The 65,454-nt window shown below is 37.6% G+C and overlaps 4 protein-coding genes, 2 long non-coding RNA genes and 1 pseudogene across 7 annotated transcripts; 4 read left to right on the top strand and 3 right to left on the bottom strand.

Annotated features, from left to right (window-relative positions):
• Window positions 1-8,171: 8,171 nt before the first annotated feature.
• LOC139191071 (uncharacterized) lies at window positions 8,172-19,500 on the top strand. Its single transcript, XR_011575206.1, has 6 exons — window positions 8,172-8,310; window positions 16,727-16,855; window positions 17,042-17,093; window positions 17,188-17,256; window positions 17,352-17,423; window positions 19,361-19,500. It is a non-coding gene; the product is annotated as an uncharacterized lncRNA (long non-coding RNA).
• An 8,992-nt stretch (window positions 19,501-28,492) lies between these two features.
• LOC103430952 (UPF0481 protein At3g47200-like) lies at window positions 28,493-29,935 on the bottom strand. The gene has a single exon (XM_017331099.3). It carries the CDS (start codon window positions 29,933-29,935, stop codon window positions 28,493-28,495), a length of 1,443 nt encoding a protein of 480 aa, XP_017186588.3.
• A 4,439-nt stretch (window positions 29,936-34,374) lies between these two features.
• Window positions 34,375-36,214, top strand: LOC103453943 (large ribosomal subunit protein P2z-like). The gene is made up of 4 exons (XM_008393539.3): window positions 34,375-34,536; window positions 34,617-34,710; window positions 35,424-35,656; window positions 35,993-36,214. Exons 2-4 carry the CDS (start codon window positions 34,623-34,625, stop codon window positions 36,017-36,019), a joined length of 348 nt encoding a protein of 115 aa, XP_008391761.3. The 5' UTR covers window positions 34,375-34,536; window positions 34,617-34,622; the 3' UTR covers window positions 36,020-36,214.
• Window positions 36,215-37,221: 1,007 nt separating this feature from the next.
• On the bottom strand, window positions 37,222-40,981 carry LOC103453944 (monodehydroascorbate reductase-like). Its single transcript, XM_008393540.4, has 9 exons — window positions 40,656-40,981; window positions 40,237-40,308; window positions 39,538-39,589; window positions 39,287-39,367; window positions 38,983-39,101; window positions 38,676-38,895; window positions 38,445-38,563; window positions 38,241-38,366; window positions 37,222-37,919 (listed from the first exon to the last, which is right to left on the bottom strand). Exons 1-9 carry the CDS (start codon window positions 40,704-40,706, stop codon window positions 37,455-37,457), a joined length of 1,305 nt encoding a protein of 434 aa, XP_008391762.3. The 5' UTR covers window positions 40,707-40,981; the 3' UTR covers window positions 37,222-37,454.
• A 6,911-nt stretch (window positions 40,982-47,892) lies between these two features.
• Window positions 47,893-52,798, top strand: LOC114820960 (serine/threonine-protein kinase D6PKL1-like). 2 transcript variants are annotated; one of them, XM_029092342.2, is made up of 3 exons: window positions 47,893-48,414; window positions 49,404-51,399; window positions 51,787-52,798. In XM_029092342.2, exons 2-3 carry the CDS (start codon window positions 49,595-49,597, stop codon window positions 52,631-52,633), a joined length of 2,652 nt encoding a protein of 883 aa, XP_028948175.2. In that variant the 5' UTR covers window positions 47,893-48,414; window positions 49,404-49,594; the 3' UTR covers window positions 52,634-52,798. The 2 variants fall into 2 exon arrangements, with proteins under 2 accessions (XP_028948175.2, XP_070667652.1); XM_070811551.1 differs by having other exon boundaries at window positions 48,254-48,414; window positions 49,332-51,399.
• Window positions 52,799-52,954: 156 nt separating this feature from the next.
• LOC103453946 (histidinol-phosphate aminotransferase, chloroplastic-like) lies at window positions 52,955-56,977 on the top strand (annotated as a pseudogene).
• Window positions 56,978-60,495: 3,518 nt separating this feature from the next.
• Window positions 60,496-61,338, bottom strand: LOC139191598 (uncharacterized). The gene is made up of 2 exons (XR_011575686.1): window positions 61,133-61,338; window positions 60,496-60,792 (listed from the first exon to the last, which is right to left on the bottom strand). It is a non-coding gene; the product is annotated as an uncharacterized lncRNA (long non-coding RNA).
• Between the last annotated feature and the right edge of the window lie 4,116 nt (window positions 61,339-65,454).

The raw sequence follows: 65,454 nt of genomic DNA, 5'->3' as shown, positions 1-65,454 counted from the left end.
ATATAAAATTAAACACTAGGGGCATGCTTGATACACCGGACCGGCTTGGCTAGTATTTGTCTTCTTTGACCTTTGATGTACATCATGGGTTGAGATTCATTCCGGATATCTGTGTCTGAAGCCAGCAAACCGAGAGATATATACCACTCAATTTCAATCATACAATCCTCATTAGCTCATCCCATTAGTCAACTTCACAAAAACTCAAAAACTTGAACGGTCTAAATCTCTCTCTAAAAATGTCAAATCTCTTTGTCTGCAAACTCTGACACACAGAGATCCGAAGTGGACCTCATTCTGCACACCACCTAAGGTTTCTGACAAAATAAGATATGGAACGATCTATTCTCAATATTTAGAAGAAAAAAAATGAAAATTTGAGGTTAAAACCAAAAATGTCATAGCATGAAAATCTCCGAGAACCTTCTTCTTGCCTAGTGGCAAAAGCATCAGTGTCTCAAAACTAGCCACTTACATGGACTGGAAATTAAAAATTAACGGGGTCACATTACAATACTCTCCATTTTTTTTTTTCAAAAATTTGAAAAGTTATATAGTTTTTTAACAAGAAAGGTATATAGTTAAATATATAGGGGCATATAACCTTGGTTGAGGCCAATATAAATCATTTCTTTAATGCCATGTGCATTTGGTTTTATGGATATAGATGTCGTAGTCAAACCATCCCTTTAAGTGTGACAAGTCCACCAAAGGAATATACAGATAAGCCAATTCCCAAAGGCTTTTCTATTTGGAGATATTTGCCATTTACAAATGATCAAGCCTTAAGCTTAAGCCGAAGTGATTAGACGTCTGTCTAATTTCCTTGTCTATTTGACCTGGAGCAAGAACCTAACCTTATCATAGCAACTTAATTAGGATGTTCATAAATAGTTGCGTGGATCGCAAAAAGTTTCTGAAAATTGTGGGAGATCTCATTAGTATATATAGGCAATGATTAAATATATAAATTTAGAGTAATGCTAGGTAAACTAATTTTAGACTAAATTTGCAAACCATATGATGTGTCATCAATAAAAAAATAAGCATGTTAATCAATATTTTATTAATAATTCAAATTATCAACAACCACGTCATATGATTTATAAAATTTGGTTTAAAAATTTAATATCCCTAACATTGTGTATAAATTTAAGTGCTACTAATAATGTGTTATTGGCCAACACAATGTAGAATAATTTTCAGTTTGAAATAACTTGTTGCTAAATTGTAAGAGCTAAGTATGATATTTGTTTTTCAATTTCAGTTTTAATCCTTCATGTATCATGATTGTTGCTAGATCTAGAGGAGAAAGTAATTATGTGAATTAGAAGGGATTCTCATCACTAAATAATGAGATGTTCAGAACAATCCTCAAATGACTAAATGTTTCCAGTTTTTCACTCATGGTGACGAAGTTTTGTAAGATTCACATCTGATGTTAAATTGCAACGTGAACTTAAATGAATTATTAGGTTACTAACTGGTTAACACTGATTATTGCATTCAAGCATATTTAAACAGACAATTAATTGTAGTTTTACAAAGTAAATAAACTTTCCATGATTTTTAGTTTTCCAAAACTATATATATATATATATATATATATTTTTTTTTTTTTTCATTTTGTTTGAGAAAATTAAAATTATTGACAATCTAACTAAGATAAAAGAGAGAAAATGGGAAATCCCAGCTCCAAACAAATAGAATCTAAATCTTATCCTGGCATGCCTTTGACCTTTTAATGATTGGTCAATGTGGTGTGCTTCCTTTGTACTAACGTACGTTTGTCTGTTCTTGCTGCTCCCGCATAAACATTAACTGATATATCTCAAATACAAGACATTCTTATTCCCTAATCCTTATGTAACAATGCATTCTTATATATAAATGCATGTTTATGCTCCAATTTGAATGTTTAATCTCCTCTTATGGGATCGCACAAAGCAAAAGTTGAAGTGGAAAGCACAATGTGCTTCCATTTCTATGTATCCTCAATCAAATCATTGCTATAACCTTATAGACAAGTGATTTTTATAGAAGTTTATTCGGTTATATGCAGTCTTGTATATTAAAATTCTTTAATTGTATACATTTATACAATATACATTAGCGGAGCCAGTTTGGGGTCAATGACTACTCATGACCTCAATAGTTTTAGAGTTTATCTTTTACCCCAACTAAGGAGATAGTGGATAACGTTGAATTACAACCTATTGTTGCTTCTTCATTCTCTAATTTCTTCATTCTTTCACTTGTTCCTTCTCATTTTTCTTGTGTGCAACCTAGTAGTGTGTACCTGACATGCTCAACTAAAAGCTTCACTTAAAAAGTCTTGGCATGTAGGTCTTGACAGTCTGCTAGCTTGGGCACACCTTGATAAATTTAGATGCTAGAAGAACACAACTATTGATAGATGTCATCACAAACTTTCGGTGAATGTTGGTAAATTTTGATAGATGCTCATGAGATGCTCGAATGAATGGGGCAATGAATTTTTTTTTCTTTTTCATTTGACGACTCCACCACTGGCAACATATATATAAGTTGGGCGGGGACTTAATAAACCTATTAAGATGTGAGGTTTTCTTTCAAAAAAAACTGTAATTTAAGGAAACTTGCTACTTAATAGAGTCATGTTCTTTTGGCCATCTGGATATATCAAAGATTGATGGTCAATCACCATTCAGTTTGATATTAAATGTGAAGACTAAAACATTAGAAGCACATTATGTTCATCCTTCATCCTTAATATCCAATTTAAAGATTAATGACTATGTATTTCCTGATCACCTATTTACGAGCTGAACATTCTGCTACTTGATAAACCTTGGACAACCATCTTTCCACTGTAGTACATATGCACACATATGTGTATACGATCGAGTTCCTAATAGAACAAAGCTATACGTGGTGCTGACAAAAGACTATTAATTCTCTTGTAATGCAAAGGAAAATGTTAAGTAGGTGAGCTTAATTATTTAATTTATCGCATGCTTTTGCTGGCCTGGCCACTGTGACAAAACTATGCATGGATGCGCTCAAATTTTGGTATAAGACCAGAAATCCTAGTGCTCTCGATCGGTTGATCTCTTTCTATATCGATCACTGTGTACATGCACTATGCACGTATTATATTCTGCTAGACGTGATCATACCACGGTCTTATCCTTTGTCTCTTTTGTTTATTAAGTTGTATGATTAACTACTACACCAAGTGGAGAAGTGGACTTGGAAAAAGAAAAAGAAGACAAAAAAAGAAAGTCAAAGAAAATGGCAGTTCACTGTTTTTTTCTAGGTCCATGCAATTCATTCATTGATTTTTTATGGCAATGCCAGAGAGATCGTCAATTTAATTGTATTGTGTAAATTATATTATGTGGTTATTAACGATTGAATTATTACTTATGTTTTGATTAACGTGTTTATTTTTTATTGTTGACACATTACATAATTTATAAAGGTGGTATTAAAAAATTAGTCTACTCAGCGTTACTTTTTTTATGGGTGTCAAAAGATAACGAATCACTTATACAATTAACTGGATTCGATTCCTATCGTTGATGAATCGCACGATGATGGTCAAAGGAAGTTGAAATGCTTCTTATTTATTTACTTGGGACATAGGTATGGGCAGGATAGGGCTTTTCTTTAGCATAGGGCTAAAAAGAAGGTTTATAAGTTCAAATATAGTACCTGTGAGTCTTCCGGATCTCCAAAAAAATGAACTTTTGTGGCGAAACTAACAGCTGATCACTTTTTAAAAAAGAATAATCGACTGGTAATAGTGTAGATCCAGGCAAGTGTGCGCTGTATTTTCTATATTTTAGTTATGAGAGACAAACGTGTTCTTGATTTTTTAAGGATAACAATAGTTTTGTGACAAATTTGAGTAAGTAAGACCAGACGTGGTTTTATGCATTTATTTGTACAACTGCAAACCTACTACGTTAGGACCTAATATATATTATCCATTGGAAAATGGGTGTGATATCCACACATCCTCATTTTACTTCTCACACACATATTTAATTTTCGGCCGTCGGATCGGATGAATTGAAGAAAATCAACAGACATAAATTATCAAGAGGTGTGCGATAAGTAAAATGAAGTGTGTGGATAACACACCCCTTCGAAAAAAATATCCTCTCTTGAGATGGTATATGAGCTCTTGTACACCTTATTACACCACGGTTTTGTAGGAGTAAGTTGTACTCATGAGATTTTCTTACATGTGTGATTCGAAATTGTAATATTTAAGTTTACAACTCGTTCCATATTCATGTATTTACCAAAGCCACCAGCGGATATTATCATTTCAGAAGGTTGTTATGACTACGATTATTTATTTACTTCGACTGTCAATACCATGAGTAGGTGTAGACTGTAGAGTTCAATTAAACACTATTTAAAACTGCCATAGATGGATTCTAGCTACCCTGGTAGAGATTAAGATATAAGATTGACAAATGGGCTTCACAGAAACTAGAACCTTCATGGTTTTTTTTCTCCTTACTTTTGGTAAACAAACGAGTGAGGTTAGTGTTTCCAAGGCTTGAGGTGGTTTGGGTTGTGGAAGATGGTTTGCTACCTAAAGGATTGACGTTGTTTGGGCCTAAATACGGTGGTGCTTAGATTTTGAGCCCAATTATGGTCTAATCCAAATGACACATTTTTCGTATTATTTGAATCATTAGACTAAGGGCTAATTTAGTATTGTTATGCTTAAAAAAAATAAATAATAATAATTTAGTTGTGCTATGAGAAAATACAATTTTAAAAGAAAGCAGTTAGATGTTTAATAAACTCTAATTGTAAAAATGCTTTCAACAAAAAACAATATAGAAATGTCGTGTAAACTTTTATGTAAAATTGTTACGGTTATGCAAAATGACCAAACCAAAATGAATATTTTGGTGGATGTGATATTATAACGTTTATCTTAATTTTTATTCGACAATCAAATAATTTTATAAACAAAATATTTGATTAATTAAACGTTTCATACGTAGAAAGGAACGATCGAGCTGGGAGACGACAGAGGGAGAGATCGAGTTGGGTTCAATGACAATGTTTTTTTTTATTTTGGTTCAATGACAATGTGGCAAGTGGGAATTGGGGGTGATAATGGCAAGTGGAAGAGATGAGGAGGGAGTGGTGGACGACTGGCGTTCTGGAGAGAAATGAGGGAGATCATTTTTTTAATTAATTTTAATTGTTAAATAAAAATTATTTTTTTATTCCAGTTGGCATAGAAGTGAGTCTCGTTCCTGCCACGTCATCATTGAACAACCAAATTCACAGAAAATTTAATAAATGTTTGACCATGCAACGAATTAAGTTAAAGCATTACAATATTTAAAATACGAGGATGGAATTGTGGTTCGATTCATAATTAAAGTAATTTTGTATTATTTGCCCTTATTATTTTCTTATAGAATCCCAAATTTTGTGGTTTCCTCTAAATTGTGCCGCAATACAAGTTATGTGCCTCATGGCGCCTAAAACTGCGATGGACAGAGAAATATCTGTCCATTTTGTACGTGGCAAAGACACATCTACGTTGTGTCGTTGTCTTTTTTATTTTTTTGGGTTTGTAATATATATTAGATATATAGATATATTTAAATTAAATTTAGTAAATTAAATGATGTAATCGTTGATGATTAGATTATAGATAATGCTAGAGATATTAAATTTGTAGATAAAATTTGGTAAATTAAATTACATGAAAGTTGAAAATTTGACTATTACTAAGTATTGATAAACGTGGTGACACATCATTTAGTTTCTAAAATTTGTTTATTTGAGTGTTGATTAATGTGCTTATTTATCATTAGTGACACATTATTTAGTTTGCAAATTTAGTTTAAAATTATAGTCTACCTAACATTATCCATATACTTATGCAAAGACTTTGGCGATGATTTTTTTTTATGGATAATGCTAGGAATACCAAATTTTTAAACCAAATAATGTGATAGTTGATGATCGGATTATGACTTTAATATTAATTAATGTGCTAATTTCCTATTGATTACACATCATTTAATTTGCAAATTTGCTTTAAAAGTTAAAAGTATTCTTAGGAATATTTTTTTTAATATAAACGGTAGACCAAGTTGTGAAAACAGTTAAAACTCAAACTCAATGTTTCAAATCTTTTTCCTTTTACTCCTTCAGTAACATATATACACAACTTCTCTCCTTAGAGAGTTACAACAAAACTAGGAAGCATAAATGTAGGAAACATAAATACACTCCTAATCCATCTAAGATGTTGACTCACACCAACATCCCCTTTCAAGTTGGTGCGTAGATATTATCTAAGTCCAACTTGTCGAATGAGTACTGAAACCTCCTTGCCGAGACTGCATGTGCCAAAACATCTATTAGATGCTCATCTGTCTTTACGAACGGAATGTTAACCAACTTAACATCCAATTTTTTTTTATGAAGTGCATATTCACCTCAACGTGTTTAGTCTTATCATGCTGCACTGGATTATTAGTTATCTCCTGTGCTACTTGATTATCACAATACAACAACATATGACCTTTAGGCTTAAACTCTACCTTAGTAGGCAAAATCCAAAGCCACATAAGCTCACGAATACCATGTGACATTCCTCTGTATTCAGCCTCTGCTGAAAATGTCGCGTGCCACATTTTGCTTTTTACTTCTCCAAGTTACAAGGTTACCAGTTACAAATGTAAAATAACCGGAAGTGAACCGCCAATTAGTAATATTTACAACCCAATCTACATTAGTGTACCATTTCACCTCCATATGCCCATGCTTCCTATACATTAGTCATTTATCTGGAGCTTCTTTTAAGTAACTCAAAATTCGCATTATCGTCGTCATATGATCCTCACTGAATGTATTCATAAACTGACTCACCACAATTACTGCGTAAGCAATATCTGACCTCGTATGGACCGTATACTAATTTTTCCTTCAATTTATTACATGTTTTTGGTGGCCTCGCCACTGTGACCAAACTAAACCAAACCATGGATGCACTAACAGACTAACTCAATTTTTTTCAATTTGTTGGGTATAATACCAGAAATCCTTGTGCTCTGCTCTGGATCACTTGATCTCTTTGTATATCGATCACTGTGTGCATGCACTAATGCACATATTATAATTTTCCTACACGCGAACGTATACCACGGGCTTATTTATTCTTTACCTTTTTGTTTATTATTGGAAACCATTTCTATGTTTTTTTTTTAACAATCGATATTATCAACATTAAAAGGGAAGAGGTCGGCTTAACCTTACAATAAGCTAATAATAATGTGGTCCCTTACAACAGTGGTGAAAAAGTGTTGTGCCCTTGTATGACAGTATTAATTCAAACCTCGTTGATAATTAATCTAACATCTAACTTACTAACGTTACAGCTCGACTCAAAAAAAAAAAAAAACAACTACTCTTTGTGAAAAAGTAGACATTGAAAAAAGAAAAAGAAAGAATATGGAAGTTCACTATTTGTCTGGGTCCATCCATTAATTCCAATCCATTCGTTGATTTTTTTTTTTTGGGGTGTCAAAATACAGCGACTAAGTATATAATCCATTTGTAATTTTGATTATGAGCGATAAAATTGTTCTGTATTTTTTTTTTCAAATTATATATACTAAAACTCAATTGAGTTTGGCATTGTTCAGCAATAGTGAAAGGGCAGAAATGCCCTTGGTTTTTTTGTTTGGTTTGCCGTTTTGCTGCCTGCTTTGCACAGTTAAATACCAGTTTAACCCATTTGATCCACGTGTCAATCATCGTTGTGCATCGACTGCTTCTCGACTTTTCTTCTCACCTTTTCCTTCAGTTTCCACTTTTTCTTTCTCACAATTCTCTGTTGTTGCTCTCGAACGCTCCTTCTTTCGCTCTCAAACGTCACCTTCTCTCGCTCTCCAACCTTGCGATCTCTCATACAAATTACTAACGACACTTTCTTGCGGAAAAACCACCCAATCAGTAGAAGTTTCTTTGGTTATTCAGTTGGATTCGAAGTAATTTTTTACCTAGAAAAGCTAGGGTTTCGTGGTGAGTTTTACGGCTTTCTCAATATAGGTGTTTCAACTTCTTTTATGTGATTTTGGATTTGCAAATGGGGTTTCTGTTCGAATTCCTCTTTTGTGATTTTGGGGGTTTTGTTTGTACCCTCGGATTCTGCATGTGGGTGTTCGATTTGGCTGCATATGGGAGTTTAATTTGGTTTTGTTTTTAAATTTTAAGGGACCTGATTCTTTTTTTTTGGGCTTTTGTACGCAGCCTTGGAAGCCATATGTGCTCAAGGTGAGCGGTTTTAGCTTCTACCTTTGGGCTTTTGTATTGTAGAACCAAATTTTTTATTTTTGTATATTGTGAAAGTTAACTCCGCCTATGTAAGTTTATCTTACATTGCCGGTCCCAAGCCCGGATAAAGGAGGAGGGGGAGGGCGTCAGGTAGTCGACAGCCGGCACTCCACAGTTACGTCGAATCCTTATGACAATGAATCCAGAACGAAATCGCGCTAAAGCTAGGACGTCACCCGTAAGTGGCGCGCTATGTGGCCCGAGCACAGTGATAAGTGAGCAAGGGTCGCTGTATCTTCATCGGCACCTGGATGCAGTGTTAAATGAGCAAGGGGGCCATAGAAACTTCTTTTCGAACGACTCCACTCAAAGTTGTTTGGGAGCATATGCTCCTATCAACTTTACATAGGACACACAAAAGAAGTACTTTGATCCTATTAGACGGGGGATGGTGAAGAAGCTAGGACAGAAGGGTAGAGTTCAAGAGAGTAGAATGCGTTTAGGAATGTGGAATATAGGAACCTTAACGGGAAAATCTATGGAAGTAGTGGAAGTTATGGTGAGGAGAAGGATAAATATTATGTGCCTACAAGAAACTAAGTGGGTTGGTCTTAAGGCAAATGATCTAGAAAACTCAGGGTTTAAGCTTTGGTATTCGGGCACAAATAGAACGAGAAACGGTGTTGGCATCATTGTGGACAAGACCTTGACACAAGATGTTGTAGATGTCAAGAGGGTAGGAGATAGAATCATGGCAATCAAGATTGTAATAGGACAAGAACTCATCAATGTGATTAGTGCGTACGCACCTCAAGTAGGGTTGGATACGAGTTCGAAAGAGAAATTTTGGGAAGACCTTGGAGACTTGGTGCAAGGAATTGCCCAGACGGAGAAGTTATTTATAGGAGGAGATTTAAATGGACACGTGGGCAGGGAGACAGGCAACTATGGAGGTTTTCATGGTGGCCATGGTTTTGGGGAGAGAAATGAGGATGGGGAAGCTATCTTGGATTTTGCAATGGCATATGATCTCTTCTTAGCCAACACATTCTTTAAGAAGAGAGAAGAACATGTGATCACCTACAAGAGTGGGTCGTCAAAAACACATATAGATTTTCTTCTAATGAGGAAAGGGGATCGTATAACTTGTAAGGATTGCAAAGTTATATCGAGGGAGAGCTTGGCTAATCAACATCGCTTGTTGGTGATGGATGTACATATCAAAAGAGTGAGAAAAAAAAACAAGACTTGGAAGTGCCCAAAGACTAGATGGTGGAATCTAAAAGGAGAAAAACAAGTCATTTTCAAAGAGCAAGTAATCACCCAGTGTGTGTGGGATAGAGAGGGGGAAGCTAGCCAAATGTGGGATTCCATGGCTCGCTGTATCCGAAAAGTAGCAAAAGAGGTATTAGGAGAGTCCAAGGGCTTTGCTCCACACTAAAAGGAATCTTGGTGGTGGAATGAGGAGGTACAAACAAAGGTGAAGGCTAAGAAGGAATGTTGTAAAGCCTTATACAAGGATAGGACCGATGAAAATGGTGAAAGGTATAGATGAGCGAAGCAAGAGGCGAAGAAAGTTGTGAGAGAAGCTAAGTTAGCGGCTTATGACGATATGTATAAGCGACTAGATACCAAAGAAGGAGAGTTGGATATCTATAAACTAGCTAGAGCAAGGGAAAAGAAGACAAGGGACCTAAACCAAGTGAGGTGCATCAAGGATGAGGATGGAAAGGTTCTTGCTACAGAGAACGCGGTCAAAGACAGATGGAGAGGTTATTTTCATAATCTTTTCAATGAAGGACATGAAAGGAGTACTCCTTTAGGGGAGTTGAGTAACTTATAAGAGTGTAGAAACTACTCATTTTATCGTCGAATCAGGAAGGAAGAAGTGGTTGTAGCTTTGAAGAAGATGAAGCATAGAAAAGCAGTGGGCCCAGACGATATACCGATTGAAGTGTGGAAAGCCTTGGGAGAGACAGGTATAGCATGGCTCACTGACCTTTTCAATAGGATTTTGAAAACGAAGAAGATGCCAAACGAGTGGCGAAAGAGCACCTTGGTGCCTATTTACAAGAATAAGGGCGACGTACAAAATTGCATGAACTATAGGGGTATTAAGCTAATGAGTCATACAATGAAGCTCTGGGAGAGAGTCATTGAGCATAGATTGAGGCAAGAGACACGGGTTTCGGACAACCAATTCGGGTTCATGCCAGGGCGCTCAACCATTGAGGCAATCTATCTCTTACGAAGATTGATGGAAAGATATAGAGAAGGGAAAAAGGATTTACACATGGTCTTTATAGATTTGGAAAAAGCGTATGATAGGGTCCCAAGAGACATTCTTTGGAGGATTTTAGAGAAGAAATGAGTACGAGTAGCATATATCCAAGCTATAAAGGATATGTATGAAGGAGCAAAGACTGACGTAAGAACTCATGAATGACAAACCGAAAGCTTCCCTATAACTGTAGGATTACATCAAGGCTCATCCTTAAGTCCTTACCTTTTTGCGTTGGTAATGGATGAGTTAACAGAACATATTCAAGATGATATTCCTTGGTGTATGCTTTTCGCAGACGATATAGTGTTGATAGATGAAACTCAGGAAGGGGTAAATACGAAGCTTAACCTTTGGAGAGAAGTGTTGGAATCTAAAGGTCTTCGCCTAAGCCGATCAAAGACAGAATATATGGAGTGCAAGTTCAGTGCAAATGGAGGCCAAAATGAGTTAGGGGTGAGGATCGGAGATCAGGAAATACCAAAGAGCGACCGTTTTCGCTACCTAGGATCTATCTTGCAAAAGAACAGAAAATTAGATGGAGATCTCAACCATAGAATACAAGCTGGATGGATGAAGTGGAAGAGTGCATCCGGCGTGTTGTGTGATCGTCGTATGCCACTGAAGCTTAAGGGAAAATTTTATAGGACGGCAATAAGGCCGGCGATGCTGTATGGCACAGAATGTTGGGCGGTGAAGCACCAACACGTACACAAAATAGGTGTAGCGGAGATGAGGATGCTTCGTTGGATATGTGGGCACACGAGAAAGGATAAGATTAGGAATGAGGATATCCGAGGTAAAGTAAGAGTAGCCGAAATTGAAGGAAAACTGAGAGAAAATCGGTTACGGTGGTTTGGACATGTGCAAAGAAGGCCTACTGACGCTCCAGTTAGAAGATGCGACTACGGGACAGAGGTTCAGGGCCGAAGGGGTAGAGGAAGACCTAGGAAAACTTTGGAAGAGACCCTAAGAAAAGACTTAGAGTACTTGGATCTAACGGAGGACATGACACAGGATCGAGCACAATGGTGTTCTAAGATTCATATAGCCGACCCGACTCAGTGACTTGGATTTTTCAAGTCTCCAATCGAGAAGTTTTCCCCACTCGGGAAATTAAGGGAACACTACCTCAACCTACATGCTCCACTCACAAAGCTTCAACATACAAGCTTCAACAAAAGAAAAATTCAAAGAACTTAGTGAAGAAGGCTTTGGTGTATTTAACACAATACGTTGAAATGAAACAAAGCTTATTTATTGATATCTCTAAGAAGTTACAAATATGTACATATACACGAGTCAAAATAAACAAACAAGAGGGAGCCTTCACAAAGGTTGCTTAGGAGAAGTCTCAGCAGTCGGCAGAGCCCCAGAAAGAGAAGGCACCGGAGGGGGATCATTCGGAGCCTCAGTACTGGACAGCACCCTAGAAGGAGGAGGCATCAGAGGTTGATCATTTGGAGCTTCATTATGCGGTACAGCCCCAGAAGACGAAGGCAATAAATGCCTTTGGAACAAACCCACAAACCTCTGATGATCATGTAAAATCTGACCATCAGATTCCTTCATCTGGTCAAGCTTCCTCTTCATGTTTGTAGCATAGTCATGAGCGAGCCGGTGCAACTGTTTATTCTCATGCTTGAGCCCTCTAATCTCCTGTTTGAGACTCATCACTTCAGCCGCCAATGATTCAACTTGGCGGGTTCGAGCAAATAGGCGTTGGGCTATATTAGACACAGAACCTGCACACTGAACACTGAGAGCCAGAGAATCCTTAACAGCCAACTCATCAAACCGTTTGGAAAGTAGTCTGTTATCTTTGGGAGTGAGAAGGTTCCTGGCCACCACCGCAGCGGTCATATCATTTTTCATCACGGAATCCCCAACGGTAAGAGGACCAGTAGGGGATAAGAAGGATGGGCGCCATATGTTGTCTGAAGAATGCGTGGCTGCCTCTTCAACAAGGTTCAAGTCAAAACGACGGTCGGAAGGGCCAAACATTTTCAAAGGTGTTGAAGAGAAAGGAAGTCGGACAAATCAAGATCTTACAAATGCAAGAAGGGAGCTTCTACTGGTGGAGATTCAAGTGTGCTTTGGAACTTAATACCAGCCTCTATAAAAATCCGCACTCGATGGAGCTTCAGAAATCGAAGAGGCGCCTGCTCAGAAATCGAAAAGGCGTTTGCTTTCTCAAAAGCTGGGCTGCTCAGAGACCACGATGGCCGATCTCAGGAATCGAAGAGGCGTTTGCTTTCTCAAAAGCTGGGCTGCTTAAATACCACGAAGGTCGATCTCAGAAATCGAAGAGGCGCTTGCTTTCTCAAAAGCTGGGCTACTCAGAGACCACGAGGGCCGATCTCAGAAATCGAAGAGGCACCTGCTTTTTCAGCCTTGTCAGCACCTGTCATATGCACACTCAACTTTGCGAAAATTACGGGCATTCTGTCGAAGATTTCTAGTGAAGTAGAAAGCACGTGAATGTTACTGTTCAATCATTCACTTTCCACACGCAACATCAGCTCACGGGTACCACAGATAACTTTGCCAAAAATCTCTGACAAAGTTTAGACACGTGAAGCTTGCAGCTCCCATTACATCGATATGACCAAGAAGGGCAAAAGAATAGCAAAGAAACAGCACTAACAAAGTTTAGACACATAAATTTTGAAGGTCTAGCTACCATATTATTACCCACAAGGGTAAAGGAACAGGACCATTGCTGGATAATTGGAAAGTCCCTGTGGGTCAACCTCTGTGCTCCGTGGCAAGGTAGACTAGCAAACAGGCCTAACCTTTACTCACATTCGAGAAAACACTCCCAACAAGATTGCTTGCTTCAAGCTCGAAGAGGCACCGTCCTCCGAATCTCGATAGCCAGACTCCCAACACGATTACTTTCTCAAAAAGCGACGAGACACAGCTATCCGAATCTCGAGAGCCAGACTCCTAGCAGGATTGCTTTCTCAAAAATCGAAGAGGCACCGTTCTCCAAATCTCGAGAGACAGATCCCTGACAGGATTGCTTGTTCGAAAACCGAAGAGGCACCGCTTTCTCAACTTCGAGAGCCCCTTCGATAAAGCTTGTCTGTAATCCTCACACCGCTTTCTCAACTTCGAGAGCCATATCTCCTTGGATAAAGCTTGTCTGTAATCTTCACGCGTAACATCAGCTTTCCAGATACCACAGACCACTTTTTCAAAGTGCTCTGACAGAGTTAAAACACGTGAAGCTGGCAGCTCCCACTACCGTGCTATGACCAAGCAGGGTAAAAGAATATTATTACTCCTTGTTAGGGAAACTCCTATATATGTAGACCTCCATCCTCAACGGACAGGCAGACCTGCAAAAATGCTCAACCCTTCCTCATATCTGAGAGAGCACTCCCAACGAAGCCTCTCGAAATACTCAGCTTTCTTTCCCCCCGAGAATACCTCTGCAAACAAGCTACACTAGAGCAAGAATATCTCATATCATCAGGGTTAAAAGCAAGAGTATCCCATATCATGCTTTTTCCCTGTCTTTTCCTTTGGCCTTGTTCTTACCTGCAAGACAAGGAGAAAGAGAGCAATCAGTCAGCACTTGGAATCAAGCTTCCAGTCCGGAACTGACTGCCTGGAACCCCATTGCTCTCGAGTACTCATCTTCAACATCTTATGTTTCCCGAGAAGATACCACATCTGCCTGAGGAACAAATAGGGCAAGTGAGAAGGATACAAGGAAGCATGTGGAGACAAGCGCAACAGAACACGTGCCGATACATCCACTACTTTGTCAACAGCAAAAGTATCCCATATCAGCAGGGTCAAACGTACTCTAGATTTGATGGACTTGTTTTGACCCTAAAATTCTTCAGTCGACCTTATACTCTGGCGGAAACAAGAAAACCCTCCAGCCCAGTTCAAGAATAAGCCTGTGGAAAGTTACTTCTTCAAAAGCAAAAGTATCTCATATCACATTTTCTCCCTTTCTTCTCTTTATCCTTCATGCTACCTGCAAGATAAGGAGAAGGATAACAATCAGCCAGAACTCGAAATCAAACTTCTGATCTGGGACTGATTGCTTGGAGCTCTGATTGCTTACCTTGTCTGTCACCTCTTTCAGCAGATCCCCTAGCTCGGCGACTTGGGGGACTCCTACTACATGGTTTGTATCGCGCTTGACCAAGCTTGAAACTACAAGTAAGCGTCAAGTGAAATTGATACATTACCTTGTGCATCTCCACCAGTTAAAGATACCATCCCTAGAGGGAGGAAGAGTACTTCCAAAGAAGATGCCACATCTACCTATGAGACAGATAAGGCAAGTGAAGACGATACCACACTTCGGTACTTAAAAGTTTCGTGATTACGAGATCATTCTTCCACAATATTTCCTAATGTCATTTGTACTAAATCATTCACTTGTACTCACTAAAGGAGAGTTTGAACCTATATACTGTGTAAACCCTTCACAATTAATGAGAACTCCTTTACTCCGTAGACGTAGCCAATCTGGGTGAACCACGCACATCTTGTGTTTGCTTCCTGTCTCTATCCATTTACATACTTATCCACACTAATGACCGGAGCAATCTAGCGAATATCACAAACTTAATATTTAAGATGATATTCTTTGGTGTATGCTTTTCGCAAACGATATAGTGTTGATAGATGAAACGCAGTAAGGGGTAAACGCGAAGCTTAACCTTTGGAGAGAAGTGTTGGAATCTAAAGGTCATCGCCTAAGCCGATCAAAGACAGAATATATGGAGTGCAAGTTCAGTGCAAACGGAGGCCAAAATGAGTTAGGGGTGAGGATCGGAGATCAGGAAATACCAAAGAGCGACCGTTTTCGCTACCTAGGATCTATCTTGCAAAAGAACGGAGAATTTGATGGAGATCTCACCCATAGAATACAAGCTGGATGGATGAAGTGGAAGAGTGCATCCGGCGTGTTGTGTGACCGTCGTAGGCCACTGAAGCTCAAGGGAAAATTTTATAGGATGGCAATAAGGCCGGCAATGCTGTATGGCATAGAATGTTGGGCGGTGAAGCATCAACACATAGGTGTAGTGGAGATGAGGATGCTTCGTTGGATGTGTGGGCACACGAGAAAGGATAAGATTAGGAATGAGGATATCCGAGGTAAAGTAGGAGTAGCCGAAATTGAAGGAAAGAGGAGAGAAAATCGGTTATAGTGGTTTGGACATGTGCAAAGAAGGCCTACTGACGCTCCGGTTCGAAGATGTGACCACGGGACAGAGGTTCAGGGCCGAAGGGGTAGAGGAAGACCTAGGAAAACTTTGGAAGAGACCCTAAGAAAAGACTTAGAGTACTTGGATCTAACGGAGGACATGACACAAAACCGAGCGCAATGGCGTTCTAGGATTCATATAGCCGACCCCACTTAGTGGGAAAAGGCTTTGTTGTTGTTGTTGTTGTATATTGTGAAAGTTGAATGCAACACTCTGTTTTGTTTCCATTTAATATATTAATACATAACTTTGTTTTGTCTTCCTTGGTATGAATTACTCCTCCCTCTCTCTCTTAATTTTTTTCGTTTAATTTATTTTTGGAATTTGTGTGTGGAAGTTCTTGAATTTGTTGGTTTTTTGTGTTGGATTCTCTTCAATTTTGATTTCCCGTTTAGAATAGTGATGGATTCCTTTTTTCTTTGTTGGGGTTTTCAGTTGCCATGTTTTAATTTTATTCTATTTATGTGAGATTTAATTCCTATAAATATAGAACTGTTCTTTGTAGTTCGTGGGTAATTATTTTTTTCCCCTTTCTTCTGCGTTTAATTTGCTTAGGAAAATTTGTTTTTAGAACCCAGAGTGTATGTCTTTTAATGTGATTAAATTCTGTTAACAAGGATTATGGTCTCTAGATTTTTCATAGTGGAATTATTATGGTGATAATTTCTGCCATTGTCTTTGTTTTTGTACTTCTCCCAGTTGTAGTAAATTCAATGAATTCTGAAATTTTTGGTGATGTGAATTCAATGAATTGGCCAAACAGACTGATAATTAACCATAGTAATAGTTGATTTCGCTTTGGAAAACTGTTGCTGGCCAAAGAGAGATCACGATGTCCCATTTTGTATGAACTATATGTCAATGATGATCGATTGTAAGGTAATTGAGGTTTGTGCAGGCAATTACTATAAATACAAATGGATGGTGCTCACAACTTACTGAAACTTCAAGGAAAAAAAGAAGACCAGATCCCAATTCACTTCAATCCTTAAGCACCTTGATCCGTTCCAGCTTTTTCTCTTCCTTGGTATGCATTATTCTTCCCTCTCTTTTTATTTTTTTCGTTTAATTATTTATGGGATGTTGGAAGTTGAATTTCCGTAATTATAGTGATGTTGGAACCTTAATTTGGGATGCATGTAAGCTGAAAATCTTACATATTTGGGTGATTTTCTCCTTTTTCGTTTCTTTGATATGCATGATCTGGCGAAAGCTGGAAAGACATATTGACGTGGATAATGTCACCACCGTCTTCAAGCACCCTGGTTCGAATGGTTATTCATCTCTCCGATTGATTCTTATTTATTCTCTCCAACCTTTTGTCTAATTTTATTTTTCATTTTTTGTGACTTACTGCAGGAGTTAGAATGAGCTTTTCATATAACATGGATGATGAGTACAAGAAACTCATCCAGAGAATCCACTAAGGTATATGCAAAAATCATACATTGGGTTCATATAGAAGTATGAATTTTCTTTTAGGATACAACTTTGATGCAATAATTTATATCATGGTTTGTAAGATATCGTATGGATTTTACCTACCTGGTGGTCAACGGTTGATGTCACTTTGGAGAAGCTGAGATCAGCATACGGTATGTCACATCATTATATTTTTCACAAGCAGATGTTGAAACTGTACATATCACATTAGGCAAATTTCAATCTTTTTTGCTTCCATTTCAGTGCTTTTCTAATTTATATTTCATGCTCAAGTTTGATTGAACTTTATTTTGGTATTTAATTATAGGATTTCTCAAGTTGGATTGCCACTTGGGTAATCAGGAAAAAATGGATTTGGTTTCTGGTTACAAGGTGATTTCACCTCTCTTTCTTCAAAACTCAATTTTGAAGTTATCGTGCATATTCTTACGATGCAATTTATTGCAAAATAATGCAAATTTTTCCTTTTTTAGAAATAGCTCGAGCTAGGAGCAAGTCTGGTGAATACCTAAGATACCGTTTGGTACGTGGGACGGAACGGAATGGAGTGGGACAAGGCGTTTCGTCCCACGTTTGATGCGCCTAAAACGGGTGGAACGCGTTGTTCCACGGGACGAGTTTTGGGTGAATTTTCGTTCCGCCTCACCTCTTGGAACGACTCGTTTCACATCCGTGGAACACAAATTGCTGATTCTATATCCACTCAAATCTTCAAAACCCCTCCTCTACCATGGCTGCTTGTATCGATACTCAGACCAACCAACTTTCTCGGGATCCTAGTAGGTCCAATTCTGACGAAGACCGTTTCCAATTCATGAACTTCTGTCGCCGCAGCTTCTCCAATCAAGTTTCCTGTGCACCCATTTGCCAGAACCACACGAAAACCACTCAGACGTGCAAAATCGTGGAGGATCTCAACCTAGATGAAGATCTATGGCTCAGAATGCAAGACGAAGCTCGCTTGGATATTGATGATGAACTTATCTTGTCAAATTACTATCACTCGCCGATTCGAGAGGTACCCACTTGGTTTTTCCCAACGATTTGCTCGAAATCGGTCTAAAAGATTTCTTATCTGTTCCGTCCTGCGTGTACCAAACATACACGGAACCTCTGTTCCGTGCCGTTCCATCCCGTCCTGTCCCGTCTCATTCCGTTCCGTCCCGTCCCATCTGCGTACCAAACGGTACCTAAGGTACTGTTTGGTACGTGGGACGGGATGGGACGGGACGGGACGGGACGGGACGGAACGGGACGAGCCGTTCCGTTCCACGTTTGGTGCGTCTAAAAACTGTGGAACGGGTTGTTCCATGGGACGAAATTTTGCTCATTTTTCGTTCCACCTCTTCTCCTTGGAACGATCCGTTCCACATCCGTGGAACACAAATTTATAACATTTTATGACAAAATTTCTCCTTATCTTTTTCAATATTTACATCATATGTTTCGTCCTGTTCCGTCCCGTCCCGTCTCATCATGTTCCGTCCCATCCTGTCCCGTTCCGTCCCGTCTGCGTACCAAACGGTACCTAAGAGCAAGACTCACAATAAACTTTTTCTCTTCGGGTTACTATTCCATCTTTTTCTTACAAGTCTAATAATGTTGAGAAGAATGTTTAATTTATTTTATCTTTCATGTAATTACAAATTTCATATATCTTTTTTCCTGCTTTTTTAATCTCCTTTTTTTTTGCTTTTGTCCCACAAGATTATTCATAGTCGTCAATAGTCCAAATGAACACCTAACAGCAAGTCTCACGATAAACTTTTTCTTACCATTACTTCTTTTTGTTACAAGTCTAATAATGTTGAGAACAATGTTTAATTTAGTTTAAATCTTCTTATTTTGATAATTCGCTTTTCCACTACTTTCTCAAACTTGGAGTTGGTTTGATAGCATTTGGGTTTTAAACATTCATATAAAAGTACCTCATTCCAGTTATCGACTCATTGATCTATTAATATTTATTCTGTTAAGAGTTTAGTACTAAAAGCTAGGAGTTACAAGTATCTTCCATTGATCAAGTCATTGATATACTAACTTTTATTCTCTTAAGGGTTGGCATTAACTTTTCTCATCTTTGGTGCAGTTATCCACTTACAAGAATAAACATTTTCCATGACTCTCCCTTCTTCTACGAACAAATTGAAACCCATGACATTAATAAATCATTGCTGCGATATCCCCCATTCATCACAAAATTGGAAAAGATAACTTCATACCATCTCAAAGTATACCATCTCAGGGCAGAAATAAAGGTTTTGATTCCCTTTCTCTCCCTTATTGCTCATTCTTTGTTTAGTTTTCCTCAATTTAATTCATCGTATGTGTACGTAGACCCTTGGTCTATTGAAAATTTGGGTTATTCATGAATTAAAGATTATTATGTGAGAATTTTGGCTATTGCTTAATTGTTAAACTTAGTTTAAGAGATAATTAAAGAAAAATTTGTTTTGTAGGATGAAATCGATCACATGTCTTAGGCTGTACTGTTCAATTCTCTCTGTATGCACTGTAGACGTTATTCAAGAAATTAATAAAGATTTTGACGAACTCCTTGCACAGAAATGATCTTTGCATTTGCCGGAGAAAAACAAACAATATATAAAATATCGAGTGTGTGAAGTTAATATTGCTTTTTCTTTTTTTCTTTTTTTCTTTTTCTCAAACATTTTAAATTCAAATTTCATATATCTTTACAAAAAAAAAAAAAAAACATACAATATGTATATACAAAGCTAAAGAAAATATTGGCTGCGCTTTAAATAGCTTCATAAGCTTTATTCAGCAATTTCACTTCAGTTTTTCTTGCAAATCTGTAATCATTTTAAGTTAATTGTTATTTTTTTTATCTTAGAATTCTTTTACTCTGTTCTATAAGTTTATAATTATATGAATTTCAATAATGAATATATTGTAAGAGTATATAACTGAATCATTTAGATTGTGCCATCTGTCATTAATACAGTGACTAGATTGAAGGATACGATTGGGATATTCTAGCTATAACAAGATCAAGATAGTATATAGCTATGATTCTATAAGAAGATTGTAAGTAGAAAACGTAATAAAGGAAATAATATCTCTCTCTTTCTCTAAAGTCTTCTCTCATCTCTTTTCTTCTCTCTTAAGCTTTCTTTCTTCTTGTGTTCTATGTTAATGGCTTCCATCTGATATGGTTAACATGGTATCACTCACCCTCTAAGCTTCGATCGTAAGCTTCTTCGATTCTGGTTTCTTATGCTTCCGCTCCATTCTTTTCATCTTTGTGAATCACTTCTCTGATTTCTGGGTTCTAGTTCTTGCCCTTTTCTTTGATTTTTACTCTGAAAATCTTTGCCCACCAACTGTTTGGTTTTATTCCTCTGAGAGAATTATCACTATGGTTACTGCAACTCAACTGCAAATCTTGCAGTCTCCAATTACTGGGTTAATGTCCTCTGTTTTAACTTCAGTTTCGGTTAAATTGGACGATTCCAACTACCTTCAATGGCATTTCCAAATGAAGCTGATGCTTGAAGGCTATGGAATTATGGATTTTGTTGATGGAACAAATCTGTGTCCATCTCAATTTTCTATTGATTCAGAAGTTACTTCTTCTGGGTCTGGTGCAAAAATTGAATCAGATTTGTATAAGGTTTGGAAGATGCATGATAGGGCTCTCATGCAACTTATCACTGCTACCTTGTCTCCTATGGCCATTTCTTGTGCAATTGGGAGTAGTAGTGCTAGAGATCTATGGGTTCGTCTTCAAGAACAGTTTTCTACAGTAAGCAAGACCTCTATTTTCCAGTTAAAGTCTGATCTTCAAACAATCAAGAAAGGCGTTGATTCTGTCTCCCAATATCTTCAACGCATCAAAGAAACAAGAGACTACCTTGCTGCTGCTGGTGTTACATTTGTCGATGAAGATATTGTCATATTGGCACTAAATGGTCTACCTGCAGAATACAATACTTTCAGATGTGTTATTCGTGGCCGAGAAAATGTGATTTCGTTGAAGGAATTTCGTGCCCAGTTACTTGCTGAAGAAGCTACTATTGAAAACAATTCATGTGTTTCCTTTCCTACTGCAATGATGGTAAAGAATCAAGCTTCTCATTTTGGTGCTTCATCATCTTCATATCAAGGATCTTTCTCCAATGGGTTTCACAATTCTAATGGATTTCATGGGAACTCTGGCCAATCTTCGTTTTATAATGGTGGCAACAAGTCAAAATTTAAGGGTAAAGGCAAGGCTACATATAATCAAGGCCATAAATTTGGTTCGAATTAGGGACAAAAGTTCTATCATTCTAAACCTATAGTTCATGATTTTGCTCCTGGTATACTTGGTAGTCCTTCTCATGTTAACAATGGTACTTCCTCTTCAAATGTCATCTATCAAATATGTTCTCTACACGGCCATTATGCTGCTACGTGTGTGTATAGAAGTGATGAATCTTTGGAGAATTGTCAAATTTATGACAGAAGTAATCACACGGCCAAGACTTGTTTTTACAGAAACAAAGGAAGGAATTCTCTATCACAAATGACTGCTATGAATACTGTTTTTCCTGGTTCAATGCAACCTCAGTATATGAGTGCTATGCCTCCCATGTTGAATATGGGTTCTTCTCGCATGCCTCCCATGTCCACTATGAACTCAGTGAACATGGTTCCTTCCATGAATGCATCTTCTTCCTATGCTATGCCCACTATGTCTACTGCAATGCCTAATCAAGTCTCTTCTCAAGTCTAGCTAATTGATTCTGGTGCAACCAATCACATGACGAATGAATTGAGTAATTTGTCCATTGCTTCACCATATTCTCAAAATGATACAGTTCAAACAGCAGCTGGTGAAGGTTTGCAAGTTTCTCATATTGGAGATTCTCTTTTAAGGACTTCTCTACAACCTATAAAACTGAATTCAGTTCTTTATGTTCCAAAGCTATCTCATAATTTGTTGTCTGTTCATCGCATTTGTCTTGACAACAACTGTTGGCTAATTTTTTATGCTTACTGTTTTTGGATTCAGAACAAAGCCACATGGAGAATCTTGTTTAAAGGACTCTGCAACAATGGATTGTATCACATTCCTTCCTTTACTATCATACCTCATATACCTAAAAAACAAGCAAATCAAGCCGTTGCCTGTCTTGGACATACTGTCACCTCAAACTTGTGGCACTGCAGACTAGGTCATCCCTTAAATCCTATTGTTTCTCTTACACTTAGGAAATCTAATGTTGCTGTTAATAAGGATGTGTCTTCTATAGTTTGTCAAAGTTGTCTAGAAGGCAAATTTAGTAAACTTCCTTTCTATCCAGCTACTTCCAAATCTGTAATACCTTTTGAAGTTGTACATAGTGACCTATGGGTGCCTGCACCTTGTGTCTCTGTGGATGGATTCAAGTACTATGTCATATTTGTTGACGAATGTACTAGATTTTGTTGGATGTTTACTTTGATAAATAAATCAGATTTTGTCTCCATTTTCATTTCCTTCTATCAGTATGTTTTTACTCAATTTTCAGCCAAAATTAAGATCTTGCAAAGTGATGGGGGGGAGAATATATTAGTAAATCTGTTCAATCATTTCTTGCTCAACACAGCATTCTTCATCATAAATCTTGTCCCTATACCCCTAAACAAAACGGGTTGGCTGAGAGAAAGCATAAACATATTGTTCAAACTGCTCTCACTATGTTACAAAATGCAAATTTGCCTTCTACATTCTGGACTTTTGCTTGTCAAACAGCAGTTTACTTAATTAACAGAATGCCATCTTCTGTTATTCATAATAACTCTCCATTTGAACAATTATATTCTGTAATCCCAGATATTCATCATCTTCGAGTCTTTGGTTGTTCTTGTTTCCCATTGTTAAAACCTTATAACAGCAACAAGTTCCAACCTAAGTCTACTAAGTGTATATTTTTGGGATGGCCTAATCGGATAAATGGTCCCCGTAGTCATAAGGTATTCGGATGATAGCCCTTGTGGTAAAAAAATTCGGATTTAAACCCCTGTGGTCTAAATCTGTTAGGATTTATGCCATTCTCTTAAATAATGCTGACGTGGCTGCCAAATGTCTGCCACGTGGCAAAAATAATAATTTTTAATTTTTTTTAAAAAAAAACCTGAATTTTTACAAAAAAAAAAAAAAAAAAAAAAAAACCCAGATTTGCAAGAAGAAGAAGAAGAATAAGGAAAAGGGAGAGGGAGGAGGGTCGCAAGGGGAGAGGGCTCCGGCGAGGGGGGGAGCTGGTTTCCGGCGGGAAGAAAAAGAAGAAGAAGAAGAAGGAAGAGGGAGAGGGAGGAGTCGCGCGGGGAGACCGGCGGGAAGAAGAAGAAGAAGGAAGAAGGAGATGAAGGAGGGTCGCGTGGGGAAAGGGCTCCGGCGGGGGGGGAGCTGGTCTCCGGCCGGAAGAAGAAGAAGAAGAAGTCCGGGGGGGGGACGGGCGGAGGGCGGAGGGCGGGGGGAGCTTCTGGGTTTTTTTTTTGTGTGTAAAAATTCAGGTTTTTTAAAATAAAAAAAAATTATTATTTTTGCCACGTGGAAGACATTTGGCAGCCACATGGCATATATGTGGCAGCCACGTCAACATTATTTAACAGAAGGGCATAAATCCTAACAGACTTAGACCACAGGGGTTTAAATCCTAACAGACTTAGACCACTGGGGTTTAAATCCGAATTTTTTTACCACAGGGGCTATCATCTGAATACCTTATGACCACGGGGACCATTTATCCGATTAGGCCTTTTGGGATATGCCTTGAACTATAAGGGGTACATTTGCTATGATCCTAGTCATGCGAAAATCTATATATCCAGGCATGTTATTTTTAACAAAATAGATTTTCCATATGCCACAATGGTTTTCAAACCTAAGATTTCTGTGCCACAACCATCTCAAACTACTGTTAGTTATTCTTCTGTGCTTCCTAATCTTGAAAATATCCTGGTTACCCCTTCAACAACCTGTCCATCAACCCAATCATCTAATACTCATCCTTCTCAGCCTACTATACAATCTTCACCTCAACCAATACCACAATCCACAAACTCACCTGCTTCTCAATCCATTGTTGCTCAAGATTCTTCTTTGGTACCTGAATATAGCTCAGAGACCTTGCAAGTGTTTCATGATATTCCCCCAATGAATCTACACCCTATGCAAACACAGTCTAAAAGTGGGATCATAAAGAAGAGAGTTTTCTTAGCATCTGTTCACAGTGCAGTTGAGGTTGATTTAACAACAATTGAACCAGCCACTTATAAGTCAGCTTTAAAAGTTCCAGTTTGGTATAGTGCAATGCAAGAGGAGATTGAAGCTTTGTATTCACAGAATACATGGAGTTTGGTTGATCTGCCACCTAATAAGAATTTAGTTGGGTGTAAATTGGTGTTTAAAATAAAAAGGAATGCTGATGGGAGTATTGCCAGACATAAGGCTCGATTGGTAGCAAAAGGGTTTAGCCAGGAACAAGGATTGGATTATGGGGAAACTTTTAGTCCTGTGGTAAAGCCTACTACTGTACGATTGGTTCTTGCTTTTGCTGCACAATTTAATTGGCCATTAAGACAACTTGATGTTAAAAATGCATTTCTTCATGGCATTTTAAATGAAGAGGTGTACATGTCACAACCTCCCGGGTTTGAAGATTCCAGATATCCTTACTTAGAGTGCAAATTACACAAGTCTCTTTATGGTTTAAAACAAGCTCCACGGGCTTGGAATGATAGATTTACTCAGTTTTTACCTCAATTGGGTTTCAGCAATACTTATTCTGACTCTTCACTGTTTGTCAAGTGTGTTGGTGCTGAAATTGTGATACTTTTGTTGTATGTTGATGATATAATCATCACTGGAAGTGCAGCTGCAACAATTCAACAAGTTATTTCCCAGTTAACTACAGAATTTGAGCTTAAGGATCTTGGTCATTTACACTTTTTCTTGGGTATTCAGATCACTAGAACTGCCTCTGGTTTATTTTTATCTCAAGAGAAGTACATTCAGGACTTGTTGAAGAAAACAGAAATGTTGGATTCCAAACCTGCAGGCACTCCTTGTTTGCCTTACAATAGGCTTCTTAAGGATGATGGACAACCTTTTAACAATCCAGCACTATACAGAAGTATCGTTGGGGCCTTGCAGTATCTTGTATTTACCAGGCCTGACATTGCCTTTTCGGTTCATCAAGTTAGTCAGTTTATGCAGGTTCCAATGATCTCTCACTTCACTACAGTTAAAAGAATATTACGATATCTTAAAGGTTATCTAAATCATGGCGTTAGTTATAGTAGTGGAAAGTTGATCCTAAAGGCTTTTAGTGATGCTAACTGGGCAGGGGACCCTAATGATCCAAGGTCAACTACTGGCTTAGTGGTATTTCTTGGAAATAATCCTATTTCTTGGTCTTCTAAGAAGCAACAGACTGTGTCTAGGTCGTCAACTGAGGCAGAGTACAGGGCGTTGTCATCCACTGCTACCGAGTTAGATTGGGTGCAACAACTTCTTACTTTTTTGAAAATCAAACTCGGGTATACTCCTGTTTTGTTTTGTGATAATATGTCTGTCATTGCACTATCCTTTAATCCTGTGCAACATCAACGGACAAAACACATTGAAGTGGATGTTCATTTTGTCCGCGAAAGAGTGGCCAGCAAGAAACTCCTTGTGCAGTTTGTTTCCTCCTCAGAACAGTGTGCTGATATACTCACTAAAGGTCTTAGTTCACCATTGTTTACTACTCATTGCTCCAACCTCATGCTTGGGTCATCCCAACCTGAGCTTGAGGGGGGATGTAAGAGTACATAACTGAATCATTTAGATTGTGCCATCTGTCATTAATACAGTGGCTAGATTGAAGGATACGATTGGGATATTCTAGCTATGACAAGATCAAGATAATATATAGCTATGATTCTGTAAGAAGATTGTAAGTAGAAAAAGTAATAAAGGAAATAATATCTCTCTCTTTCTCTAAAGTCTTCTCTCGTCTCTTTTCTTCTCTCTTAAGCTTTCTTTCTTCTTGTGTTCTATGTTAATGGCTTCCATCTGATATGGTTAACATATATGAGCTTCACTAGAAAACTAAGTACAAATCTCTAAAGCTCTTTGTCCAGCCCTCAACTTTTGCCTTCCGCAAGAAGGTTCATCTCTCTCTATCTCTCTCTCTCTCTCTCTCTCTCTCTCTCTCTCTCTCTCTCTCTCTCTCTCTCTCTCTCTCTCTCTCTCTCTCTCTCTCTCTCCCCTTCTCCTTTTTAGATGCATACATGTTTTCTAAGCTAAAATACACTTCTCAAACAGATGTGATTATTGGATTGGATTTTGCTTATGTTCGTATGATAGTGGCTTTAATTTTTCAGGCTTTATAAAACCTCATTACTCGCAAATTTTGTTTCGTCAACCTTTAATGCCCTATTGTCAGAATAAGTTAAAAGTAAGGTTCACCAAATCATACTATTTTCGTTGCTATTTATTTCCTTGCTAAACACGATAAAGCGAATTCTCTTCATTTTCATTATTGCATTTAAATTTGCAAGTCTGTTTATGGTAAATAATACTCAATTTTCGTTGTCTTCGATTCTACTAAGTTGCAGTTTTATCACCTATATGTAAAACCCATTTAGACTCTTAAATTTTTTGTGTAGTAAAAATTAAACTGAAGCATTATTTATATCCAGGATTAAAGGAGAAATTCAAGTTAAATTAAATGGACACCCAATACTAGAGGTGATGTTGGCAAAGGTTGTAACCATGTCAGTAGTCGATTTTATAAATGGAATGAAATTCAAGACTAACACAATAGGTATCATAAAATAATATGAAACTACTTTTTTCTCTCCTAGTACTCAAGATATTCCTCACTTGGCAAAAAATGATAGATTATCCCCCATGATCTACTTACCATGTTTGAATATTTTGTTCATTCAATTTCAAGTGTGTTTCTTTTTTGTATAAGAATATCTCAGTAGCTTATCGTTTTTTTCTCTCCTCTAGGTGGTACAATAGTTCCATCAGATGATGGTCGCTATTTTTCAAAGGATGTTGTGGAATTTCAATATTCGAAACCGCTTGCTTTCAACTTTTTGAACAAATTACCTTTGTAAGGTATCAAAACAATAATTTTTCTACAGCAAAAAAGTTTCTTTTCTTTATTATGGTAAGTTTGTTAGATCAGTCAATGTTACACATTGTTAGATCAGTCAATGTTACACCACTACTAACTCAAGTTTATACATTGCTAGAAAGTCAATTTGTAATCTCGTAGCAACGCGCGGGCATTACTATCTAGTCTTAACTATATGCTGTCATAGTATTTTTATTAAAATAAAAAAAGCTACATTTTTTTATCACATTTGTCTCTAACTTCTCTTTTTTCTATATATATTTTATTGTTTTTTTTAATTTTATATTTACACACATAATGTGGCTTCATCTAGTTTATCCAAATGCAGCAAACACTCAAATAAGTTTCAGTTTTCCGGGGATTAAACTACTACTCTTGAATTTAACAACAATGTTCAGCGAAACGGTCTCCAACCTTTCTATTTTTCCCTACTATCCATACTAACTAAGGATGAGGGAGTGGGTTTAGCCTTATAATGAATTAGCAATAATGTGGTTTAAATTCGTCTTTAACAAGAATCGAACTTAAGACTTCTCACTTACAAGTGAAGAGGAATACAACTAGATCATAGTACTAAGTCCACCCCCTCCCTCTTCGTTTAGATAGTATCACTTGTTCAAAAAAAAAAAATCTCGCAATAATAATAATAAAGTTCATGTAGAAGAAAAACAAAACTCATCATTTATCTACTTGTAAGCTTGGGGTCTTTTGGTTCTTTCTCTCAATACAAAATTAATTAATTTTTCCGTATTTTTAAATTATTGAGTTTACCTTGAGTATAATTTATTGAAATTTTATATGTAAAAAGTTAAAAACAAATAATTTTACTTATATAGAGTTACGGCATATGTTTTAGTGTGACGGCCTTAAAAAACTGAGAACCGGCCCTGGTAGGAGAAATAACAAATGGTTTTATTTTTCCGGTCAAATGAAACTTCCGGTAACAAATTAAAAATGTGAATTACAATAAAGTGAGAGATGGATTGGGAGGGAGCAAACAAGATATCCAAACCTCTACATTCAGTACTGCAATAATTAAAATATAAATAAAAAAAGGAAAGCTTTAGAATCAGACGAATCTTTTGTTGCTGTGTAGCTCATCTGGAAGCTGTGACCATTGTGAACGCAAACAATATTAAGGCATAGACAAATGAGGCGATCGACCATGGCTCGCCAAAACAAGTTCGCAGGAAGGTACCCCTACAGCTGCTGTAATAGGCCTCCACATCTCTGAATTGCTCGGAGAGGTAGGAATCTCCTATGTCGAGCACAACTTTTTCCCCCAAGTTTGTGAACAGCTCAGTTACGTTGTGATCGTTCTGTGAGAAGCTGGCGATAATCCCTTCAGCACAAAGAACTTGGACGTCCCTATTCGAATTGATGAGACAGCGCATGAAGGCAATATAAGCGGTGAAGAGCGGAGCTGTGTGTGGGTGACAGAGTTCAAAGGCCATACAATTGATAAAGATAGCAATGGTGAGCTCATTGATGGTTATAGGTGGGATGCGAAGTACCCTTTTCTGGTAACCAACGTCTAAGAAGCTCTCCGCATTTTTGCGCGGCCTAAATTTTACCCAAGAGAGTCTTAGTTGTGTGGTACATTGGATTGATTTCTCAGTTGGGCGGTACTTTAGGTTAGAGTGACGATCATCATCGACTACAATCGAAGTTGCTAGCATACACAGGCAAATCAATATCTGCAGTAGAGCACCTGCCTTTCGTTGGAATATTGACTTCGAAGGAGGAGGATTGTTCCTTGGAGGATCGTGCGGTGCGGGAGGAAGGAAGCTTAAGCGAAACAAGTCGAGCAAGTGGTTGGCCCCAGTAAGCTCACTCGTGCTCTTGAGGACTTCGCTAGGCCTAGGCAACGAATGATTGAAGAACTCAAGCGCAAGCAAGGATAGAGAATGTTGAGTTCCAAAGTCGGAAATCTCAAATAGTTTTTCAAGGACGAAGAAAGGGAGTTGGTTTTGAAGCTTCAGAAGGTCCCTAGTTAAAATTTGAATAAAAAACGGCCTTTTTAAAATGGTGTCCTCTTCATCTGTATTCCTCTGTCGAAAAAGCTCGATGATAAAGCAACCATCAAGCACCATCATTTGAACAAAGTCAGGGCTGGACATAGGCATCAACTCGGAGTAGCAGCTTCTCGTACGCTCCTCCAACTTTCTCATGGCTTTGTAGTACTCTACGAGCAGATCACGCCCTCTTTTATACCTTTCTCGGGAAAGGATTGAAGCAAGGAACCGCCATTTGTAGGATTCAAGTTCCATTAACCCGTCCTTGCCGCGGTGGTAAGGTCCAATGGAGATCATTTCAGGTTCAATGGCTTGTGGACGGATTCCAGCGAGGCTGGCTGGAACTTTATATATGCACGCTGATGATGAGCTTCTACTACTCGTTCGAATTTCGTTGCTGTGCTCGTCTAGACCACTTCGCATAGCTTCCACAGTTTCTTCGTAATTCATCACTTCATCTTCTTCCTCGCTACTACTACTACTACTACTACTTGAATCTACTACTGTAATAGCATGATCCCCCATTCTCTCTCTCTCTCTCTCTCTCTCTCTCTCTCTCTCTCTCTCTCTCTATCTTGCTTTTCAATGTTGTGCATAGAATTAGATTGTTTAGTTCAGTATATATAGAGTGGAATGTAATGAAGGAGGTTATCAAGAAATTACGCTGTATTGCTGTTTCGATCAGTGGGATCAGTGGAAAATTCGTTGAAACCTCAGTTTGTGAACATGACACTCAATTTGGGAAAAAAGGTAATGGCTCCCCGATCCGGTCTAAAGCCGTGAGAGCACGACATAAGGATATTTCCCCATAGATTATATTTAACAACACCGAAAGCAATTCCATCACAACGAAAATTCGTTGAAACCTCAGTTGTTAACTTGTCACTCATGTACAGTGAGTGCCATGTCTTCTATCTTAGCAGGGGGCATTGATTTTCAAGGAAATTTAGAAGCTAGTCTTTGGCAAGTAGTAGTTGTAGCAGTGCTAGCTCTTAATTATTTTCAGACTTTCCTTCACGTAAGGGTCCACACGGAGACCATTTATGTTGCCTTCATGAGGTCTCTCATCAAGTCGATCAAGTAGGGACGTTCTGCAGATGATATATTTCCAGGCAATTCATCAGAGGATGTGGGGGACTTTTACAACATCCATGCACTGAAGAAGTTACATGGAACTTGTTCACCACTATCATGAGTCCATGACGTTCCACTCTACTAAAACAATGTCATGTGTAAGTTTTTCATCACATGAAATTGCACTATTGGATCAAGATCCATGTAACAATGAAATCGTTCCACGTAAGTTGTTCTCCATGCAGTGAGATTCCTAATTTCTTGCGAAAATTTTAGCAAGCCTTTTCTGGGGTCCAAGCAAATTAACTAAAGGATTGATGTAGTTTGGGCCTATATATGTGCTTCATAGATTTTGAGTCGAATTATGGTCTAGCTAATACAAATTACACATTTTTTGTATTATTTGAATCATTAGATCAATGGCTAGTTTGACATGTCGTGCTTTAAAAAAAAGATAGATCTTGTTGTACTGTGAGAATAAATAAACAAACAAAGCAGTTAAGTGTTTGAAAAACTCTAGTTGTGAAAGTGTTTTTAACAAAAAGAAAAATAGGTTAGAAATGTTTGGTAAACTTTTATGTAAGGGTGTGTTTACGTATCCGTAATCGGAATGAAAATGTAGAATTGAATTCCGATTACAGAATACTCCGGTGTTTACTAAACATCGAGGAATCAAAGAAGCAATGGGACCCACACAAATTTTGGAATTCAATTCCTTGTATTGGTGGAATTTGATTCCCTACATCTAGGTGGCAATCCAATTCCTGATTGCTTGGGCATTCAAAATGACACTTTTGTTCCCTTTATGCCCTCACTAACTTTTTTTATTTCCAAGACTATCATTTATAAACCCATTAACCCTAGTTTAATTTTGCATAACTCCATTATGCGCAACTCCTTACTTTTTTTATTTCCATATGCTCATTCACATTATGCACAACTCTATGCATATGCTGAAGAGAATAAACTACAACTTGAGAGAGAAAATTTAAATATTTAAGTAAATACTTAAATTTATAAAAAATAAAAAATAAACAAAAGCATTTTAGTGTGTCTATGAAATAAAATAAGCAATTTAATTTTTTTTTCTTGCTATCATTTATTATATCCAATTTTATTATAAAAAGTATATAAAATATTTGATTTGGGACAAGGGTATTTCAGTAATCATACTGGTTTATATTCCGATTCTACTGAATTAGTAAATAGCTTTATAGAATTAGTGTCATTTCTATTTCGATTTCAGAACATTTAAGTAAACAACTTCAACATAAATCTGATTCAAACTCCTCAATTCAATTCTTCTTATTTTCATTACGGTTACGTAAAAGTGTTGTGATTATGCAAAATGACCAAAATGAGTATGTTGGTAGATGTGATATGATAAAGTTTATCTTAATTTTTATTTTCACAATCAAATAATCTAAAAGAAGATAAATAAAATATTTGATTTATTACAGAGGAGAAAAGAAGTGTATTATTGAGAAAGATAAAAAGGCAAAAAAACGAGAGATAAACAATACGGAAGGAGAAGATAAAGTTCTGGGCTGCAGCACTTAGATTTCGAGGCAAACAATGTAAGGGACAAGGATTGTCTGCCCTCCACTTCCGGTGCCCTTCTCGTGCCCTCCTGTTTGTATGGTCACGGTTAAACCACGTTAACATTTTATATTACTATTTATTTTTGTCTTATTATATCTATAAAAAAATAATATAAAATGTTGACGTGGCTTAACCGTGACCACATAAAACAGGAGGGCACGGGAAGGGCACCGGAAGTGGAGGGCAGACAATCCTTGTCCCAATGTAAGATTCATTCTCAACACTTTCCCATCGTTAGAGTGACAAAACACGTGTCTCAAAACTAGCCACTTATATGGAGTGGAAATTAAAATTTAAATGGGGTCACATTACATGGAGTGAACCGGCGCTTGATTTCCAGCACTTGAGTTCCGACATACAGTAACCAATTCTTCTTCCACTCCGGCCTCTCTCTCTTCTCTGAGAAATGAATTTGCAGCACTTGATTTCCAGGCAAGCAGTAACCAATTCTTCAATTATCAAGGGAAGGTTGCGATTGCTGTTGGTAGGCGAACACAAATTGGAGCCCTCTGATTGAGTTGCCAAATACAAATATTGGAGCCCAACTTTTTTTCACCGTTGTTTATAGAAAAATGTTAGGTAGTCCCATATTATACTAAAGGGAGGGAAAACTAAAATAAATTTCAATTTTTCAAGGATTAAACGACTACTCTTAACACAATATTTCAACGAAATACTGAAATAAATTTCAATTTTTCAGAAATTAAACGAGTACTCTTGACACAATATTTCAACGAAACATGTATCTAGAATCCTGGATAATGCACAGTACAATAATATTTTACTATAAGTAATATTAGAGGAAGATAAATCGAGAATGTCGATCGAGTAAAGGGGTGAATGTGACTACTTGAGCTACAAGTTTTTTTTTTATTCTTTTTTTTTTGTCTTTCTATATTCTTGGAAGTTAAAAGTTGAAAGCTTCACACTTAACAATTTAGGAATTTAACCATCAACCGCCACATCAAGCGTCATCTTTACTTAAAAAATAATGAGATTTTTTACTTGGGCACCAAAATCTACACACTGCCATTGACGAGACCAGCAAAACCACCATGGCAGCTCGGCAGTCTTCAACATTTCCTAGCTCACTCGGTAACTGTAAAGAAGAAGGAGAATCCGAACCATTAATCATCTACGTCATTTTTCCATTACCAAAATGTATGAGTTGAATTCAATCAATCCAATATCAATTAGATTAATTATGATCCATCTTAACCACTAATGGATTTTACACAAAAAGGGAGATTTTATTTGAACCCATGATACAATTTTTTTCTACACTCAACTTACTCTCTACATCTATATTACTTTTAATTAAACTATTAATATCTCTTTAAACCCAAATTTATTACCTAAACTACCCTCACAAACTAATTGAAATTTATCTTTACACCCATCTAAAAAATAAAAATTGAAAATTGTTCTCTCACATATTTGTCCCGTACGTAATCCCTGTTTTTTTTCTTGTTTTTTTTTTTTTTTTACTGATTTTGCTTAATCTCATATATGTTTTCTGGGTGACAACATGGCCAAGGATGGTGCTCTTCATTGTAGCCCAAGTTCATCCTTTCAATATTGCAATTATGATTATTACGATTAATCACGGGAGAAGGTCCTTGTGGGCTCACCACCGTTGCTGCAACTGCAACTGCATGCGCATCGTTGATGACAATCCTTTATTTGCTAATTTTTCTTAATTTCATATAGATAATTAAAAAAAAAAATCTTATATATGTTTTTACCAGTAATAATGCTTTGAAAAAGATGCTGATTTTGTTCCTAAATTCTAAAAATTTTTTGAAAGCAAGCGAAAAAAAACTTGAATAAATCGATTATACTTTAGTTGGAGGATTCAAACCTTCAAAATCATCATCCATCGGCAAAAAAACTTGTTTTCTTTGTGAGAGTATCTTAGGGTTTTAGTTAGAATGAACATACGATAAATATTATGAGATGGTAGGGTTTGATGTCATGTTTGGGTTTGATTATTAGTTGTGGGTTTATTAATAAATTTTTGTTTTATTAATAATTTTATCTTATACTTGATGGTAAATGTACCATAGGATAAAAAAAATAATTTACAATTTAAATTTAAATTTGATGTAAAGAGAAGTTACATGAGTCCAAATAAAATTTATCGTGACAAAAAATTGAGTCACTTCCTTTGAAGTCTTTCAATAGCAAATATGCGTGTGCAATAATTTTTATTTAATGTTTTTAATGAGTTATTTCTGCATATCGATAATGGCATAATGTTAAAAAAAACCTAGAATGGGCTAGCAGTTACCAAATCCGGCCCAAACCCGGGTCCGTTAAGTGTTACAATCCGATCAAAACCCTAGCAGCGGCTCTGGATAAAACCTCATTTCGCAGTCCCTGCATCATTTCGCATTCGGCTGCAAATTTCCCCTTCCTCTCCACACTCCGCAGATCCAGAGCCCTCTCAAGTACTCTCTCTCTCTCTCTCTCTTGCTGTGTGTGGATTGGAGAGATAGCCATTGTTACTGATTAATTTGGTTTCTGACAGGCAGAGATGAAGGTGGTCGCTGCGTACTTGTTGGCTGTGTTGGGCGGAAAGACCACCCCTACCGCCGAAGATCTCAAGGACATCCTTGGCTCCGGTAATTTTCCTTTTACCTTACTGTGATTTTGTTGCTCCTTCTGTTTATAACCCAAATTATTAACCGCATCAAAGATTGTGACTTTTTGGTTTCGTAGTGCGATATCGCACCTTGATTTGTAAATCCCATTTCTGTATTTTCTATGTGGGTATAGGGTTTCGACCCCTAAAATATGAGTAGTTGTAATGAGTCGACTTAATCTTTGTGAATATGAATGTTTGGAAATGACAAGGTTGGGTTTTCGGGATATGGTATCTTTCGGTGTTGAATTCTGACGATAATGATTGCCTTTTCTGCATTACTGTATGTACAATGGGCTTATATGTTTTTTTTTTTGGTTAAGAAGAAGCAATTGAATGTCTGTTATGATATCCATGTTTCCCAAAATTTTCTGTTTGGCTGCATACGCTTCTCTCTCTGTGATGGCTTCTCGGCCTCGTTTGGTCTCTAGGATTGGATTGGATAACACCTATGTTAAATGTATATTGAAGGTAGAAATGAATGATAATAAAGTGGGTTATCCATTCCAATCCAATCCTAGAAACCAAAGGAGGTCCTTGAGGACAGTAGTTTAATAACTGCATTTGAGTTATTGAATGAATTTGTTGTCCATGCCTTCTACTTGGATGTTAACATTAGGGATCATAGTATTGTGTTTGTACAAGGTCAAGGTTATATTAATTATTGAGTCTGAAAACTTGGTATGTTTGCAGTTGGCGCCGAGGCTGATGATGACAGGATTCAACTTCTGCTGTCCGAAGTCAAGGGTAAGGACATCACAGAGCTAATTGCCTCCGGAAGGGAAAAGTTGGCCTCCGTGCCAGCTGGTGGAGGTGGTGCTGTTGCAGTTGCTGCAACTGGTGGTGGTGGTGGTGCTGCCGCTGCACCTGCTGCAGCTGAGGCAAAGAAAGAGGAGAAGGTTGAGGAGAAAGAGGAATCCGATGATGTAAGTTATCTGGATAATCTCATTAAGATTGGTTTTTGTGCTTTGGTTACTGCTAATGCAATTCCGTTGCCATTGTTTCTTAAGAAGTATTTATGTTCAATAGTTTCCATCAGTTGTATATGTGCATGACAGCAACCTTCTGTTAGTATGGTCATGTCAATTCAATAGCCATTTGCCTTTCTTTGAGTTGTGGCACATTCGGATGCACGTTTCTTGACTGCTACCGATAGTCTTCATACTCTGATTGTATCACCAAACACTCTAGGAGACATCAGCCAATTTTTCATCCGTCGATTGTATAGTTTTCTTATATTTCTCGTTTTTTCCTTGCTGCAGGACATGGGCTTCAGTCTCTTTGACTAGAGCGTTTGGAGTGCATACATCCCGGTTTTCACCATTCGAGTTAAATAGAATTTTTATTCAGTGGAATGTATGGTTTTTGGTTCTTAGCCAGTAGAAGACCTGATTACAATCAAATATGTAGTTCGTTATGGTTTTATGCAATTGTGGTGGATTTGAATCATCATTTCTATCGAAGTTTATGAATTTTTGTCGTAATGGCTTTTAGCTTCTATCATCTTATTTGTCGACTGCTCTTGCAAATCGATGGTTTATATCGCTTAATTTATATTGGTTACGAATGTTTGATAGCATATTATGACTTGGAAGCTGTATTAGGCATCAGGACTCGGTGCCAAGAGAAGTTAATCGTACCCCAAATGATTTCTTTGATCAGTTTTTTGAGTTATTAACGATGGAGACTCTGTCATCTGTCTCACAACAAATTCTAACTAATCAAATGCTATACACAATAAGGTTGTGAAAGTCGAATCAAATCTTCTCCGGATTTCTATGTCCGGAGCTCGTGGACTGAATGATCTAAATTGTTCAAAAGAAAAAATATATACGCAAGCAAGAGCTCGTGGATTGCGAGATTTTAACTGTTCAAAAGAAAAATATATACGCAAACAAGCTGTTCGGATTCAAATTCTGAATCAAATTTAGAATAATCTTTGAGACATTTTTTCCAAGGGACCAAGTGGTGGTAAAGTCATGGCGGTCCACTTTTATGGGAGCCAGAAAGACTTACAGAGACATTTCATTATCCCCATACCATTATCGGGTGAATCTCAGCATCATGAATCAAACCTAGAACAAGTTATATGAAATAAAGACTGCGTCCCAACCATTAAGTCATCTCGTGGTGGTTAACAAGATGAAAATGTTGTAAACAACAGATTTGTAAGGGGATGGATTTGAAGAATGTAGATCCTTATTTGGTGGACCAAATTGGATATCATAAGTCCAATTTAATTGAATATTCATGTCTATTATGGCGCCGCAAAGTGTATCATGATGATTGAATATGAATTTCGGATCCATATCAAAGTAAGACGGGGGACTTTGAACCCATCCTTAGACATGGGTTTCCAAGCCATTTCAATCCAATTTAGGCCACTTACTAATAATTAATACCGATATTGTCGTCAATTTGCTTAATATCCCACTAATTACTATTCACCCCCTATAGTACAACAAGTGTCGGACTTTATTACAAAAGACGATGCAAAAACCATTTGTTATATATTGTATTTTATTTTTGTCAGAAATTCGTAACACTAACGACTACAAATAACAATAACCTCTGTAAACTCTGAACAATGAGAAATTCATGCAACTAAAATCCCAAATTACAATATGGAAACCACTCGATGAAAACCAAAACCAAAAGCAAAAGTTATCACTAGATCTTCATCACAAGCAACAAAACCATTTATTTTTCCAACCACATGAAGGTTTAGATCTTACAAGCGAAAGAGAGACCTTCCGCAGCAAGCTGATCTAAACTCGCAACCGGAGGTTGGGCCCTTGCAACTTTGGCAATAGCCTGGTTTTCCTCCGGAGTGCCGCCTTCCAGAAACGCTCCGACCACCTTCCCGTCTTTAATCCAGTATGTTCCAAACTTCGCCTTTGGTGTCGCGGGATTACTGTCTCCGAAGAGCACGGTTTCACCAACATTGTCACCGTAGAATTGCCATGAAAGATCGAAGGAGCGCGAATAGAAGTATGGAAGGTAGTCGTACTCCTCAACTGTCTTCCCCTCCTCGCTTGCCTTGATGGCCTTTACAGCCTGCTCAGCAGATTTGCGTGCATGATCGACATGCTCAACTCTTCTAATCTCATTGTACAACTTCAAAGGAAATGTGGCGACATCGCCCACAGCATATACATCCGGAACACTTGTTTTGAAGAATGCATCTGTCTGCAATCAACCGGCACATATTAAAACGGATGCCATGAAACATTAACTAAAGAAATGGGATTACTAATTAAATGTTGAATTGAAAACACGATTAACACTTTCAATAATCTCTAAAACTCACAAAGAATTCAAGTGATTAAATCCTTAAACCTTTCTTTCGCTATTGTTTACTTAATATGTGGTCAAAACAAGCGCTTATCTGTGTGATTAACCAATCAAGACTATGAAGATTGATATTGTTAAGAACCCCAAGCATCACAAAGAACGATTAAAGATATGGGAAAAGGGGAAGGAATCAAGAGATTTTGGAAGTTGCATAACCTTAATGCCGCCTTTCTCCTCTTCGACTTGTCCCTTGAACAATGTTGTCAGGGGCCTGCCTCCAACACCAACAACAACGATGTCAGCTTCAAGCACGGTGCCATCCTTTAGGTGCACTTCCTTGACCTACATTATGACAAAAGTCAACATTCGAAAGTACAGTTTCATCGGATCATGACTACCAAAACAAGCGACTGTATTTACCTCTCCATTTGAGTCAGCAGTAAATCCAGTCGCAACTGTTCCCTTGATGATTTTAACTCCTTTGTTTTGATAATAGCCCTCATAAAAAGCAGCAATACCAGAAGTGAAAAGTCGAGGCACTACAAGAATTAGGAAAATTTAGGGAAATGAGGTACATAGAATCGAAAGAGTGTATTACACACACAACACGCATATACACACGAAACAAAGCTTGACGCAGTATTCACTTACTGCACCATGGTTCAGGGTAAACCATTTTAACATCTAAATTGTTAATTTTCAAAACTGCACCAAGCTCGAGACCAATGTACCCTCCTCCAACAATCACAGCCTTCCCATTCTTCTTTGCTTTAATTGCTTCGTAGAGTTTATCGGCATCATCAATTTCTCTCAAATAGAAGATGTTTTTGGCATCAGCTCCTTTGACACCAAAATCTGTCAATCTTATAACCTACAAAAAAGAAAAACGCATTGATTATGTATACAAGTGGGCAGGACATACAAAGCTAAGGCATCGAAAATTCCTAGAGTTGCTTACAGTTGAGCCAGTGGCAATGACAAGAGTCTGGTACTTGAAGGATTCCCCAGATCCACTGACAAGAGTCTTCCCGGGAAGATCAGCGTTAACTATTTCAGTGTTAAGAATCAATTCTATCCCTGAAATTGTAAATTATGCTTCCATGAGAATAATGCAATCTAAAAGACTCAGAAATGGAAGAGAATTGAGCATGGGACAACGACAAGTAATAATGGTTTTAACCGTCTCTAAATACTTCAGGAAAACTGTCTCCGTTCTCCAATCATAATTGGTATATTCTCTACTGTGTAGAAGACAAACATACCTTTCTCCTTGTACCAGTCAGGAAGCAATCTCTCTCCTCCACTTCCAACGCAGACATGAAACCCGGGAAGTCTAGCAGGAGCTGCAATACCAATCCCAACAGTAAGTTACAATGTCAGAGATTGTGATGAACTTAAAAACGAGGTTGCTCTTCGTTGAAGCATCAGGTGTAGCTATGAATCTAGAGGTCATAGGACACAATTCTGCTTACTTTAAGCACTAAAAGTTTGGAACTAAAGTAACACCACTTACACTCGGGGAAGAGATAAGCCTTGCTGAGTGCAGGACGTTCATAGGGAGCCACCTGGAAATAAAAGAAACGAAATTTAAGAACATATGAGAAGTTACCTATGCATTAGAGGATAACGAACTTTAAACAGCAGTAATAATATGAAGTACAGAAAGTATACAGTTAGCAAGCAATGAGCATTGACATGAATAGCACAATAAAAGTACCTTAACCAAAGTTTAATGTTCATCCCCGAAATTTCTTCGATACGATCATTTCACGGAAATATCAAAAAAATCAGAAAAAAAGATATTTCTGATCTCTTGGAGAAACTCTTAAATTTCGGCTAAAATTGACAGATTTTGTCGATATTTCCGACATATTGGTTAACTATCGACAAATTGCCCATATGATAATCCCTACAGTTTATTAAATTTCCACGTTTTTGAGCAAATTTCCATCGTTTCTATCAAAGGCAACCGATATCGATATATCCATCGATATTTCCACCGAAACTGATATTTTAAACATTGATCATCACTTAAGCAAACAGTCATCAATACTCATGCATACTACCGCAATTCGCATTTTCTATTCTCGTTCCCAAAATTCACAACTAATTGCATTAATACCCCAATAAATTATAACTTTGCACAAAAATATCTCAAATATTCAGTCAACTGCATACAAACACACTCGAAAGCGAGCATTAGAAAACATACCGCCTCTTTGGAAATGACCGCTAGTTCGCCTGGCTTAAGGCCCTGTTTGGCAAACTCCCGAGCTGCATATCCCTATAAATTTCAAAACCAAACACATATAAAGCATTAATAATGATCAAGGCTTCACAGTATAACAAAATTATCACAAAAACAGTTTTTAAAGCGCATAATTATATACAGAAACGCATTGACTTTAAGAACATCAAGTACTCGAAATTTCAAAAATCATAAAAAGAAATTCAAATAATTATACTAGATCTATGAAAATACTTTAAAATTCAAAGCCAGAATTATGTAAAACCTCATCAGGATCGAAAGAAAACTTCGAAAAAAAGATCGAAAATTCATATTTTGGGGTCAATTCTTAGAATCAACAAAATTTGATCAAACGGACAAGAATCGATCGCAGAGAAACTTACAGCTGAGACGCCGCCGCCGAGGATCACGTACTTGAAGTTCTTCGCCCCCATTGATAGCTGATCGATAAGGCAAAACGCGCGTTTCGATTCTTCTTCTTCGCTTTGGATGCTGCTAGTGAGCAAGTGAGAGGAATGCGATGAGGTTTTGTGAGCTGGGGGATTGGTCAGCTATTTATAGGGCAACTGGTGCTTCCTCATTGGTCTAACCTCTGACGTCCCTCCATGTAAACGGGATTTTCCACGTGGCGGACCTTAGACCGTTGATCACTGCTGACTGCGCAATCGCCACGACAACCGATCCGATGCGTAAACTGATTTTGTTCTTTAATGTTACTTGCCAAAAGAACTTTCTAACATAATTAAAAAAGATATTGCAATTTTCTGAAATTTCTTTTTTAAATAATGAATATAGTCCTCATTTTCCCATAATAATATCTCGTTTGCTATCTAGAATGAAAAATGAATATCGACTTTCAATTTTTGTCTGCAGTTGAATGCAAAAGAAAGATTGATACAAATGAACCCCCCCAATTCTCACAAAAATGGCCGGATAATAATTGAAAGTCAAATTCATTTCTTTGCTTCAACATATATCGAATCGAGTGAGTAACTCAAGCCACGTTCATTTATATTGTGCTTATTAAATTTTTGAAAATTAAATTTACCGATATAGAAAATACAAAATTATCACTAAATTTTTTTGATGATGACCATTAAATGATTTTTTTTTTATCGCTGAAGAGGCTATTCAATATTTAAAAACCGTTTATGCATAACTATTTTGTCACTAAATAATTTTTCTTATGCGGAATTTTTCTTGAATCTTAGATAGTAGGTCCATGGGGTTTTGCAGTGTGAACACAATTTGATCCTATTTTTCAGAGTCGGTACACAGTTGAAAAGCCCTTATCTTTTATCATGGCCGTTTTGCTCTTTTATTTATTTATTTTTTTATTTATTTTTTGGGTCGAATTACTTTATGAGGAAAATGGAAAGTGCATAGTGCCGGAAAGAAGCCCCCGTTCATGGGCCGTAAGTTACACTTGTCCAAATTTCCAATATTAATATTCAAACTATTAACTCAAATAAATTGAGTTTCTTTTCTTTTCTTTTCTTTTTCTCCCTTTTTTTTCGTTTATTTTATTTCTTAATTATGGTAATGCTAGTTTCTAGGAATATTTTCTTACGTGGACGACCGGCAAATCGTGGCTGGAAACGGTCGCTTTCCGGAAACATTGACGTCAGCAGTGATGATAGTTACCATCATATTTGTTAAATGTCAATAGCTCATGGATAAAAGGACCCACATCCGTGGCCACCGTTTCAATGTTCTTTTTTGTACAGAAATTGGAATTCGTACACATAGTCCTTCTAGCGGAACGCTGTGTGTTTTCTTCCCACACAAAAAAAAAAAAATCATAAATATTTCTTAATGAAAAAAAGAATATTTTTCAGCTAAAAATGATCATTGAAATTTAAATTCAATAGAAGTGGTTTATAAGATTGTCGACCGTCAGTTATTTTGACTCTTTTGTGATAAATCTTTGTGAAATCAACCACTTCCCAGCCACCGTCCATAACTTCGGTTGGGGGCGGTGGCAGTCCCTTCCTCCTACCCTTTGTCTCCTTTTTCTTCCTTGATTTTGCTTTTCCCCCTGCTCCCCACCTCGATTTGGCTTGTCCCTCGCACCATAACGGCGTTCGTCGTCTTCGACCATCTCCACTTCGATCTGCAATCACTGTTCATTGCGATTTGGTGCGGCTTATCAGGAGTGTGTAGAGCTCCGATGTTCACAACACCATCACTTTCTCACTGGCTGCTGCCTTTGTCGGCAACATTGCTCAGGTATTGCCACAGGCTTCTTCCACTTTGTGACTGCTTTTTTCCTTTGTGGCTGTGTTCAAAAAGTTGCTTGCGGCTGGTTGATGCGATTGGAGAGGCATTCGTCGCTTGCAGATCGTGTTGGTTCACTATAGCAGTGGTGGTGGAAGCAAAAGATTAGGGTTTCTTTTGCTAGTTTCTAGTTTGGGCTTGAATTCTTTTTTGTTTAACTTTATTGTTCCAATTTTGCTTGTACTTATTTAACTGACTTTGGATCTTTGTTGTGTAAACTTGGGTTGTTGGTAATAGAAATGTTTACCTTGTACAAAGAAAAAAAAAATCTAGGTAATGAAATTTCCTTTTTTTTCATCGTAATGCATATTTCATCAGACTTTTTGTTTGATAGTGTCACGTGTTGACAAAGCGTGGCACTTGACATTGTAAATTGCCTTTTTTTTTTTCTCTACTCGAATTTAAGAAAGATCAAATCCAAAAGTCTCACACTTCGCAAATTGGTGTTGAGATGAGATGTTTTTATTGCCCAAATTGGTATGGAAAGGCTAATTTTTCCTCTAAATTTGTAAGACGTGGTGGCCAACATGTGACCTCTTCACCCCATTCTGTACCCCATGTGTTGTTCACCAACCAACACTTATTCCTGTTATCACTCTCTTCATGAACAAATATTTTTCTCATCACCCTCAAATGATGATGATGTTCAACATCTTATTTATTACCATTATATGAGTTTAACTTTCGATATCTGTGTTGTTGACATTGGACAAATACAAATTTTAAAATTTAAACTCATTAAATTGTGATAAATAAGGTAGTGAACAAAAATGCTTACGCTTTGTAAACAACAGCAGCAGCAGCACTATGATCAAAGCCCAGTTCACTCAAATATGGGCCCTGAGGTGGCGTTTGATTGGGTTATAGTCAATTGGATCTATGAAAATGAGTCAAAGCCCAGTTCACTCAAATATATTACTAATCTTTCACCAAAAAAAGTGTTCGAATCATGTTGAGCTTAGGTTATCCAGAGTCAAAAGCCTGCTTATGCAAATGAAATGAAGGTAAAAGACATGGGAAATAAGAAGAAGAGAGATGGGAGAAATGAAGTCGAATATATTAGAGTTTGGCTTGAGTGCTACGTAACACTTATTGTTATGGTTGTGTTAGCTATTAGATTTGATGTCCTTAACTGCTACATCTTCTATTTTTAATATCACATATTAATTTTTCGTATCACTCGATGTTTCATTAAAGACATATTGGATATAGAAGTATAAGGCCTAATTGGATTAATAGTCAATGTGATGATAGGGTAGTCGGAAGATAGCCCATATGGTAAAAAAATTAGGATTTAAGCTCTGTTGTGAATTTCGTTAGGATTTAGACCCAAAATTGAAAGTTTGAGTTATTTTATCTTAATTTAATGTACGAATGTTTTAACTTAACCAAGTTTAAATTCCGACAAAAATTAAAAAAACCAAACAAACGACACCAACCAACCACTCTACTAACCAAACTTCAATACACACAAATTTATGTTATTATTTTGACTGTTGGATTTAAATTTCAGCCATTGGGTAATAAAACTCGACCATTAGATCAAATTCAAAAGTTTGCCCAAAAAAAAAAGATTTTGATATAGACCATTGATAGCCAACATCCATAAATTGAAAGACGCATATTTGATTTGGATCGTTACCGTTTGACAAGCGGGCCCCCGTGACACATGAGGCCTAACTGTTAGCCATCAGATCCAAAGTCCCGTACGTTTTTTTTTTATTTATAAAAGGGTGGCCCCCAACATTTGGGTCCGCCAAATAAAAACCCAAATCTGGTTTTTCATTTGGGTCAAAATCCAAATTTGTTAGGTTTAAGTTTTGTTGTCGGATGACAATTTTTAGGTTTGACTCCAAATATTTGGGTATGGGTCGCCTTGTTTGGAGTTGGTCTTAAGTGGCGACAATGATATTTTTGGAGTTGGTCTTAAGTGGCGACAATAATATTTTCCTAAAACCATCTCCAATGGTGGCTTATAATCTAAATTTTCCCCTTTCCCCTCCCAATCCACTCCAACCCAAAACCTAAACCAAACCTAAAACCTAAAACCTAAAATGAAGGTAAATATAGGTCACAAATTTAGCCCACAAAAGCTGTTGGGACCCACGGATGAGAGTGAAAAGTGGGCATTGTCCTGTAGCCAACGGCTACTTTTCTTCATCGGGTGGTGGTGGTAATTGGACTGTTGGTTAATCCAACGGTCCACATTCAATTTTTTTTTTTATATTTATATATTTATTGAATCCAACGGCTTAAATCGAATATAATCAAATCTAACGGTAAAAAAAAAAGATCTAACGGTCCAAATTTAAATCCAATTGCTAGAATAATCTTAAAATTTATCGGAATTTAAATATTTTTTTCCAATGGCTAGAATAATTTTTTTTTTTTAAAGTTTATGTGGTTTATCATGATTTTCATGTATTGATTTAGTGATTTTTCAAAATTTATCGGAATTTAAATATTTTTAGGTTAAAATGTTCATAAAATTAATTTATGATAGTCTACATAATTTTTTTTTTTAAAAAGTTAATTTAAAAAAAAATTAGCCTTAATTCATTTTTTGATAATCTGGGGCTAAAATTTTAGGCCAAAAGGGTTAGAGTAGAAAAGCTGTTTCTGGGCTAAAATCTAAATTTTCTGAGTTAAATATTTTTAAGTTTTAGGTCAGAATTGGAGATGGTCTTAATAAATGGTCTCTTCCCATCAACCATCAAAGAATCAAATGCTGTTGAAGTACAATTGATGTCGATCAAAAGAAGAATTATAAAAAAAGGGATCCAAAGCTTAATCATTGTTATCTTATACCAAATCTTTTGCCTAATGGAAGTAGTTAGAAGGCTGGCTTTCAAGTTTCAACAATATCATTTCATCCAAAACCTTTTGATATCCCAAAAGCAAATTGCTTTTTATCTACCAAGCATAGAATAAGGAGAGAAAAAGGAAAGAAAAGAAGATTTGATGGCTTCACTTTAGGTGCCTAAGGACTTGGGATTACCAAATTAATTGGTCACTTTATATGCTAATCATGGCTTCCCATGTTCACTGCTCAAGTTGGGGACTGAGGAGGGGCCAATACGAACACCCACCACCATCCCTTTCGGCCGGCCAAGGAGTGAAGTTGGCATATGTACCATGTGAGATCGATGGCTCCACTTCATAATGTACATTGTTTTATGGTTGTATTTGTTCATGCATGCGTATATCGATGGATGTGATTGTTCGCAATCGTTCAATTAGACTCGTTATTACACGATTTTCATTCGTTATTTATGGTTTGATTTGGTTTGCGATTTTGGTTAGTAACTAACTATATGACCAAACATATTATTAGTGTGGTCTAGTTTTTACGTAATTACGTTCAAAGAATGATCACTGATTCACTTCATAAAAATCGTAAAACTTGAATAACCTGTATCTCTTTCTCAATCTTTTGAGCGGTGAGATGTCTCGATCCACGGATTTCAAACATAAAAATCTAGAGCGAATCTCATTCCATTTGGATAAACCGACTTCAAATTTCGTTCCAATTCCAAGAAGAAGAAAGATCATTATTGTACTTAGTGTGTGGTCAGGTGTGGGGGTATTGAAGTCGAAAGAAACCAGACGGTCCATGGCCACACAAAATTGTACGTGATTCGTTTCTGTGGCGATTGCGGTAAATAATATCTTCCTGCGGAATACTGAGTCACTGACATTGTATTCAATTATTTACCCTAATAAGAAACATCCAAAAGACATGGCATTTACTGATGCAAAATTTAGTGGTTTGGTCATATCTCAATCTCAATGGGTGGATGGTGGATTCTCAACTGACATGGTACATAAATCATACCATTTTCTTCAATGCTATTTAAAGCTAAAGTTGGGAGGAAAAATTTCATAAGACAATGTTTTATTTGGGTCGCCTTCTCGAACAGTGCTCGAATACTCTCAAAATCTTTTGAACAATGTTCGAATTCTTCTTGAAACCCTTTGAGCAATGTTCGAATCCCTTTCGAAACTCCTTTTATGGTTAACAAATGACTACATTAATGGATTAAATTGTTAAATGTTATGGGAAGAAGAATCGATGAGGATCGAACTTGAACTATGATGTATAAACATTATTAATTTCCGCCAATGGAGTAAAACGTCATTTGCAATCAATCACTCTTATTAATCAAGACTAGAATTACTTGGTAGAGCCCTTTTTTATGGTGCATCCTTGTAACATGGTGACAACTTTGTTGACACATAATCATGGTAGGGTTATTAGTTACTTAATTAGCAAGTAAATTATGAGATGGGGTTTGACATATGATATTTGCATATTTTGTATCATATGCTTTTCTTTTGACAAACGATAGGATAATCTACATTAAACTACAAAGATGTATTCAAACACAAGATATCAGATACAAATGCTAATGCTCTTAACCAAATGAACTATAAACGACTTGTAAAGCAATTTTTGTCTCATATCGTTCTTTAGATTAAACCTGTAAAATACACACACACACACACACACATATATATATATATATACAAATTGCTTAAGGGAAGGGATCCCCATTTTTTGAAAAAAATAGGGATTAGGTGTGGGGCCGACTTCACATCGAATTTCAACGATCCGAACTGTCTATTTTGTTAGTCTCGATTTATAGATCATCCTTACAAAAATTCAATTCATCTGAAACCATTTGTCTATTTAATTATCAAGATCAAATTTCATTTTTTTTTATATAATAAAGTATTCGTTCATTTCTTTGAACCCAATTAGATGTCTTAAATATTTTCGATTTAGCTAATATTTTGCAAGGATGATCTATGAATCGAGAGTAACAAAATAGACGGTTCGGATCGTTGAAATTTGATGTGGAGTGGGTCTCAGACCTAATCCCCATTTTTTTCAAAAAATAGGAATCCCTTCCCTTAAGCAATCTGTGTGTGTATATATATAATACAATATAAAATGTTAGGTAAACCATGAATTTGGTTCAGTCAATGTTAATATTAAGTGAACCATCAATTTATAGAAAATACCTTGGCTAACTTATTTGTCCAGTATCTCATGCATTAAATGATTTAAATTGTTTGGGACAAGTCCACGTGCCTCACCAACTTTACCACTATCTACATCGTATAAAAATACAAAAGTATAAAAGTCCTATGTACTTGTAGCTTTCATTCCAAACAAACTAGTTTACTTTTATAAATCAACATGTCATTATGTATATTTCGTTATTAGATAATGTGTTATACGTGGGCGACCAGAATGGATAAAAAGTCGAAATGACGTGCGTTTACTCGTTTGAAACTCGCTTACACAAATGATTAAGAAGAATTCTAACGAAAAACTATTGGTACTGTTCACTTTAACGAAAAATTATTTTTTTCTCTAAAAAATCAAATCTAGTACTACTCACTTACAACATATTTTTATTATTTTCGTTAAAACTTAAAGTTAATTTTTCTATAATTAAAACGACAAGTATTTATATAGAAAATACGGAGCCTTTTGTTTACCTTCCTTCCCATAGTTTTCTCATCAAGTTTTTCGGTGGACCCGACAACGTATACGGTGGGACCGGGACCCACATCCCTTCAAAATAATCAGTGCAACCAGGAAGGAAAGAGAAAACAGTGTTTTGTTTGTTAGCTCCGCCATGATGCCATCAGTCCTCCTACCGCTTCCCCCCTCCTCATCTCTATCTCTCTCCCCATCGTTGTCACGGCATCTCTCTCAGCACCAACCCCCAAAGGGTTTCCACTTTCTAGGGTTTTTAGGGCACTCAGAGTTTGTCCAATCTTTCGCCATTTCTCAGATTTGTGATTTGCTCGCCGAATATTGCCCCAATGCGTCTGTAGAAGAAGCTCGATCAGGTACTGTTCTTCGCGTTTCTCCGATCTGGGTTTGCTTTGAGCGTGTTCGTGTCTCGAGATTTGAGCCCCTGGAGCTTCAGGAGCTCAATGAAGCTCTGCATTTTCAATTTATTTTATTTTTTCTTGAATTAATTTTAGTTTTTTTTGTTTATTGGATTTGTGTTTTTTATTAAGTTTGATTTGTTTGGTGGGAAAAATTTATTGGTGATTATTTTTTCCTTGGTGATGTGCAAAAAATTATTAAATTATAGCTTGAAGAAAATGAAAGACGGGAACTTGGTGTAGCTTTCATGTAGTTTATGATTTATTAGTTTTAAGTAGAGGAAAGTGAAATTATGGAAAATAAAAAATGCTCGTTACACACCATCAAATTGATTAGAAATCTGTTTCGTGCCGGTGTTACGGTCGGAAAGATATGATTTTTGTGTGGTGTTGAAAGGATGCTTTGTCTAAAGCTCTTGGGGTTTAGATTGAGTGGCGAGGGAGGGTGGTGAAATGGATTTAGGATTAGGCTAGGTCAAGTGTTCGATTTTGTTCCATTGTAACCGAGTAACGAAAATGATGCTGTGACTAAGCTCTTGGGGTTAACCCGAGTGGTGAGGGCGCGGGGAAATGGACTCGTTTGGATGTGCTTTTAAAATTATTGAACGCACTTTTAGAGAAAATGTTTTTTGGCCTGTGCTTTTTCCAGGAAGCACTTTAAGTGCTTTTCCAGAATTTACTTGCATTTTTATTAAGAATTGGTTCCAAAAACATTTTTACCAAAAGCGTTTTCAGTCATTTCAAAAGCACATCCAAACGAACTCATAGTGTTGAGATGTTGTATTGGTTTTGAGTTTGAAATCTTTTTGAGAATCTTGCTTGTTGAAGTCCTATTGTGTGTCACTGAGTAGCTTACTTCTGCTTTTACTAATCAGTGCAAACCAGAAACAACATCTGCTGTTGGGTGACTGATGTTCTTCATAGTTCATACTCTGTTGATATTTCAGGGAATGGATTTTATATTTACCGCAGTGAAAAGACATTTAGCATGATGTGGGGAGTTTAGTTTTATAAGGCACGGAACAGTCTAACTCGTGACGTGATAAACCTGAAAGGCTTCTCAAGGAACTGATCATTGAAAACTTCCTCGTTTTGGCACTTCATTTGGATTACGTGATCAGACTGAGTAACCCTAGAAATGGCTTCGTCTTCTGGTACTTCTGAAATTGTTGAAGCAAAAGACGAGCTAATTACAGGTCAATATTCTCACGGAATACATCGAACGAATCCTGGATTGAGTAGGGGTGAGAAAGATCGGAAGCTTCCTCCTGTTCTAAAACTGGGATACAAGGATTCTCTAGAAGATGATATTAATAAGCTCTTTGAGGCAATCAAAACATCATCCAAGGGTTCAGATCGTTCAAAGCAAGTAGGCACTAGCCCTTTAAATAGAAATGCCTTAAAGAAACCAATTACAGTGGGTGTGTCTCACTCACCAGGGATTGGGAATTCAGAACCGGCGACTCTGAAGCAGGCGTTAAGAGAGCTCTCTATTACCAAGGCATCAGAAATGGCTGCTATGAAACGGTTATCAAAATTGACAAGTCCTTCAAGAGCCTCGGAATCTGGGAGGATCAAGACGTTATACAATGCAGTTGTTGTTCAATCTAGTCACTCTGGCACCTCCTCAAGTGAAGATAGGGGAAATATGGTTGAAATCTCTCTGGTGCCAGAAGAAAGCATTTCAAATTCTTGCAGGGAGCTGTCTGAGCATCCTCAAATGTCCAAGATGAAGTCATCAAGCCTGAGTGGACATTCTTCTCCTCGATTTGCCATTGGGAAAACAGAAAATAATTCCGGGAGCACAATAGTGCAAAATGAAAGTACTTCCAGTTGCAAGTTAAGGACAGTAGGGGAGCAAACAGTAAAGGTGGAAATGGGAAAGAAGGAGAACAATAAATCTACGAATGACCATATTTCAGAACTTGCTGAAAATGGCCCTTCCAACACCGTGTTACGGACAAAAACTAAGTCGGAGCTGGGGAAGAAAGAGAAACTTAAATCTACAAGTGGCAATACTTCAGGACTTGTTCAAAATGTTCCTGCCAAGACCAAGTTAGCGAATAAGGTATCAGCAGTAAAACCAGGGCGAAAAGTCAAGTTGCATGTAGTACCTTCTTCATCTAGTTTGGTGAATGTAAATCCGGCAAGCAAAGTATCCAGAAATACCGTCCGCTCTGTAAAACAAGCCAGCAGGAATAGGAATATCTTAAAGAAGAAGACAAGGCAACTGGTCTGTGAGAGATGCCAATGTGCAATACAAGGTGCTGGACAACAATCCAATGAAGGTTCTTTGTCTCCCCAGTTTAACGGTCTTGCTACTGAAATAAACTCAAGTAATGTGCACAGCACTCCAGGTAAACCAGGCTTCACCTTGGACAACAAGAAGACTGGCAATACAGGAGGAGCTGGCATCATGAAATCAAAAACGAACTCCAAATCAAAAGAAAGAGGGGAGTTCTCCCAAAGCTCAAAAAGTAGCCAAGGTGATCATAGTAGTAGTACAAGTTTGAGTGACGAGAGCAATGTAAGTGGATCTAGTTATAGCAATAAACCTCACATGTCAAAGGATGTGAGGTGGGAGGCCATCCGTCATGTTCGGTTGCAGCATGGATCCCTGGGCTTGAGACACTTTAACCTTTTGAAAAAGCTTGGTTGTGGAGACATAGGAACTGTATATCTTGCTGAACTCATTAGTACGAACTGTCATTTTGCCATAAAGGTAATGGACAATGAATTCTTGGCTAGAAGGAAGAAGATGCCAAGGGCGCAGACTGAAAGAGAAATACTGAGGATGCTTGATCATCCTTTTCTCCCTACGCTTTATACTCAATTTACATCAGATAATCTGTCATGTTTAGTTACGGAGTATTGCCCAGGCGGAGATCTTCATGTCCTCCGACAGAAGCAAATTGGAAGGTGTTTTTCTGAAGCAGCAACAAGGTAGAATTATTTTAATTAACACCTGTACGTATCGAACTTCTACATTTTGTTTTGGATGCTATTGAGACATTATCTGCAGTCAAGCATTAGGTTACAAGATGAATGTCTAAGAAAGTATACACCTTTGTCACACACGTCCCCAACTAAAATTATATTTAATGTGTTTTTGCCAGTCAGCTATTCACCTTCTCTTCTCTTTGAGAAATGCCTACATGACATCTTGAATTGTCTTTTTTTTTCCGGGTCATCTCTAAAGAGCTTTACTTCAAATTCAATAGAGTAATGGACCATTAGGTTCATGTCCTCTGATCTAATACTTTTTCGTGTATTAAATTAGATGCTGGAATTTTACCATTACAATACTAATTTAAACCTTTTTGCTTTCAGGTTCTATGTTGCGGAAATTCTCCTTGCTTTGGAGTATTTACACATGCTTGGGGTAGTTTATCGGGATTTGAAACCAGAAAACATTCTAGTTCGGGAAGATGGTCATATCATGCTCACAGATTTTGACCTGTCTCTTAGGTGCACTGTCAGTCCAACTCTATTGAAATCACCTTCATGCGATGTTTATCGTGCAAGAGTGTCTGGTCCGTGTACACAATCTAGCTGCGCCGAGCCCTTCTGCATTGAACCCTCCTGTCAAGTCCCATGCTTCAGCCCTAGGTTTTTACCTGCTGCTGCAAAAGCAAAGAAGTCCAAAAATGACCCTGCATCCCATGTTAGATCATTGCCACAGCTTGTGGCAGAGCCTACTGATGCGCGGTCCAATTCCTTTGTCGGGACCCATGAGTACTTGGCTCCGGAGATCATCAAAGGAGAGGGTCATGGAGCTGCAGTTGATTGGTGGACGTTTGGAATCTTCCTTTACGAGCTTCTGTACGGCAGAACACCATTCAAAGGTATTAACAACGAGGAAACGTTGGCCAATGTGGTGTTGCAGAGCCTAAGGTTCCCAGAGGACCCCCATGTTAGCTTCCAGGCTCGAGATCTCATCAGAGATCTGTTGGTAAAGGAACCAGAGAATCGGTTGGGATCAGAGAAAGGGGCCGGTGAGATCAAGCAGCATCCGTTCTTTGAGGGCCTGAATTGGGCACTGATACGCTGCGCCATTCCGCCAGAACTGCCCGAGTATTGCGATTTTGAGATCCCGGACATGCCTGCTGCTCAGGAGAATACCAAGTATTTGGAGTTCAAGGCGACGGGAGAGCACCTGGAGTTTGAGTTATTTTAGAGGAAAGTCACAATTTTTAGGAGAAGAAGAAGCTTTCTGCTTGTGCATGTATAATTACCTCTTGAAAGACCTCCTCCTTTCCGGCTATATATATAACTCAGAAATCTAGCTTATGTACATACTCTTTTAAGCTTTCAGTAATGCCGCACATATCAGATTCCGAAATTTTGTACATTAGGGAATATGGCGTGCCTCGGGATGGTTTGCTAGCGGATGCTAGCAACAGTCGTCCATGCACAACTATTATCATTTTAAACTGTTTTTGTAAAACTACAAATATTTACTATATTTACTAAACGAAAATAGTTATTAAATGAGTTTTCATTTTTTTTATTTAAAAAACCGAAAATGTATTAAATAAAATATAATTTTCTTTTCTATTTATTTTACTTTTTATTTTTTAAACATACGATATTCTCTACGGAAAGCGGAATGCTATTTTGAAGTGGTAGGTACGAAAACAATCGCCGGCGTCTGGCAGAAGAGTCGGACTAGGATTCAACACCACTGGTATACTGGATTTCCCCCCCTAATAATCCTCTCCATCTCTCTGCCGCCGCCACGAGCATAGTTTGTCGTTGACATCACCAACCTCCACTGCGAGCTCTCACCTGCCCTCGCCGCCATCAATTTGTAGAGGTTGATGGGTGTGATTGATATATACAACGCTTCCTCACTCCGATTAACCGCCCCCCGCGGACCCAGCTGTTGAAGAATTGAAGGGAATAGAAAGAGGGTGAGGGTGGTGGCTATGGCGTCCACAATCCCTGTGCAGCATAAACCAGTCAATGACGGTCAACAGCGTTTGACTGGGGACTCATACATTCGACCCCATTTGAGGAACTTGTCTCCTTATCAGCCCATTTTGCCATTTGAGGTATTTGGAATCCAAAAGATTTGATTTTTCTTGGTCTAATTGGTATGAAGTTAGCTAGTTATCACTAATTTGCTAAATTTATTTTTGTTAATGTGGGTTTAGTTAGCTTTACAATGCATTTCAATGAGGAGGTTGAGAATTTTAATTATCTGTGAACCGATATTTTCGTACTAGCATCGTGAATGTATGATGAATTATAGTTCAGTGTTGACAAAATTGAGCTGGAGCAGCTTGTTCTTACTGAACCTTGAGTGACAAAATTGATCTCGATTCATCTTAATTGTTATTTGAACTTGTAAAGATTAGGTCTTTACCCGGGATGAGAGGCTGTCCGGGTGTCCAGGTGAGGATGATGGATTCTGTTAAAGAAATGGTTTATCTATACTTTCTTTTTGTTTCTTGTAATTGGGGTTGCTGTGTGTACTTCACTGTAATTTTTTTTTTTAAGGTCGAATTTGATATCTCTCAGTTGATTGTTAATCGTTTATCTTCGATGTGTTCCATTGTTTTATTAACCATTTCTATTAGTAAATTTCTGTCCAAACCAACAGATAAGTTTCTTTTGCTACAGGTTTTGTCAACTAGACTTGGAAGGAAGCCTGAGGACATCATCAAGCTAGATGCAAATGAAAACCCTTATGGTCCTCCTCCGGAGGTAAGTCACATTTGCCATCTTGCTTGGTTTCGTAGCAAAACAATTTTGATACTCGCTTGGTTTCATTTTGTTCCAAGTGACACCATTATACCGAGATTTTTTTACCGCTTTATGTCCTTACTGTAATTTCATATTGTTCGTAGGTTTTTGAAGCTTTGGGTGCATTGAAATTCCCATATATCTATCCCGACCCTGAAAGCCGTCGATTACGTGCTGCCCTTGCAAAGGATTCGGGCCTTGAATCTGATTATATTCTTGTCGGATGTGGTGCTGGTGAGCTCATCGATTTGATTATGAGGTCAGAACTGAATATTATGTTTGTATAAGATTCCAAAAAATGCTATTCTTTATGCTCTTTTTTTTCTCTATCAGTCTCTGATTTTCTATTTAATTTGTCCATCATTAAAATATTGCTGAAGATGTGTACTTGATCCTGGCGACAAGATTGTTGATTGCCCACCGACGTTCACTATGTATGAATTTGATGCCGCAGTAAACGCTGCTTCTGTTATCAAAGGTAAAGTTAACTTCCTGCTTAATTTTCTGTTGAATATTTCAAAAAAGTTTATTATTTCATATATGAAACTCTTTCTACTTATCTGCCCTCTCCTCAAAGACAAAAGACCTCAGCTGTTATACTTCGATGTACATTATGCGTGTATAAAACTACGTGTTTTGGCGGACCTGTGCAGTGCCAAGGAAGTAGGATTTTAGCTTGGATGTAGAAGTCATTTCAGATGTTGTTTTACAGGAAAAACCAAAATGCATATTCCTAACTTCTCCCAACAATCCAGATGGGAGGTAACTGAAAATTGTCTCTTTCCGTACGTATGTTTGATATACACGTGCTATAAGATTGATATCAGGGCCCTTTTGTGTTTTAAGTAATACAGTCTATGAACAAGCTGTTTAGGGTACTCACCAGAACAAAATTATTGTTAACTGATTATCCATTGATATATGATCTATCTTCTCCCTAACTCGGGATCTGGTTTTTTATAGACGTGAGATGGATTTGATTCATTCCAAACTTGAGAAACCAACTTAGCTGCTTAACTCAACTTATTCTTTTAATACGAGTTGCGTACTGGTCCCTAAAACTACTGGTGCTACTAGGGAACATGTAAGCAAAAAGTAAAGGATTGGATAGTCTTTCCAGCTATCCTGCTGAGAAGTTATCAAGTAAGCAATTGACATGGCACTTTTGTTAGACATGGATTTAAGGTTAGCATGATGAGCTGTGTCACAGAAATAGAAGACCAGAAAAGAAAAAAAAAGGTTTTTGAGTAGAATTGCATCTTCGGTTATGAACATCTTGATACAAATGCTCCTGGTTTTTTTTTTTATTTTTTATTTTTTTATTTTTTTTTATCACAATGAAGATTGGAGATGGTTTGTTCCGACATAATGACTCCACAGACTTCTCTTATCATAACATGTATGGTTTCTAGAATCTGAGTGTCACTCTAAGATATTGTATTTTCATGTTCTACTTATTTGATGACAGTATAATCAGTGATGAGATTCTCCTGAAAATCCTTGAGCTTCCTATATTGGTCGTGCTGGATGAAGCATATATTGAGTTTTCAGGTCTCGAATTGAGGATGCGGTGGGTGAAAAAGCATGAGAATTTAATTGTTCTGCGAACATTTAGCAAACGAGCTGGTATTCTTAAACTTCTTGTTTTGTTTTGATAAGTCATTTCTTGTGAATACATTGCTTTATATAACTCAGTTATGGTAACTATTGAATAATGAAATATATCGATCAAATAATTTCTGGTGTCATGGTTTTGGCAATAAAAACTATACTTCTGCTTTTGTACTATTGACACTCTTAATGAATTTCCAGTAACAAGATTTTCGTTATACAAACTTTGGTTCTCTGTTGTTTGTCAATTTAACGCTTATGGTTTCAACTTTTATGTAAATGGTTTGATTCTTTGGCAATGCGCAAATGGTGCAGGCTTAGCTGGACTCCGTGTAGGATATGGAGCGTTTCCGCTGAGCATAATTGAATATCTGTGGAGAGCTAAGCAACCATATAATGTGTCTGTTACTGCTGAAGTTTCTGCTTGTGCAGCATTGCAGAATCCCACCTATCTTGAGGTTAGGATTCTTCAGTTTCCCGCTATGCCTCCTGTAACTTTTAACATTTGAAATGTATTTCTAACATCGGTTACTACATATACCAGACGGTGAAAGAAGCTTTGCTACGAGAGAGGGAACGTCTTTTTAACCTCCTAAAGCAGCTCCAGTTTCTCAACCCGTATCCAAGCTATTCCAATTTCATTCTCTGTGAGGTTACATCGGGAATGGATCCTAAGAAGCTGAAGGTAATTTTTCATCTTTTCCTCAATGTAGCGTTGTGTCATCATACTAAATTTGTAGTTCTGCACCCAATTTATGCAATCCAACCAATTCATAATTTTCAACCTGCTATTCACCGCTGAAACTTAAATAATGTACGTTTAAGTCACGTAAATCCATCCCTGTTTTGAACATTCTATATCGTTCAAGGTTTCAATTTTGTTTGATACAGGAGGACCTCGCGAAAATGGGGGTGATGATTCGTCACTACAACAACAAAGAGTTGAAGGGTTATGTTCGCATATCTGTTGGGAAGCCTGAACACACAGATATATTGATCGATTGCCTCAGACGCTTGTCGCCTAAATACAGCACCTTAAACCAGTTTCTTTCTTTCTTTCTTTGTCAGCACTTAGTGAGGGATTGGAGTTGTATTTTGTTTGTCAATTTATTGCTGAAAAGCCAAAGATTCCAGGGAAAGCTTGCATTTTAACAGACCACGATATCCAGTTTTGGTGTAAAACTGTGATTTGGATTGGATAACTCACTAGATTCTTTAAGGTATTGTTTGGTATGCAAACGAGACGAGACGGGACGGAACGGAATGGGACAGGACGGTACGGGATGAGACGGGACGCAGAGGGAGCAAAGATGCCTTCGGATGGAAACATGGAGGAAGGAGACGGATATGTTATAATTTTGTGTTCCACGGATGTTGAACGAAGAAATGGACGACGCAAATAGTGAATAATTGTTTGATGAAATGCCTCGCAGAGTTTCTATTTAGGGAAATCTTTTATCAGTTCCCCGTTACGACAAATTCTTAGCTCCGTCACTATGTGTGTATGTCCAAAACCCTAACCTCGAGTTTGTGGCCTAATATGATCCCTACTGGTTGAAGTTATATGTGTGCACAAAGGTGAACTATAATTACATTTTACAATCATACGTTTAAGTTATAACTTATATACGATCAACTCACAAGAAGATTACTTACAACAGGGAAATGACTTTTCTGCACTCTCTATCCTTTTTCACTCCTGCCCTTGTTTCTAGTCACATGATTTAATAAATCAATGTTCAACAGAGACTAAAACGACCAGAGGAATACAGAAGGACAAAATGAGAGTGCAAAAATCATTGCTCGTTACAAAATCTTTTCTGACATATAAAATGATATATTAGAAGGGGTTTTTATCACAAATAGTCCCTAAAATTGACCCTTACCATCAAGATGATCTCTAAAATTAAAAATCAATCAATGGAGTCCCTAAAAATAAGTGTCACAAATCAATGTGGTCATTTCGTCATAATTCTGTTAAAAATTATGTTCAGTGCTGATGTGGCACATAATAAGTCATTTTTTTCTCACAAATAGTCCTTGAAATTGACCCACGACATCAAAATAGTTCCTGAAATTGACCCGCGACTTCAAAATGGTCCTGAAATTGAAAATCGATCCATGTAATTCCATAAGTACAAATCAATGTAGTCATTCCGTCACAATTCTGTCAAATTTTTTATTATGTGCTGATGTAACACATAAGTGGGTCACACAAGTCTAATTAAATTAAAAAAAATTAAAATAGGTTTAATAATTTAATAGTTAATAAAAAAGGGGAGCTACTAAACCCACCCCATTGTCCTATTTTTCCACCCACATTTTAATAAAAATTTCAAAGACATGTATATCATTTTAGGAAAAGACTTATAAATCCCTACATGTTTATCTCCCCCACCTCCTCTCCCTTCTCCACACTCTCTCTTGTCGGCTTCTCCAACAACTATTACATTGTTTCTTCCCGTCTCTATCTCGGAAACCAGTCTCAAATCATTCGAATCTCTCCCTCTCTTTCGACCTTCCTCTCTCTTCCCCAACCCAAATCTTATGTCACCTACAATCCAAATTGCATCATTAAAAAAGCGGAACCTCTCCTCATCCAATATCCCTTTTTAACCTGTTTGTCTATTTATGATTTCTATTTGCTTCCACTATCAATTTTGTATTCGAATTAATTTTGGAATTAATCAATTTTGAATAAAACAAGATTGGTTGTATTCATATTTGACTCCAACAAAACCAATGACTATGTGGCTCTCAAGGTTGTAAATTTTCATCCTTTTTAATTTTTCACAAGATAAGTTAATTTCTGGGTTTGTTCAAAGATTTGCAATCTTGATTTTGGTGCAAAGTTAATTCTTGGAGGTGTGGTGTTTAAATGTTATTTTAGGAATAACAGTGGGTGGGGAAATAAAATGTTAAGTTTTTAATTTTTTATGGTGGGTAGGATAATAAGGTAGGTGGGAAAATAGAACAATGGGATGGGTCTAACATCACTCTAAAAAAGTAGTCAACCCAAAAACCCAGTCCTGCAATCACTTCTTATCCCAATCCACATTCCTCTACCTCCTTCACTGTCTATTCTTTAAAAAAAAAAAAATCTCAATACCCCCATCTTTACACACTTCGACATCCTTCACCGAATTGAACCTAGATCGAGATCACCTTTGGTGACGACTTGGCCGATTGACATCGACTTCTAGGACATCACTGCTAACATTTGATCAACATCCGAACAACCTTAATCTTGGAGAGCTTGTTCGGTGCTTCCCTAGTGGTCTTGTGATGCAAAGAACGACAATGTCTGCTTTAAGATAATGAGGTTATAACTGATGTGCGTCTATTGTTGGTTGAAAACTATTTCCAACCCATTTTAAGACCTTGGTTAAGCCTTGTGCCTTTGAGAATTTATGGAAGGAATCTCTTTTCGGAGTAAAGCCTACTATAAGAAAAAAAAAATTCATTGTGAAAAAAGGTATTTAGACAACTTTTTTAATTAATTATTAAACTCATATCAACACATAATTTTTTTTTTTTACAGAATTGTGGCAAAAGGATCATATTCATTTGCAACACCTATTTTCAAGAATTATATTGATCGCTTTTTAATTTCAGAAACCATCTCGATGGTGTGGGTCAATTTCAGGGACAATTTGTGATAAAAATCATAAATCTTGTGGGACCCATTTATATGTCACATCAGCACTTAACAGAATTTTTAACAGAATTGTGACGGAATGACAACATTGATTTGCAACACCTATTTTCAGGGACTACATTGATTGATTTTCAATTTCAGGTACCATCTTGATTGTGATGATCAATTTCAGAATCATTTATAATAAAAACCCTATTAGAAATAACTTACCACCACGCTACCGGAATGTGTTGCAACTGTTCCCACAAAAACTGCTTTTGGCTAGCAATCACTCAATAGTTGTGGCAACTTTTTTGGTATATAAACATAGGGGTGGGCACGGGCCGGGCCGGGCCCATTTTTGAAGGGACCGGACCGGACCCGGAATAAAGTGAGACGGGCCGGGCCGAGCCGGGCATTACAAATTTTAAAATAGGAACCGGACCTTACCCGGCCCGGTTGAAACGGGCCGGTTCGGTCCGGGTCAACGGGTCCTCTGTTTTTTTTTTCCTGTTTAAACAAGCACAGATTGAAATTAAAAAAAAAAAAAAAGCACAGCTGCAGTACTGCACAGATTGCAATTGCACATATTCAATACATCCAAAATAACGTTATAGCGTCCAACATCTAAAGATCGAATCAACATACAAAATATTCAAAACCGAGAGTCCAAGACATCCAAATTCCAAAGTCCAAAAATCAAATAATTCAAAGTCTATTACTCCCTGACCACTCTTACTAGTTAAACCTTGACTAAAATCTACAGACAATATCCCAGTAAACTACACAACTTTCCGTTGGGAATGTAACTTCTTGCCATTATAACATCTGCAACTAAACTAGAGGAATAACAATTCACAGAAAACTAATACTAGTAAAATTGGAAATTTTAAAACACATTTGCGTATATCAAACAAATCGAAATGCCATAGTCAAGCTCATAGCTTTCTAGTTCTAAATTCTACAACTTGTATGAACAATGAACATTCCCAGCCCCTGCAGATTCACAGTCACTCATTCACATTTGCACAGATTCAAATCCCTTAAAAAATAAAACTGTAATGATCCATTATATGAAAAAAATTACAAAACTCATACATAACGGGATTTGCTCCAGTTAAGAAAGCTTTATTTTCGCACAACTTCATTTGATCAAAAACTGAATCAGAAGCTCAAACAACAGTTCATAAATCCGACTACACTATAATCAAATGCTCACATTTTGACACCCAAGAGAAGGGCAACAAGGAGAAGTTGCTTGGACCGAATGAACATTCTTTGAGTGTGTTTGTTCTCCCCAAGAGAAGGGCAGAAAAACTCAGCTGCCACACCAAAAACGTCTGCACAATGTGGATACAGAGTAAAAGCTGAGAAAAGGAATTTCCATGAAATCAAAACGCAGGGAGACTACTTAAATCAAAACGATAGCCATAAGTCTGAAAAACGCAGGGAGACTACTTGAATCAAAACTAGAAGAAAAAAAAAACCCCAAATCTGAAAAACGCACGCAGTTCTTGTTCTTGATCCAAATTCCAATTAAATTCAAAATTGTCTACCATCAACAAAAAAAACCCCAAATCTGAAAAAACGCAAGCAGTTCTCTAATCAATCCTATTATTCATGCTACTGATCCTCTGCATCAACAAAAATAAAATTCGGAGAAGTAGACAGTAGACTTACAGTAGCCGGCGAAGTAACGGATGTCGTCGAGGTCGAAGGATGGCTGGATGGGTGGTGGTGGTGTCGTTGTGTTGGTCGCGGCGGCAGTGATGGGCGTTCTCCGGGATGTCGTCGGAGTCGAGGGAGTCGATGGAGTGACGGTGGAGAGGTGGGCGTGGGAATGAGAGAGTGAGAGACTGAAACTGATTTGGAAACCTAGGTTACAAATTAATGGTTCAGATTGGATGATAGATTATCATTCAATCTTAACCGTTGATTATAATTGGACACGGGTCGGTCCGGGGCCCCGTTTTTCTAAGGTTTAGGAACCGGCCCACCCCGTAAATAACCATGGCCCGGCCCGGCCCGCCCTGTTTGTTCCCAAAAAAAGAAGGACCCGGCCCGTACCCGCCCCGAACCTACATTACCCGCCCCGACCTGCGGTTCCTCTACCCGTTTGCCCACCCCTATATAAACATGCGTCACTGAGTGTCAAATGCACCATCACAGATTCACATTCCCTTGAAATCCCAATGAAGTCGAGTGTGCTTCCTGTACTTGTCCTTGTGACATTTTTGCTCGTGCTAGCGTGGACCACCGCGCATGCAAAAGGATGTCGCAGACACTGCGACAACAACATGACTTACTGCATTCAGCTGTGTTCCGTCGACGAGAGCAAATCACCCGTAACTACGTGTAGGAATAGATGCGACGAGCAGTATAACCACTGCCTTGCAAGATGCAAAAGGTACTCCTCCTTCTCCTCCTCCTTGTCGCGGCCGTCGTCCCCTATGCCATATACATGATCGAATGCAGCCGCCCGGCAGAGCTTCCTAAATTATGTTATACATACGTTAAATAAAACAAAGCTCTTGTAAAGCTTTTGGTTGAATTCAAATAAAAGGAAGCTTCGAATCAATGAACTAAATTATGTTATACTTCTAATACTACCAACTTTGTAGCAAGTCCTCGTTATAGTTCAAATGATACAGAACATTCACCTCTACCTTCTGATGTCTTGAGTTTATCCATTTTCTCGTCTAAAATCGCTTGTACTTTCATTTTCTCCAACTTTGTAGCTTGACTTAAGGTCATCTCCAACTAAAGGGTCCAAAGGGCCAGAGGGCCGAAAAACGCCTGAAAACCGTTTCCAACCGAGGGCTAGGCTAAAGGGCTCGTGGGCCCCACATAATTTGAAAGGGCCAAAGGGCCAACCAGCTGACCACTTTCAGCCAACCAGCCAGCCGGCTGGCTAGCCCAATTTCAATTTTTCTTTTCTTTTCCATTGCCCATCCCACTTTAGGGGTTTAGGGTTTAGTTTTTTTTTTTTATGGTCCCAACCCATTTTTTGTTTTTATGCCCAACAACCTTTTTTTTTTTTTAATTTCTAATTTTTCCTACACCATTTTTCACATATTTCACTATTCCATACTATCTTATCTCATTTTATTTCAATTCTTCACATTCCATACCATAGCCCTTTGGGCCTCGGTTGGAAACGGTTTTTTATGACAGGGCTAAAACGAGCCCTATGACGCTTGAGCCCTCGGTTGGAGATGGTAAGGAATATGGCCCTGCATTGTTTATTAAAATATTAATTTCTTGAAGGGCCAGAGGGCTAAAACGAGCGTTTTGGCCAGTTTTTGGTTAGAGATGGCCTAAGTTGTTCGAATTTGGCCAAATGGTGAAGAAAAGTGGGTTAATTTACGATCAGGATGTATTTAGGATTCAAATTGTTTTACAGCATGTTTACTTTATTACAAAATCAAAGGAATTTGTTTCCGCATAGCTTGGTAACGTAGGCTTGTAACTAAGTAGGGGATTAAGGTGATTGATGGGAGATGGAGCCTTGGTCAAGTGAGGCATAGTGTTTGAAATCTATTCATCACTCTTGTGAAGTCACTTTAAGCACGCTCTAAGCCCCTCGGGTTAGTAAGGGCATCCCACAAGCAAAAAAAGGAATTTGTTTCTTGATTACGGATTACTCATGTATTTACTAACTATATCCAAATAAAAGCACAAGTGGAGCTCACACAATATCAATGACGCAACATGAAGCAAGTGGGATACGAACGTAAGCCCTCGAAGAACAGGATTTCTAGAATTTGCTAGATTTTGGTTGAAAACCCAAAGGTTGTTTTGTTTAATTGATATCTCTGATGCTCATAAACGAACAACCAAATGGATTAAATAAACATAATACATATGTTGGGACAACTCAAAGGACTATTACATAAATTCGGACGACAAACAAAAAGTCCAAATTTTTATTACGAAATTAAAACTGCATTTTGGAGGATGAAACGGCCCCGGTTGACCAAAATCCATTGTACGTCATGGAAAAGCGGCCTATTGGACTAGCGGCGTTGTTTTCTTTTTGAAAAGGTATCACGACCCCAAGTCGAAGCTAGGACGCCAAATCTGCAAATTTTCGTTGCGTCGTTTTGTCTTCCAACAGTCCATTTCCTCTTTGATCCATACTATTGTTTGTTTTACATTGATCAATTATTCAAATTTTGCGTGCCAGAAAGTCATTTGTTTTAATTCTTGGGGTGCCAAGTCATGGATGACTTTGTGGCAACCAGAAAGGCATCACTCTTATATAATTTTGTTAATTTTTCTTTTATTTCTCTTACCATTACAACAAAATATCATATTCATATTCTTCAAAATATATTTTTCAGTGCGTAGAGCTTGACTCGTTTTCTAAGCACTCAGGAGTTCACCTCGTTCTGCGTGCACTGAGTCTGCCTCTTCTTGTGTGCCTTGGTTGGCCTCATTATGCACATGAGATGTCCACATCGTTTTGCGTGCCAGAACCCCGCCCTTTTTTGCAAGCATAAAGCCCGCCTAATTTTGGCGTGCACGGAGCCAGCCTCATTTTATGTACGACGTATCTCGCCTCGTTTTTCGTTCGCAGAGCTCTCCTCGTTTTGCATGCCAAAAGCCCGCTTCGTTTTTAGTGAGCTGAGCTCACCTTGTTTTGCATGGCACAGTTCATCTTGTTTTGCGTGCGTCGAGCCTACCTAACACCCATGTTTTTTTTACAGCAATGCAAATTTTTTATTTTAGCAAAATATTTTTCTTGAGCATTAAGTTGAACTTTTTAAGGAATTTGGAAGCAGTTTTATGGTTTATTAAGCAACAAATGTACATATAGTAGAATATTGGCTAAATCGCGAAAATGGTCCATGAGATTTGTATAAAACATCACTTTGGTCCCTGAGATTGTCCGCCATCCATCATTTTCGTCCTTCCGTTAAAAACTCTATTAAGTGTCCCGGAGCTTTTGCCCAGAAGTTTGGGCAATTTTCAAAGCTTCATAACTTAATCGTTTCTTAACCAAATTTGACCCATAATATATGAAAATGAAGATAGGAAAGTCTAGAATAAGATTATATATATTTGGAAGCCTAGTGGTTTCCGGAGATGGCCAGAAAATAGCCTCAAAGTTGACTGGTCCGAGGGAAAACTGGAAAACTTGCCAGAAGCTGGGTAAACTTTAAATGTTCATAACTTCTTCAATACTCAACGAAATCAAGTGATTCAAAAACAAAAATCATACTTCTCGACAAGATGAAGAGAATGGTATCTTTTTAGATGGCTAAATCTCCGTGGTTTGGCCGGACAACGGCTCGAAAATGGCTGTCTTGGTCTTAAGTTAGCCACTTTCGAGCCATTTTTTGGCCAAACCATGGCGATTTATCATTAAAAAAGGTACCATTCTCTTCTTCTCATCGAGAAGTATGATTTTTATTTTTAAATCACTTGATTTCGTTGAGTATTGAAGAAGTTATGAACGTTTAAAGTTTACCCAGTTTCCAGCGAGTTTTCCAGTTTTCCCTCGGACCAGTAAACTTTGATCCTATTTTCCGGCCATCTCCGGCAACCATTGGGCTTCCAAATAGATATAATATTATTCTACACTTTCCTATCTTCATTTTGATATATTATGAGTCAAATTTGGTTAAGAAACGATTGAGTTACGAAACTTTGAAAATTGCCCAAACTTCCGGCCAAGAGCTCCAGGATACTTAACGGAGTTTTTAACGGAATGACGAAAATGATGGATGGTGGACAATCTCAGGGACCACTTCTATTGATTTGAAATCTCAAGGACCAAAGTGATGTGTTATATAAATCTCAGGAACCATTTTCGCAATTTAGCCGTAGAATATTTAAGCCGAAAACTAAAAAATAAGTGAAAAATATAGTAGTGAGGCCCAGAACATTGTCAAATGGGGTTCTACACTCAAGAATCTCAACGGAAAGGCTCACCTTAATTTTCAAAACTTCACAGTGAGACGAAGGTGAAAATAAATAGATTGAAAGGGGATTTATGT

This window comes from Malus domestica, chromosome 14 (assembly GCF_042453785.1).
Source record: "Malus domestica chromosome 14, GDT2T_hap1".
NCBI lineage: Eukaryota > Viridiplantae > Streptophyta > Magnoliopsida > Rosales > Rosaceae > Malus > Malus domestica.
Note: the sequence above shows the minus strand (reverse complement) of the source record. Positions and strands in the feature narration are given on the sequence as shown.

Bases quoted from the DNA above. Each gene is read 5' to 3' on its own strand.
- LOC103453943 (XM_008393539.3), top strand. From the start codon at position 34,623: ATGAAGGTGGTCGCTGCGTACTTGTTGGCTGTGTTGGGCGGAAAGACC. The intron at 34,711-35,423 runs GTAATTTTCCTT...GTATGTTTGCAG, and splicing joins CAAGGACATCCTTGGCTCCG to TTGGCGCCGAGGCTGATGAT. The intron at 35,657-35,992 runs GTAAGTTATCTG...TCCTTGCTGCAG, and splicing joins AGAAAGAGGAATCCGATGAT to GACATGGGCTTCAGTCTCTT.
- LOC103430952 (XM_017331099.3), bottom strand. From the start codon at position 29,935: ATGGGGGATCATGCTATTACAGTAGTAGATTCAAGTAGTAGTAGTAGT.
- LOC103453944 (XM_008393540.4), bottom strand. From the start codon at position 40,706: ATGGGGGCGAAGAACTTCAAGTACGTGATCCTCGGCGGCGGCGTCTCA. The intron at 40,309-40,655 runs GTAAGTTTCTCT...TGAAATTTATAG, and splicing joins TCGGCGGCGGCGTCTCAGCT to GGATATGCAGCTCGGGAGTT. The intron at 38,564-38,675 runs GTAAGTGAATAC...TAATTCTTGTAG, and splicing joins TTACCCTGAACCATGGTGCA to TGCCTCGACTTTTCACTTCT.
- LOC114820960 (XM_029092342.2), top strand. From the start codon at position 49,595: ATGGCTTCGTCTTCTGGTACTTCTGAAATTGTTGAAGCAAAAGACGAG. The intron at 51,400-51,786 runs GTAGAATTATTT...TTTTGCTTTCAG, and splicing joins TTTTCTGAAGCAGCAACAAG to GTTCTATGTTGCGGAAATTC.